This window comes from Rhinichthys klamathensis, unplaced genomic scaffold, assembly GCF_029890125.1.
Source record: "Rhinichthys klamathensis goyatoka isolate OS25496 unplaced genomic scaffold, OSU_Roscu_1.1 h1tg000184l_1, whole genome shotgun sequence".
NCBI classification, from domain to species: domain Eukaryota; kingdom Metazoa; phylum Chordata; class Actinopteri; order Cypriniformes; family Leuciscidae; genus Rhinichthys; species Rhinichthys klamathensis.
The window spans coordinates 1,199,088-1,271,176 of record NW_026606712.1 but is presented as its reverse complement, the minus strand read 5'-3'; the positions used below and the strand labels follow the sequence as shown (position 1 = coordinate 1,271,176).

Here is a 72,089-nt window from a genome sequence, read left to right as displayed (position 1 = left end):
CTTTCATAAATGTGCCAAGGAGAGTTTGAGTGGATCATCAGTGAATAATAACTTAAGTTTTGGTCTGTTTCTCAAACAAAGTTATTGCATTATTTCAGAAGACTTGAAATGTTGAGCATGCATTGTAACCACTTCAGTAATGCATTCAGTTGCTTTTAAAGTTTTATTTTGACAGCTCCTGCCCTTATTCACTTTCTGTTTCACTTTCAATGTAAATTCACATTTATATTGAAAAGAGTAGCCAGGTTATTTTTCAAATTGACCTTTTTTGTTTCACATAAAGTTAAAGGAGTTTGGAATGTCATGTATGTGACTAAATTTTGGGTGAACTTTTACTCTACTTCAAATCCTTCGCATTCGCAGAAATGGCTGTATAGGAACTGTTTGTGATTCTGTAGCTCTGGAACATTAGAGCTTCTCTCCTCTGAGTTGTTCAGAGCCGCCCACTGGCTGCTTTTATCACTGGGGGAATTCACATCCTCATTCAGTGGATCCTCATCAGATTCCACCCACTACAGCATGAGCACACTTCACTGTTCTGGAGCCTGGGCTCTCGATCCCAGCTGTTCTGACTGAGAGGCTTGTTTGCCCCACTGGCCTCGTCAGTGTGTGTCCCACATATTATTCAAATGTCTGGTGTGCGTCATTCATATATCCTCTTTCTGTGCCATGGCCATTATGCTTCTCGTGTAACAAAAGGCCACATGACAATGTATGACGAAGATAGGCAAAACAAGTCCAATTGTCCCTGGTAATTATACAGTGAATTATTAGTATTTATGTTTTACAACAGATGCAGCATGCATTTTTCAGTAGTCTTTTTCTCCCCACTCAAATAATTTCAGTTAAAAGACTGAAAGACTAAAAGACTTCATGTTATCACGTCACCAAATGAACGGTTCACAGAGCATGTGACTTTCAATAACCCTAAGCAAAACGCATTACCAAGTCTATAACTAAGCAACACAATACAGGACTAAAATTATCATAAATGTGACATGAAAATAAACATTCACAACAGTAAATAAAATATAATTGCAGTTGGCGACAAACTGGAAAATGACTGTTGATATGTGTTTTTAGCAGATTTCATCTAATCCATGATGTCATATTTGCTAAAAAAAAACTTACTCTTTTGAGCTGGTTGTTTTAATAAATCAGTCAAGCACCTTCACGAATCAGTCTCATACTAAGTTTTCAGTTTGAGTAATCTAACATCTGACTAAGAAAAATCCAAATATGTAATCATGTAACCAAAATACTGTTGGTTATTGTTTAGCATGTACACTAACATGTACTGCTCACCTATGCCAACCAATTGTAAGTTGGGATCTGTTTTAATGACGAACTTTGCTTGGGTGTGGCCAGTGACATGTTGGAACCATAAAGCAAAATTTAACTGTAATTTTTCAGTCAGGCCAAAATACTCTCAAGGGTGGAATACACTACATGACTTTTGCCCAAATTGCCAAAAGTCAACTGCTAGCTCCCAGGAGTCGTTTTGCAGATATTGGCCAGTCGGAGTTGACCGATTTTTACAGAAAGTTGTGTAGTGTATGATGGGCACATTTACTCTACACTTTTATACTTTTTTTTTGCTGCTGACTATGAATACACCCAGTCAAACATATTTGATGTTTTAAGCTGATTTTAGAACACATTGATTTCATTTGCCACACATCTCCTAACAACGAGGCGCGTGCTTCTTGCGTGAGTTGTTCATTGAAAATGATGGTGGTACTTGATGCTCAGTTGTCTAGTGTCTGATGCCTAGTTTCTTTTTCTGAAAACATTTAGGCTATAGTCAGAAAATGTATAATGCCTAGTGTTTTCACACTAAAAATCAAGTAGTATATTCCAGTCTTTACAGAACAGTGACATTTATGTGGCATGGATACAGTAAGCATCAAGGAGGAACACAATTTTATACTAAACAATGCATGTGAAATGGATTTCAGAGAATTTAGCAATGTATATGGCAGCTCCATGGTCATTCTTACGGGCAGTTGCGGCCTAATGGTTAGAGAGTCGGACTTGAAACCCGAAGGTCGCGGGTTGGAGTCTCAGTACTGGCAGTAAATGTAGGTGGAGAGTGAATGAACAACGCTCTCTACCACCCTCATTACCTGCAACTGAGGTGCCCTTGTACCCATAATCGCTCCCCGGGCGCCCCAGCAAAAATGACTGCTCACTGCATCCGGGTGTGTGTTCACTGTGTGTGTGTTCAATACTCATTGGTATGTGTGTGTGCACTTGGATGGGTGAAAAGCAGAGCATAAATTCCGAGTATGCGAAACCATACTTGGTGACGCGTCACATCACCTTTTTGGTCTAGGGCTCTGGAGAAATTTTTTTTTTCCAAATATTTGCAGTCTATCTAAATTCTTGGAGCTGTCATTGTGGAAGATGCTTAGCTGTCCAGATTGTACATATTCTTTCAGAGGACAGTGTGTGACGACCGAGTTTGTCCTCTGTTGTTTATTTGTATTCCTGCCACACTGTCGTTCTGCTGCAGGGTTGCCTGATCCTTTCGCCAAAGTGGTGGTGGATGGCTCGGGTCAATGCCACTCTACAGACACGGTCAAAAGCACATTGGACCCCAAGTGGAATCAGCATTACGACTTGTGAGCAAATTTCCTTACTAACGGCAATTTTTATTTATTTATGTTCTTAGTGGTATTCATGATGTTGTGCAGTTTCAGTCATTTAGTTAATCTTTAAAATAATGTTAGCTAGTTATTTGAAACAGAAGTTCACTGGAGGAACTTGCTAAATGGAGTTTTTCTGCAGGTATATTGGGAAGACAGACTCAATCACCATTAGTGTATGGAACCATAAGAAGATCCATAAGAAGCAGGGGGCGGGTTTCTTAGGCTGTGTGCGGCTCCTGTCCAACGCCATCAGCAGACTAAAAGACACAGGCTGTGAGTGTGACACTTTTTATACCCAGCCGTAATCTCTTCGTTGTGCCTTATCACAGTTGTTAATCGTTTCTCTGCAGTCTATAAAAGTTTGATAACCTCGTACATCAAAATTTTGATTACACCATATTATCCGTCTCACCATCAGACCAGCGTTTAGACTTGTGCAAGTTGAACCCATCTGACAGTGATGCCGTCCGTGGACAAATCGTTGGTATGTATTGAATTGTATGTATTGGTAGAACTTGTACAGAACTTTTCAGGTACAATGGTCCCAAAATGTTTTTAGCAACTTCAGCAACACTTTTAAATGGATGTATTTGCATTGGATAACAAAATATCAAACCAAGTGTTCATTTTGAATAAAGATAACACAAGTAGTCAAAACATTTAAGATGACATTTACCTCATAAAAGTGTAATTCTGAAAAAAGTACTAGCATTATTAGTTTGCAGATGCCACTTATTTTGATATTTTGTGTTTAATGCAATGAAGTTCATACTTTTTTTATATATATAGTTTAAATTTCCAAATACTTTGTGACCACTGTGTAAAATTGAATATAAATTCTCAAACGAAGAACAATTGTTCATCACTAAATCAGTATTTTCTGCTAAACGAAGAGCCTCAATGTGAAGACTTTTCTTAACCGTTTTCTTCACTTTTGTAGTGAGCCTGCAAACCAGAGACCGAATTGGCAGTGGAGGGCCTGTGGTCGACTGTAGAGGACTAGTAGAGAATGAAGGGTGAGTCGTCTTCTGTCCTGAAGATGCACATTTATTTAGTACTGGAACTGACTGGCTACCTGCCCAGATAGAAAGCACTTTATTTGAGCTTCCTAAAGACCTGTTAGTTTCACAGTTCATCACGGTTTAATCATCAATACTTAGTCTGTACATTTGGCCCAGTCTGGAAAAATAACATAGGGCTGAACTTTCTTTTGTGTAAGATGATTATGATATTACCTATCCACACCTATGTGGCCTGTGTTAAATCAGCTGAAAAGTCATTTCGGAAATGTTATTACATGTCATGATAGATTATGAAATGACTTATTTGTGTAGGATAGGTCTTGAGACAGTTGTTAAAATATTAGGGGCAGTTTTATGTTGTCCTTAATGTTTGTGCGTCTGTGTGCTGATGTAGCTGTGTTTTCACATCTGATCTATATATGTTTTAGGCCGGTTTTTGAGGATTCGGGGCCCGGACGGCCTCTCAGCTGCTTCATGGAGGAGCCCATGCCATACACAGATCCCACAGGGGCCGCTGGCGGAGGAAACTGCCGTGCACTTGAGTCACCCAATCAGGAGCAACGACTCCAAGCACAACGGATCAGAAACCAAGATTCCCGAGGGCACGCACACACACCTCAAAACAGACCACACGGACACCAGTCCCCCGACCTCCCTGAGGGCTACGGTAAGTGTGTGCATATTAGCAATGAGTCAGCATGATCGAGTTAATGAAGTTTACCTATATATATATATATATATTTTTTTTTTTAATCAAATTGTTTCAGCTCTTTATTTTTAGTGCTGGTGCTTATCGATACACTTCAAATCGCCTGGTGTGAGCAATTTTCCTGTCATTATGTTTAATCTGCAAGTCACTGTTTTTTTTTTAAGTGATGATTTTGCAATAAAAGATTTATATATAAATATTTCACAAAAATATGCAGTTTTGCTCTTCTCAGTGTGTATACATGATCTCTTACCCTCAGAACTGCTGAAGTCCACTGAGACTAATACAGCTTAGTGCTCTCTGGGTAGAGGCTACTGAAGTGCAGTGAACCGGAGAGACTGAGCTCTGAAAGAAGTCTATTCTATGTGGCACTGCTGCTTTAGCTGAGCCGTGTGGCTATTGCGGCCGGCAATATACAGGTGTATTGGCTGTGGTAAAGCCTCTCATTGGAGTGTAACCGTGCCTGACCCTGCTGGTGTTGTGGTCGAGTCCTCTGCCATGACCAGTGGACGGCGCCAGTGTAATTAAATCTCAGACTAGACATGCCACACTAGCTGTGTGCAGTCTGAGAACTGGATGCTCAGCGTCCCATTGCAATAGCCCTGGCGCTCATTCAGGTTACGTGTAAACGTCTTTCTGAGTTCGCTGTTGCTCATTCACTCTTGACATGTGTCTCTTCTCTTTTCTAATTCAGAGCAAAGGACCACTGTGCAGGGCCAGGTCTATTTTCTGCACACACAGACTGGCGTGAGCACCTGGCATGATCCCAGAATACCCCGGTAGGTTTAATCACCACCCGCCTTTGCTGAAATAACGATTGCCCCTGTTTGATTTCTCCTCACTGCTATTGTGATATTAATCTAATCATAGCTCTTTAATGTCCACAATCAGCTAACTTAATAATCAGCAATCTCACTTAATAGCTGCTTCTGTTGACATTGCGAAGCTTAATAATTTCTCTCGTCATCATGATAATGATTTCAGGAGCATCAGGAAAGAGACTTGAGAAGCAGCCTGTTAGTTATGGGATCAACACAGGGTGGGAAATCAACACAAGCCACTAGTCCACCACAGGTGCTTATTGCACAGTGGCAGGCTATTTGACCTTATCCTTCACTGTAGCGTGTGACCTCAAATGGGCCTTTTTTTAGATTGGCCCAACAACATACTTGTATATTCAACATGCACGTGTAATGTTTTGAAAAGGTTCTTACTGTATTTCAAGTTATACAGGGATTCTCAGCTTTAATGTCTGTCCAAACATGAAAAAGGCTTCAATCAGTTGTAGAGGGTGCATGGAAAAACTCAAAACATCTAATTCTTGATCACTGATGAAATTTTGTTGGATTTTTAGTTTGGATTTTTAGTTGCGCCAACATCTCTGTAAATAAGACGAGTCTATCTGATTGGTGGGCATCTTTGTCATGTAATGCCATTGAAAATGCAGCTTTTTTCTATTTGGGTAATAAGTTCTAGCTCTACTTGAATGGACACTAGTTATATTCAGCAAGGATGCATTTAACTGATCAAAAGTCACAGTTTAGACCATTATAGTGTTACAAAAGATTTCTATTTAAAATAAATGCTGTGTTTTTAAACTTTCTATTCATCAAAAAAAAAAAAAAAGAATAATTAAACAATTATTAAAAAATTTTTTTTTGAATAAATTACATTTCAAAATATATTTAAATAGAGAACATTTATTTTAAATTGTAATGTTATTTCAACACTGTGGCTGGTGGACAAAAATAAGTTAATTTCCCACCTTGGAAGAGGGTAAAGAGGCAGAGTTTTAGGTCGCCATTATATATGTGTTGAGCAGCAGGTGTGATGGGTGCGCTTGCTCCTTCAGGGATTTGAACAGCGTGAGTTGTGAGGAGCTGGGCCCTCTGCCGCCCGGCTGGGAGATCAGGAGCACTGTGTCAGGACGAATTTATTTTGTCGACCACAATAATAGAACCACGCAATTCACCGACCCCAGGTTACACCACATCATGAGGTAAAACATCTTTCACATCGGCTCTGCTCATAACATCTGATTACTCATCCCAGCTCTTAAATTATCCTGTTAATTATTCACCACAATGAATAAATCATCCTTGTGTAATTAAACTTGCTAGTAATGATTGTTGCTTGCTCGTATAAGGGTTTATTAAATTAATTCTCAACATTAATTCTTCTTAATCGTCCCTAGTGGGAGTGTAACCCAAATGATGCATGAAAATGACATGGTCCAGTGGTTTGATATACTGCTATGAGAGTGCGGAGGTATAGGTTCACGTGACATTTGTGTGTGTTTTCCACGTGATGAGCAGCCAGCACTCTCAGGTGAAGGAGTCGAGCCAAGCTCTGCCCGTACAGATGGAGGTTGGTATTGAGGAGGGTGACGGGGAGTTACCGGTGCGCTACGAGAGAGATCTGGTCCAGAAACTTAAAGTACTCCGTCATGAGCTCTCCCTGCAGCAGCCTCAGGCCGGCCACTGCCGCATAGAAGTGTCCCGTGAGGAGATCTTTGAGGTACTCAAGTCACAAAGCTGAATAGTGGCAGTCGTGTAAACATGCGCAATTTGGTTCTAACAGCACTGTGGAACTGTTTTTGTCATTGGAAGTGACTGTGATATATGCATCACGATTAGGTTTGTTTAGTTACTCCGCAATTTTTGGTCATAGCAACATGAGACAGATGATTTTAGGAGAGTATATTTTTAATTTATTTACTTTAATAATACACATTGCTGGTTTTACTGTATAAGATTCATCGCTGCACGTTACTCCAAAGAAAAAAAACGTGTTTGTAATTTCATCCCAGTGTACACTAACATTCAATAGTTTGGGGTCTGTAAGGTGTTTTTGAAAGAAGTCTGTTATGATCACCAAGACTGCATTTATTTGCTCAAAAATATAGTTAGAACAGTCATAATTTGAAAAATTAATACAATAAAAACTAACATTATTACATGTATATATAACATTTTAAATGTCTGTATTGTCATTTTTGATACATTTTCCTTGCTGAATAAAAGACCCCATACTTCTGAACGGTTATATTATTACTTGCTTTTAAAATTTGCATCTGATTTAGTTTTTGTGACTTAGCCAAAAAAATAGTCAAATAGCAATGTAAACATAATTTTAGGCTAGTTTAAAATTTGTTTCATTTATTATTGTTTAAAGGGATAGTTCACTCTAAAATGAAAATGAAGTCATAATTTACTCATCCTGCTGTTCTAATGCTGTATGGCCTTCTTTCTTTTATGGAACACAAAAGGAGAAATTTTAACAAAAAATGTCCTCCTCATACTAATGGCAGTGATTAGACACCAGCATCAAACTTTTTAAAAAAGACGTAAAGGTATGACAGAATGATCCCATGCAACACGTGCTGTATATTCCAAGTGTTCTGGGGGAATACAATAGGGTTTGGTGAAAAACAAAACAAAATTTCATTTATTTAATGAAAATCCTGACCTTGGCCATTGGTCTTCTATGCTCGACTGCACGTTCGTGAGACTCTATTAGCTCTGCAGTTTACTCCGACTCGCTCAGAAAAACACACAAGTTGTGAGAAATCAAGAGCAACAAAAACACACGACATGAAATACAATGACTAGAAATCCCCAAAAAGTATCCTTGAGCACGCACTTCATTGAGTTAAATATCTCCAGACCGGAGCTCCGTTTGTCTGATGACAGTCAGAATGGCGGTTGACAGATGTGATAACTTCTTGTTACGACGAACACAACGGATATGTTCACCTCATAGAAGAAGGTACATGAGTTGTATTTCATGTCACGTTTTTGTTGAAAAACAAAACAAAAACAAAACATAAATTGGCCTAATTTGATACTAAAAGTAAGACTGAATTTTCCTTGACCAACTGTGTCATACTAGATATTGAGATACTGTCTTAATATAATGGCTATGTTTATGCAACTGGCCCTAGGGTGAATAAAAGACTTAATTTTAGGATGAACTATCCCTTTAATTATGTATAATTTATGTCAATTAATGTTTCACTCATAATTGCATCTTATTATGGAAATAAAATGTGTTGTTTTGTCACTGCTCTAAGTGCTGCTCTATCTGTGCAATAGGAGTCTTATAGACAGATCATGAAGATGAGACCCAAAGACCTGAAGAAGCGGCTGATGGTGAAGTTTAGAGGAGAGGAGGGGCTGGATTACGGTGGTGTTGCTAGGTAGCATATGAATCTGTTCCATATGAAAGGTTCTCATTAATTAATTTCCCCTGTGCCTCATTATTCCCCCATCTCTTTTCATACACCAGACTTGACTTTATAATTTCAACAGTTTAGCTGAATCTCAGCCAGGCTTATCAGCATGCAGGGTATCATGTTCACGATATTACAGGTGTTCCCCTGTTGAGCACAGAGCTTAGATTGAACTACTGCCAGCAAGACTCAAATATGAGCATCTTCTAAAAAAAAGTCCATCTGACTTCTCTGTCTGAATTCCTGTCTTATTCCAGGGAATGGTTATATCTTCTCTGCCATGAGATGCTGAATCCATACTACGGCCTGTTTCAGTACTCAACTGATAACATCTACACACTACAGATAAACCCAGATTCATCCATCAACCCTGTAAGTCATTCAGTGACCTATGCTTGGGATTTCTCTCTTAAAAACGACCCAGTAAATCAGTATGCTATGAAGAAGTTTAGCAAAGGCAGCGCTGCTTGGACCTTGTGGTCATCATCTGTGCTTTAAAAGATTGACTCTGTTGCAGGGTCTCATTAACTTGCCTGTCACGCCCTCTGCTGTTTTTTCAGGACCACTTGTCTTACTTCCACTTTGTTGGGCGGATTATGGGTCTGGCTGTTTTCCACGGGCACTACATTAATGGAGGCTTCACCTTGCCCTTCTACAAGCAGCTCCTGGGGAAGCCCATTCAGCTTTGTGACCTTGAGACTGTGGACCCAGAGCTGCACAAGAGCCTCGTCTGGATCCTGTGAGTGAATTTCATAAGAAATCAAGTCTTTAAGACTAAAGAGAGAGTGCAGACTTTTCTACACCACTGTTGTTCCTGTCACACTTGAAATACTCTTAAAGTGCACAACCCAGAATGTGACAAATAAAATTCAAGATTATAATTATTATTAAAAAATAAAGTAACCTCTAATTCTTATTGTTTAGCATTAAAATAAATACATTACAATACTAATTTAAACATCTGCACAACAAGTTAAAACGATACACCAGCTTGTTGCTATTATGATTTTCCAAATGTTATAATAAAGTCTTCAAAACTATGTAATGACACAAGAATAGAAAGTTTGTTTTGTAGAGAAATTCATACTTGTGTACAGTTTATGTGTCTATAATGTTTCTACACATTACAATATTTAAGAATTTCAATGTTTTTTTTTGTGTGCTGCTTTTAATGTATTCTCATTTAAATGTAAAAACTCTTGGTATTATAGGTTGTTCTTTTTTTCTTTTTCTTTTTTTTTAAGAATCACCATTGCAAATTACAACAAAAAAAGTAAAAACAAAGTAAAATGCACAGGCATATTTTGGGTTCAGTGTGGCCAAACAAACAGCTTGATATTTATGGATTGTTTATGGGTAGCCTGTTGAATGTAAGCAACAGTATGAATAACTTTGCAATATTTTTCTTGCGTTTTTCAGAGAAAATGACATCACATCTGTTTTGGACCATACCTTCTGCGTAGAACATAATGCTTTTGGCAAATTCCTCCAGCATGAGCTGAAACCAAACGGCAAGAACATCCCAGTCACAGAGGAGAACAAGAAAGAATATGTGAGGTATGAAGAGGAGCAAGCTTGTGGACTACCAGGCACAGCAGATTCATAACCACTCTCTCAGAGACAGACAGCCAGCAGAGGGCAGCACTCACCCTGGCTAAAGGGGCTTGGCAGAGGTTTTAGGAGCCTCACTGCTTTTTCCCCTGTCAATTTGATTGAGTGAACCCTGGATATATAAGCTACCGATCAAGAATGTTAGTGGGATGTCAATTTTTATGAGTCTTTGTTGTGTGCGAGCCATTGCCAAATAGAAAAGAATCGGAGGTTGTTAATGGAGAACAGTTGCCTTTAAGTGTTCTCCATGTTCCACTGCAGATCTCTAATGATTGATTGTGTCTCTGTTAGGCTATATGTCAACTGGAGGTTCATGCGAGGCATTGAGGCCCAGTTCCTCGCCCTGCAGAAGGGCTTCAACGAACTCATACCACAGCATCTACTCAAGCCTTTTGACAACAAGGAACTTGAGGTAATTCCAACATTTCAGACAGGCTGATGAAGAGACTGTTCTGAATAATATCAAAGACCTTAAAAAGGGCAGAATAATAATAATGACATTTCAACCAAACAGCTATAATAGCCAACAAACTTCAAAACGATTAGCAAAATGCAAGAAGCACAATACAGTAATTAGACGTTTAATAAAATTAGGCTGCAATTATTTGATAAAAAATACAGTAAGAACAGTATTACTGTGAAATATTGCAATTTGAAACAACTCTTTTCTATTTGAACATATTTTAAAATGTAATTCATTCCTGTGATGTCAAAGCTGCATTTTCAGCATCATTACTCCAGTTTTCAGGGTCACATGATCCTTCAGAAATCATTCCAAAATGCTGATTTTCTGCCCAAGAAACATTTCTAATCATTATTAATGGTGAAAAAAAGTTTTTTTAATCAATTTTAATTCATTCTTCTTAAATAAAGTAATAAAAAAAAAAAGATCTTACTGACCTCAACCAGATACGGTAGTGTATCTCCATCAAACATATTGCAAATAGGTATAATAAATAATTGCTCATATAGGCCTGCCTCTCTCAAAATGAATGTTTGTTTCTCTCTGCGTTTTAGCTGATCATTGGTGGTTTGGGGAAGATCGATCTGAGCGACTGGAAGGCCAACACGCGGCTGAAGCACTGTGTGGCTGACAGTAACATAGTGAAGTGGTTCTGGCAGGCGGTTGAATCGTTTGATGAGGAGAGGAGAGGCAGACTGCTACAGTTCGTCACGGGCTCCACACGCGTCCCTCTACAAGGCTTCAAAGCACTGCAAGGTGGCTAATGGATAAGCCATGTGCACTTTAATATACCTGACATATTGTGCTTTTCAAAACTTCCTAGTCCGCCACTATTTAGTTTGTATTGGCCTTAACCCTAATGAAAAATTCCCTTACTAAAGGCAACATGAAACCCAAATTGATCAATTGTCCCAGTTCTTATTATGCAGACTAACATGTTTCACAGGTTCCCCTACCAAACAAATCTCAAGCCCAACCCTACATTACATCCTGCTGAATAATCTGATTCACTTTTGACAATATGGAATCTAGAGTTGTGAATGTGTCTTTTTAAAGTAGTTTGTGTTCATGCTCACTTCTGTTGAGTGTGATGATTTGGAGAACAGTGATAACTAGAATGTATCTTTGTAAGGTTCTACAGGTTCTGCAGGACCAAGACTCTTCACTATTCATTTAATTGATGCCAACACAGACAACTTACCCAAAGCCCACACATGGTAAGATTTAGCTAAAAACTTCAAACTAATCAAAGATGCAGAAGATCTGTTATGTTTTCAAAAAAATGCAAATGCACACTTGCTATTGTCTTTAAAGAGGGCATGTCATATGATGAATCCAAGTTTCCTTGATCTTTTTATTTAAAAAAAAAAAAACATTTTCATTTTATTTGTGATTTCAAATGTCCCATGCAAAGGTTTGGGTTCAGTAAGTACTTTTATTCAGCAAGGATGCATTAAATTGATTTATAGTGATATTAAATATATTTATAATGTTACAAAAGATTTCTATTTTAATTAAATGCTGTTCTTTTGAACTCCAAGTTAATGATAATAAGAAATGTTTTCTTGAGCACCAAATGAGCATATTTTATTATTTATATGTATGTATGTTTCTTAAAGGCACGGTAGTAAAAAAAAAAAAAAAAAAAAAAGGCCACTATTTGGCACTTTACTGAAATAAAAGTCAGTTTATAAATATTAAACTATAGAAATGCATGATAGGACTCATTCAAGATGGAATCAAGTCAAGGCTATTGCTGAAATACTGATCTCACTTCTCACGTATTCTTTCAGCTTTAACCGAATCGACATCCCGCCTTACGAGTCCTACGAGAAGCTCTATGAGAAGCTCCTAACGGCCGTAGAGGAGACGTGTGGCTTTGCAGTGGAGTGAGCGAGTGCCCTATCCAGTCAGCCAGCAATGGCAGCAAACCCACCAAACAGCCCCAGCCATCCCTCTCACCCCCTCCCCTTCTCCAGGACAGACAGACAGACTGGTGTCTCCTGACAGACTTTAGCATCACCCGCCAGTCTGAGACTGCAGCGGAGGGGAGCGAAGGGCAAAACTCTCAAAGACTAATGATTCCTCACGGTGTGATTCGGTAATTGTTTTCACATTACCACATAAGTTACGGAGAAATCGGATCAACGTTTATTTTGTTTCTCAAAAATGCAGTTTGTATTGTCTTTGTCACTGAAGCGGTGGGTTGATAGCATATGACTGTAACGCGAGTATGTTTGTGCTGCAGTATGTAGAGCCTCGCTGAGCCTGTGGTCTACATGAAGTAGAGCCCATGTTTTAGTCTAGGTGAAGTATATTAACATACACAGAGCCTGTGACCATTAAACCAGTTTACCTACAGCAAATGTGTCTCGAAGGACAAGGGTGGTGTGCATTGTCATGCTCTGTATGTTTGTAACTTCTTCAGTTGTTTCCGTAATTATTTTATTTCCTTGCATCCTGTTCAGTACTATAGGATGGCATTTCAGTGGTATCCATTTCCTGTACTCATCAGTTCTCATTGTAGAAATTTTAACTCGATTGCTTGAAATGTATTATTGAACTGTTTTTTTTTTTTGTCTAAGATCAAGAACATGCTTAACGGCGAGTCTTAGTCCTCTTGTGGGAACTGTGAATGTAACAGCGCCCATGTGTTAATGTTCTTCAGCTGAAGCACAACGATCATGTGCAGGACTCAAAGCCCTTGCAAAGTCGGCGGTTTCCAGAGTGAGCCAGTATTTTCGTTGCATACAATTATTATTATTTTTTTTTAATCCAATGAGCATTCCTCCGTTGTCAACAAAAGACCTACTTTTTTAAAGGTAATGCTAAATGAATGGTGTTTTAATATGCCGATTTTGAAACAAGTCTACTTCTATGTCACCTTCTTGAACAACATTCGGATCCATTGCGTCCGTTAACACCTAAACTGGACTCGTTACTTTAGTTTCGCAAAGAAAACGGATGTCGAATGTTTTAAAGGAGCTCTTTTTGTCCTTAATTTTGATGGACCCTGTTAATCTTTTCCAAATGAATCTAGCCATAATCATATGGTAACTTAGCATTAACTTATCGTACTATCAAAAATCACCTTCAGACTGTTATTCGCGGCTCTTTTATTGAAACCACTGCTTCGAGTAACATTCAGCACTTTGGCTGGCACGTGTACAATCACCCATCATGGAGTGTTTATTGTCCTGTGGACGAACGCTGACGTCCTTCGGCTCCTCGACTTTGACAGAGGTGTTTGGTCCAGGTTTTGGTGTGGTGGAAGAGCAGGGGAGTGTCTTGGATTTCATTATGTAGTGCTTGTTGTGCATGGCACCAGATTATTCTTTGTAAGTGTAAAGAATGAGCCAACCTCATATTGTTTCTTCAACCACTTTTGTCTGTTTCTCTCTCGCTCTGTGTTTTTTTTTTTTTTTTTTTTTTTTTTTACCAATTATTTATTACCATGTAATGTCCTTTTAAGTATTGCTGCTATTACCATTATTCCGTAGTTTTCAGAGAAGGCTGAGTTCTTGTGAAAGCTGTACACTAATCTCTTTTATTTTATGTATGAATCAAAGTATTTAAACCTGCTGCTGATTCTTCAGGACGTTAAAAGGACGTGGACACCCGACCTTTGACCTGGATGGAGTTAGCGAGTGATGTAGGCTGGGCCCCGGTGGTCATGTTCATATTTGTGATATATGCAATAAAATCCATCACCTTTATATTCTTGTTTCTGTCTTAAAATGTCTCTTTACTCAATGTGTATCGGATTGGTCGGAATTTGTGTCTTTGACAAGTGTGCAAAAAATGAAGTTTGCTGTTTTTTCCCAAAAGACCGTGAATGCCTAGAGTGGTGAACTGTTTTTAAACTTGCATAGAACACAAAAGAGGTGACGTTTAATGTTGTGCAATTGTGGGAATGGCTAATGAGCTTGAAGATGAATATGGACTTTGCCTGAAGTTACAGTTGTTTTCATATTTCTCTAAGAAAACCCTTTTTTTCAAGTAATGTGACCAGTTATCATCACATTGTACAATTATTAGGTCCTGAGTGTCATTGTTTATTCGATGCAAGAGTAATGTAACTTACTATGTACTAAACATTTCTGAAAAAAATTCAGTGTAAATAAGATTATATTAAAGAAACTAAATTGCAAAACACTTCTCTTTGCTTTTTTTTTTTTTTTTTTTTGGTCTTTGTTTGCATATACTATGAATTTTATATAGAAATGAACGATAAGAAAAGTAAGCCAGCTGCCCCTTATAATTATACATGGTTCAGTTTTATTTCTCTGCAAAAATAATGAAGGAACAGGTGACTTCTTTGGCATCTGTGCTGAGAGCACAAGCGCTGCCTTGTGTGTCCAAGCCCTTCACATCACTGGCCTAAAATTGCTTTCAGATTGTGATGTGAATGCTGAATATGTAGACGTTCCATAAGCAAGGTGGTATAAAATTTTGTCAGGAAGGGAAACATTATGATCATTTTTTCCCAAAAGAAAATATATTTTTTTTTTACGTCTGAGCAAATATAATAATATAACAGCTGTAATAATAGTGTAATAATTATAATAAAGGTGGTTCATGCCATGTCGGATTTACCGTAATTACAAGATTCCGACTTGTAAAAAGCGTTCATGTCATTGTAGAACTTATATTAGGCCTAGGCCTACAACTTGTAAACTTGAGCTTTTTTGACAGCTCCGATCACTCAACTGTGGCAGAATCGTTAATAGTGTTGCCATAAAAACAATTCTGAAGACGTGAACAGCTCCGTGTAGAACGTCACGGGTTGTCATCTCGTAATTACGGTAATTTCAACATGGCGTGAACATGCCATAATAATAGCTTATTATTACCTTTAGATATGTTTTCTTAATTGCCCAACACTCTGGGAAAAAATTTGCAAATAATAAACACTAGTAAAAGTTCATTAGGAATGCCACATTAAACGAACTCTCTCTGCTAACGTTTGCTGTGTCTTTTCCACCATTAAAAATGTCTGGAAAATTAAAGAGAGTAGGGCCTAGATGACTTAAACTGTGAATCAAATCAAAAAGAAAAAAAATGCTCTGTCCTTGGAGGTCTTCCCTGCCCAGTTTCCTGAATGCATTTTGAAAATGATATCCATGGAGAAAAGCTAGCAGACAGGAGAGCGGTGCCAGGCTGACAGTGGTGCCACAATCCTGCAACAGACAGCAATAAGACTTTATGAAGTGACATTATAAAGTCCCGTGACCTTAACCGAGGTAAAACACAAACCAGAAATTTCTGATGCTCATAGAAGGTGTTCATCCAGATTATTTCCTGCCGTTTTAAGAAAATTAGTTGTTCTTCTGTAATAAGATCAATGCAGATCGGTGTTGGAACCGTCAGGACGATGGAAACCAGAGCTTTGGTTTGGCAGAAGAACCATGAAGTCTGTCCTCAGGCTCAGACAACATAAGAAGACACAAGACAGTCTAACCTTTTTTACTTTTTAGGAATTAGGAATGAGTTTTGATAGGTAAGATAAGACCAAAAATAAGTGGTTATACTTTCCTATAAATCATTCCTTTTGTGTTACACAAGTAGCTGAACACTAGCAGCAAACATCATGAGGAATTTTCACCCCAAAATGAAAATTGTCATAATTCCCAAACCTGTGTGGCTTTCTTTCTTCTGTGGAACACAAAAAGGAGGTATTTAACCGGGTGTCCGTCCGAGCAGCTCTTCTCAGACAGTGAATGTAAAATGTGAAGAGAGATGTCAAGCAAAATTAATAGTGAATTATGACTGAAAGTCATAATTTACTTTCAGACTTTCTTATTTGTATTTTTTTAAGCTTGAGAGCCACTAATCTACTTTTGCTAAAGGCAGCGTGAACATTCTTCAAAACTTCAATTTTTTTGTTCCTCCAATCTAAGAAAATTATACAGGTTTACTACGACATGAGGGTGAGTAAATAATGTCATTTTTTTATTTTTGGGTGAACTATCCCTTTTTTTCTTTTTTTTTTGTGTGTGAATTGGTCTTGAAATGTTTACCTGTTAATTCACATAGCCTAACCATTGCATTAAACCACCAAAAAGGGCAGACTAGCTTGCTAAATGCACCAGACAGTTTACTGTGTTCTTTATAGTGTGCTATTTAATTCTACGGTTCCTCAGAGTAAATGTTAAGGGAGACATTTTGTAATATACTTAGAGCTTCTATTTCATCTGTTCTGTTTGTTTTAAGAAATGTCAAACTTAAAAAAAATGTAGACTTGTTTCCATTCAGGGGTGATTTTTTAAGAGACATTTTATCACTCTGTTTTTACTGCTCGTGTAGGACATGTTCACAGCAGGAGTGGGACTTTAACACCCGCCAACATACCTTTTGAAAATGTTTTCATATTCGTCGGTACATCACAAACCTGTAGAAGTGCATTTGCCTTTTGTGAAATGTGATAAAGCATCTGATCCGTATACTCCCAGAGAGAGGGAGACGGAGCAGTAGAACGGTCTACAGGATTATATCTACTGCTCAATAAAAATGAGTTGTGTAATGTAAAATTACAACTAACAATCAGCCACGTTTTCTTCGAGTTGCCAACCAGTGGCGGTTCTAGAGGGAGGCCAGGGGGGGGCCAGTGCCCCTGTGACAAAAAGCTTGGCCCCCCTTGTGGCCCCCCTAAATGTGGAGTTTGAAATAATTTTTACAAAACTGTTTTTTTGCTATCGTTGTATGCTTATTATTATTATTTTTTTCTATCTTTGTGGATTTGCATTTTCACGTGACAATTCGCATCACATTCGCGGGAATCGCGGCAGAATAACGTCTGTCTCCTGCACGCGAGAGAGGAGAGAAGAAGAAAGTTGGTAAATGTCAGTTCAGTTGTAAGTTCATTCTTTATGTGCGTATGTGGTGTGTGTGTATTGTCTATTATGATATTGTAATCATTGTTTTAACTATGTACGAGGCACTGTGAGCTGACATAGCATTTGTCTATCGTCCTTTCACTGCTGTGTCAACATGTGTGCAGTTCATAAGTATACAGCAGGCTATGTCCCCAAATTAGTTTTTGTCTTATATTTATATCATATTATGTTCTTATAGAATATCATATCAGCAAGAGTGCCGTTTTCCCGTGCACAATTGCAACTGTGATATTTATGTTATACAACAGTTAAATTAACAATAAGTTAACATTGGGAGTTACTTTTTAGACACAATATTGTCAATATTGTTTGTTTTCCCTTCATTTCGCCGACTACAATTTCATAATGAAACCGTAGCAGAGTCTCAATCAGTAGGGGTTCAATCTTCAACTGGCTGGCAGGAGCCGCCACTGGCAGGTCACGTGACCTGTCAGTGGCTGGCTGGCAGCTGCCAGTCTGCCACTGGCAGCTGCCAGTTTGCCAGTGGCAGCTGCCAGTCTGCCACTGACAGTTGCCAGTCTGACACTGGCAGCTGCCAGTCAGCCACTGACAGGTGCAGTGGCTGACAGTGGCTGGCTATAGTAGTCTATTTGGCAAGTTTCAGAAACCATCGATTTTGGACAGTTTTTGTGTTTTGTGTTCCTCCCTTTCTAGCTCATTTATTATGAATCTGTTGATATGAATAATGTTCTTTAGTATGATTGCTGTTTTGTGAACTGTTATCCCAATATAACCAGTCAAATGGCGAGTGGGGGTTCAATCTTCAGCTGGCTGGCAGGAGCCGCCACTGGCAGGTCACGTGTTATACTCGCACTATCAGCCGCGACTGACTGGATGAGCGTCGAGCAAGCGTCTATAAGCTGCCAGTCGGATCACGGCCATTTGACTGGTTATATTGGGATAACAGTCCCCAAAACATCAATCATACACAAGAATAAAGGCATGACATTATATTCATAATAAGAAAACAATTTATTTCCATGCAGCGAGAGTGTCAGGCAACGTTATACTCGCACTATCAGCCGCGACTGACTGGATGAGCGTCGAGCAAGCGTCTGTAAGCTGCCAGTCGGATCACGGCCATTTGACTGGTTATATTGGGATAACAGTCCCCAAAACATCAATCATACACAAGAATAAAGGCATGACATTATATTCATAATAAGAAAATAATTTATTTCCTTGCAGCGAGAGTGTCAGGCAACGCGTTATACTCGCACTATGAGCCGCGACTTACTGGATGAGCGTCGAGCAAGCGTCTGTAAGCTGCCAGTCGGATCACGGCCATTTGACTGGTTATATTGGGATAACAGTCCCCAAAACATCAATCATACACAAGAATAGATGTGTGACATTATATTCATAATAAGAAAACAATTAATTTCCATGCAGCGAGAGTGTCAGGCAACGCGTTATACTCGCACTATGAGCTGCGACTGACTGGATGAGCGTCGAGCAAGCGTCTATAAGCTGCCAGTCGGATCACGGCCATTTGACTGGTTATATTGGGATAACAGTCCCCAAAACATCAATCATACACAAGAATAAAGGCATGACATTATATTCATAATAAGAAAACAATTTATTTCCATGCAGCGAGAGTGTCAGGCGACGCGTTATACTCGCAGTCTCAGCCGCGGCTGACTGGATGAGCGTCCAGCGAGCGTCTGTAGCTGCCAGTCTGATCACGGCCATTTGACTGGTTATATTGGGATAACAGTTCACAAAACAGCAATCATACTAAAGAACATTATTCATATCAACAGATTCATAATAAATGAGCTAGAAAGGGAGGAACACAAAACACAAAAACTGTCCAAAATCGATGGTTTCTGAAACTTGCCAAATAGACTACTATAGCCAGCCACTGTCAGCCACTGCACCTGTCAGTGGCTGACTGGCAGCTGCCACTGGCAAACTGGCAGCTGCCAGTGGCAGACTGGCAGCTGCCAGCCAGCCACTGACAGGTCACATGACCTGCCAGTGGCGGCTCCTGCCAGCCAGTTGAAGATTGAACCCCCACTCGTCTCAATGCAACACAGTGATGATTTATTGACTGAAATCCGCGTTTTGAACGAATCACTTGCTTCTTTCCCGAATGAATCAGCCGTTTGAACAAATCGGTTGAATGAATGAATCCCTCTTACAGGGACTTGCCGCCGCCTACTGGCGGTTTTAGTTTCATATTTAAAGTATCCTTTAATTAAAACGTTAAAATTAGAAATAATTTCATATTTAAATATTGATTTAAAAAAAAAAAACTCATAGCTTTATTTATGCAATTGTAAATGGAGTGTAAATCTATTAAAGTCCCTGTAAAGTCACTTCTGTGTCACCTCTGCACTGCAAAGATGGATTTTGATTGAATTAATTAATTTGACTGGTAACAGTGGTACTGTATAATTATTGTATAATTAAGTATTATTGTATAAATAAGTATCATTACTGTATAATTTGAATGTTAGTATTTGACATAAAAGGTGATACATAACTCTAAATAAGTTTAGAAAAAATTTCCATTAAAATGCCCCTGGAAATCAATTTAAGGTGGCAAATATTGCCCCTTAATTAAAAAATGTAGGGTAAGTGTACCCATTAAGCCCACCAAAATCTAAGTCTAGGTTTTTTTCATAGATATTGACATGGTTTATACGGAAAATAATTAGTTAAAATGCAAGATTTATCTCATTTGAAAATGTATTAATTAGTTGATGTACATTTTAGAATATAAAATTAAGATAATTTAGGAATAAAGTCAGAAGTCTGGCATGGGCTTAATTGGTACTTTTGGCACCATTTAAGCCCGCGTGTGTTCCAAATAAGCCCACATCATCATTTATTAACAAAATATAAAAAATGTATTGATTTTAAAGAAGTAAAACATCAATATATTTATTCAGTGACAGGGAAGTATTAAAAAAATTCCTTTTGCTAATGTTTGATTAGAGCCCTGGGTGGGATGGGTGGGTGTTAGTGGCCGGTGGTCTGGAGCCTAAAGTCGGCTTGACTGGAGTTGTAACTGGAGTCAAGCTGGACGGTTGACCGGGTGTATCTCGGAAGCCAAGCAGAGTTGGGGCTCCATACTCTGGGCTTAAGGGGGCCTCCTAGTGGGCCCCAGACACCGGGAGTCTGGAGCCTTAAGTCGGCTTGGCTCCCGAGTTATTCCTGGTCAAATGTGGAAGCTTGACCGGGTGTATCTCAGGAAGGAAGCCGAGTTGGGGATCCAGACTCTGGGGTTTCGGGGGGTCTCCTAGTGGGGCCCCCACACGGGAGTCTGGAGCCTTAGGTCGGCTTGACTGTGGAGTTATGCCCGATCAAATCAAAATTCCACAGGAAGTGACCATATCTCGGGAAGAAAGCCGAGTTAGGGCTCAATACGCCCGGCATAGGGAGCCCACTGGGTGACCCCTCCATGCCTGGAGTCCGGAGCCCCAACTTGGCTTGGGTCCCGAGTTTTGCCCGGTCAAAGCTGGACTGGAAGTGGGGGTATCTAGGAGCTGGACAGTCCCAGGGGTTCAGGACTGTGGGGAATGTAGGGTCCCTCTGGGATCTCTCCATGCCCGGAATCTCAAGCCTTAACTCGGCTTCCTCATTGAAACACATAAAGTGGGCTTAAATGGTTCCACAGTGAGTAATGGTGAAAAAAGACAATGTTTTCCTTTAAAAATGTAAGATTTGTTTACAAATACATACATGGAGCTTAAATATACTGTGGACTAAGTATCATAGTAATTTTCATTGTGCCCACATTGAGAAATGTTAAGTTTTTTTCATTCAAGGTTAGCTTGTGTTGGCTATAGTTTCCATGGGTTTTGTGGCATTGTACCATTTAAGCCCATATAAAAAAAAAGTTAATTTATGAAAATAATCTTCTCTACAAAACAATTTATAATGTATTTATTTGTAAATTAATGTAAAATGAATCCCAAAACATTTATTGTTTGCAGTTCACATGCTTAATTCTTTGGCAGTCTATCTTTCTGTAAGGCTAATGGTTTGACCTAGAGATTAACTTTGAACGCAAGCTAATAAAACTCATCTTTCCTTTTAAAGGAAAATTATATAAAATGATAAAGTACTATTTGTTCATACACAAAAAACAACACATTTATCTCTTATTTGACATAATATCAATGTAGTTACCAAATAAATGGCTGAAAATTGCAGAAATGTGTTGATTTCTGAAGGGTCCCGAAACACTGGGTGACTTTGTGTGAGGTGCCCTGAGACAGCTTGCACATGGGTGGGGCTAACTCAACATTGCCAAATGTGATTGGTATACAATAAAAAATGCCAGGGAAGTAACAAATCACTGGATTGATTAAAATAATGAGCAGCATAAAATATGATTTACTCTTTTTTTTTATTTGACTTTAAAGTTGAAAGCGGGCTTAAAGGGTACATGGGCTTAATGGGTACACTTACCCCTATTTCTGTCACTGCTGTGAACTGACCACTGATAAGAATATGAAAAATATTTATATCTTCGTGAGTCAGCTGTCAACAACAGGCCTAAACCAGCCATGGCACCAGCACAAAAACACAATCAGTAAAATATTATCTAATTATTATCAACAAAACGTTGAAAATATTGAAATATGTTTTTGTCAATATTGCACACCCCTAATGTACGGTATTAATTTTGATTTCTTTAGGTCTTAAAAAGCCTTAAATTTGACTTTAAAAAGTGTGCAGGAACCCTGTAAACGGTTAGACATAGTTACCTAGCAAGTCAGTTATTTTCAGTAAATGAATTAATAAGCTTCTTGGTCCCCATTGCTTTTGCTCTATAGTTCTCAAAATGAAGAGAAAGAAGGACATCATGTCTATTACAGTTACTGTGACTAATACTGAATATGTAATGCAAATGTAAAAATATAATGGAAATGCAAATACATTGTTGAATGATTATAAACATGGTATTTTGCCTGTTAATGCCTGCAGTGCAGTGCAGAAAATGATATGACAACAATAAGGTCTAAATGTAACTGGCCCCTCTAACAGTACAACTGGCCCCAGCTTGGCCCCCCCCAGTTGAAATGGGCTAGAACCGCCACTGTTGCCAACCACATCATCTGCCATGAAAGACGTAAATTAAAGAAAGCCAGATGTTCCTTTAGAGAAAGGTTTGTTACAGGACAATAAAGATAGCCTACCTTGACTGCTTTTTATTTGGAAATGTTAAGAATACCCTCTCTTCAGACTAACAGCAAAAATTATTAAATTCTATTTCATCTAAAGACTTGAAAATATACACTGATTTTATTGTGTACTAGCCTACACACGTTTCTTTGCTTCACTCAGTTTATAGGGGAAATAACCCTGTTAATGAGGCAATACTGGAAAACACAGTATGAGAACAGTCAACAAATGTTACAAATTAATATAAAATGCCCCATCATTTAATTCAACCCTTACATGTGTACAAATAAAGAGCATTTTGAACAAATCAAGTGTAGCGTCAGTTCTGGCATGTCACGTTAGTCAAGCTCACATTAGCTGACTCTCAGCTAATCCACGTCTACCTAGAGGAATACAACACCTATCACAGCATCCATATATAAGCTCATTCAGTATTATCAGCAGCTTTATCTAGTTTCTCAGGAGCTAATTACCCTCCTCCAACCCCAGCTCCTCCTCTCTCCAGTCAGGACTTGACCTCTGATATACCTCTTTGTATCAGACTCATTTTTCTAAAATGATGTTGTCACGTATAAAAAATTGTCATTAAGAAAAGCAATACATTGGTTGTGTTCTGTTTACCCTAAGGGGGTTATCGCTGCTTTCCCTGCTGGGCAGGGAGTTCTTACCAAGAACAGAACCATATCGCCAATCCTAACTGTATGCTATATAATCATCCTTGGCGATATAGTCCTGACAGAAATGCTCTCATTTGTTTTCTATAAATACAAGTTAACAGGAAGAGCATTATATTCATTTCTTAGGTTTATCATCTTTAATTGTTGATCTCTGATAAGCTCAAAGAAAGATATGAAAATATTTGTGGATCCTGGCAGGGATTTTTTTTTTAATGTTAGTAATGTTCTTTGTTCATCCACAAATCTAATAATCCATCCATCCATCCATCCATCCATCCATCCATCCATCTTCTTCCGCTTATCCAGGGTCGGGTCGCGGGGGCAGCAGTCTAAGCAGAGATGCCCAGACTTCCCTCTCCCTAGACACTTCCTCCAGCTCTTCCGGGGGGACACCGAGGCGTTCCCAGGCCAGCCGGGAGACATAGTCCCTCCAGCGTGTCCTAGGTCTTGCCCGGGGTCTCCTCCCAGTGGGACGCGCCCGGAACACCTTCCCGGGAAGGCGTCCAGGAGGCATCCGGAACAGATGCCCGAGTCACCTCAGCTGACCCCTCTCGATGTGGAGGAGCAGCGGCTCTACTCTGAGCTCCTCTCGAGTGACCGAGCTTCTCACCCTATCTCTAAGGGAGCGCCCAGCCACCCTGCGGAGAAAGCTCATTTTGGCCGCCTGTATCCGGGATCTTGTCCTTTCGGTCATGACCCAAAGCTCATGACCATAGGTGAGAGTAGGAACGTAGATTGACCGGTAAATCGAGAGCTTCGCCTTGAGGCTCAGCTCTTTCTTCTCCACGACAGACCGTTAAATCGACCGCATTACTGCAGAAGCTGCACCGATCCGTCTGTCAATCTCCCGTTCCATCCTTCCATCACTCGTGAACAAAACCCCAAGATACTTAAACTCCTTCACTTGAGGCAGGAACTCTCCACCAACCTGAAGTGGGCAAGCCACCCTTTTCCGACTGAGGACCATGGCCTCAGATTTGGAGGTGCTGATTCTCATCCCAGCCGCTTCACACTCGGGTGCAAACCGTCCCAGTGCATGCTGAAGGTCCTGGTCTGAAGGGGCCAACACGACAACATCATCCGCAAAGAGCAGAGACGAAATCGTGTGGTCCCCAAACCTGACACCATCCGGCCCCTGGCTGCGCCTAGAAATTCTGTCCATAAAAATTATGAACAGAACCGGCGACAAAGGGCAGCCCAGCCGGAGTCCAACATGCACCGGGAAGAAGTCTGACTTACTGCCGGCAATGTGAACCAAACTCCTGCTTCGGTCGTACAGGGACCGGACAGCCCTTAGCAAAGGACCCCAGACCCCATACTCCCAGAGCACCCTCCACAGGCCGCCGTGAGGGACACAGTCAAATGCCTTCTCCAAATCCACAAAGCACATGTGGATTGGTTGGGCAAACTCCCATGAACCCTCCAGCACCCTGTAGAGGCCACGGCCAGCTCTATATCGAGGTTCTACTATCGGCGGTTCTACTATCGGCGGTATTCTCCTCTCCAGTACCCTGGCATAGAATTTCCCAGGGAGGCTGAGAAGTGTGATCCCCCTGTAGTTGGAACACACCCTCCGGTCCCCCTTCTTAAAAAGAGGGACCACCACCCCGTTCTGCCATCCCAGAGGCACTGTCCCAGACCGCCACACAATGCTGCAGAGGCGTGTCAGCGAACACAGCCCCAAAACATCCAGAGACTTGAGGTACTCAGGGCGGATCTCATCCACCCCCGGTGCCTTGCCACCGAGGAGTTTCTTGACTACCTCGGTGACTTCAGCTAGGGTTATGGACGAGTCCACCTCTGAGCCCTCAGCCTCTGCTTTCTCAATGGAAGACGTGACGGCGGGATTGAAGAGATCCTCAAAGTATTCCTTCCACCATCCGACGACATCCCCAGTTGAGGTCAACAGCTGCCCACCTCCACTGTAAACAGCATTGGTAGGGCACTGCTTCACTCTCCTGAGGCGCCGGACGGTTTGCCAGAATCTCTTCGAGGCCAGCCGATAGTCTTTCTCCATGGCCTCACCGAACTCCTCCCAGGCCCGAGTTTTTGCCTCCACAACCACCCGGGCTGCAGTCCGCTTGGCCTGCCGGTACCCGTCAGCTGCCTCAGGAGTCCCACAAGCCAACCAGGCCTGATAGGACTCCTTCAGCTTGACGGCATCCTTTACTTCCGGTGTCCACCACCGGGTTCGGGGATTGCCGTCTCGACAGGCACCGGAGACCTTACGGCCACTGCTCCGAGCGGCCGCTTCGACAATGGAGGTGGAGAACATGTATTGAGTCCACTCAGACTCAATATCTCCAGCCTCCCTCGGGATCCGGTCGAGGCTCCGCCGGAGGTGGGAGTTGAAGATCTCTCTGACAGGAGACTTGGCCAAACGTTCCCAGCAGACCCTTACAGTACACTTGGGTCTGCCAGTCTGTCCAGCTTCCTCCTAGAGTTGTTCCGATTCCGATACTAGTATCGGAAATGCCGCCGATACCAATAAAAATTCTGGCATCGGTATCGGCGAGTACTTCTACCCATGTACCAATCCGATACCCTTTTCTTAAACAATAACTAGTTATGCACACTAGCTTTGCTTAACGCTGCAAATCGGGGACATGATTGGAGATCAATTCTTCTTCGCTGCTCTAAACAGTGGTTGCGTGTGGAAGTTGTGCTGTTGCTACAAGCAACCACTGTTTAGAGCAGCGAAGAAGAAAGTGCGTGCTAGCAGTATGTCCGCTGTTTGGCAGTATTTTATTTTTACTGGACCAACCAGCCAGTAAAACGGCGACATGTCTCATATGCCAGACTGCAATTTCGAGGGGTGACACAAGATTAGCAGCTTCAACACTTAATAAAGCATTTGAAGACGCGTCAACCCGCAGAACACGATGGCAGACGGAGGATGAGCCGCGCCAGAATCAACAATCTCTGGAAGCTTCATTCAAATGAAGAGAAAAGTTTTCAAAAGACAGCCAACGAGCGATAAATATAACCGACAAAATTATCGAGTTTATTGTTCTGGATGACCAGCCGCTGACAAAACTGAAATGCCGTGTATTTAACAAAATTGTTTCTGGACTTTCAGTTATAAAGAGGTTATTTTCTTATATTATTTATATATCATTTTTTAGATTCCTAGATTTATTTGTTGCACTTTTTTATATAGTTATATTGTAAATCTAAAATACCTTTTTCAGTTTAAAGTATTAGATGTGTGGCTGCATTTTAAATTCTTTTTCACTTAAGGAAAATAAATAATATAATGCTGTGTATGTCAGATAATAAAAAATACTCTAGTTCACTGTATGTATTTGTTCATGTTTTATTAAGGGATAAGTCTGAAGCACACCATAAAATAATTCTATCAGTTCATACAGGGCTCGTATAAATTGCAGCTGTATAGATGCACACCCAGGTATCGGATCAGTACTCGGTATCGGCCGATACCCTGAGTCCAGGTATCGGAATCGGTATCGGGAAGGGAAAAAGGGTATCGGAACATCTCTATTTCCTCCTGGGGGGCTATAAGCAAACCCACACCAGCCCGCCGCCTCTCACCATGGGCAACTCCAGAGTGGTGAAGAGTCCATCCTCTCTCAAGGAGTGTGGTTCCAGAGCCCAAGCCGTGCGTAGAGGTGATCCCGACTATCTCTAGTCGGAATCTCTCAACCTCACGCACAATCTCAGGCTCTTTCCCCACCAGCGTGGTGACGTTCCACGTCCCTAGAGCTAGTTTCCGTGTCCAGGGATTGAGTTGTCGAGGACCCCGCCTTCTACTGCCGCCCGATCCTCTCACCACCGGCCCCTTACGGTTCCTCCTGTAGGTGGTGAGCCCACGGGAAGGTGGCCCCACGTCGCTCCTTTGGGCTGAGCCCAGCCGGACCCCGTGGGGGGCGGCCCGGCCACCAGGCGCTCACATACGAGCCCCAACCCCGGGCCTGGCTCCAGGGTGGGGCCCCGGCTGCGCCCTACCAGGCGATGTCACAGTCCTCGATTTAATTTTACTCATAAAGGGTTTTTTGAACCGCTCTTAGTCTGACCCGTCGCCTAGGACCTGTTTGCCTTTAGAGACCCTACCAGGGACATATAGCCCCGGACAACATAGGGTACTCAAACCCCTCCACCACGTTAAGGTGGCAGTTCAAGGAGAGGTACAATCTTTTTCCACATCTTTCCTGCTGAAGGTTCGTTTAGGAGCTGGTGGTGTGAACTTTTATTAGAGTATTTAGTGGGGAAAAAATCATCATGACCAGGAAACATTAAACAGCTCTTGCTAATAAAAAAAGCTGTCCTGTGTCCACAATCAACCATATGCTGAACTACATAAATGTTTTATTTTACCTTTGGTTTATTGTAAAAAAAAAAAAAAAAAAAAAAATCTCGGACTTTATATTACTTTGGTATTAAAATTGTTTGTGCAACAATTATATTATATTATATTATATGATATTATATTATATTATATTATATTATATTATATTATATTATATTATATTATATTATATTATATTATATTATATTATATATTATTACAGTTTTTCTTGATTGCTAACACACTATAACTGATTCATTTGGGACAATTTCCAGAACCATTCATTCAGCTCTCAAAACAAAGAAACATTTCTCCAAATGTTTAACATATTTCACCTGATTTCATACACATTCCAATTTTCGTAGCGATTTCTGCAAAACTCTACACAAAAATCCCCTAATTTTTCACAGGTTTAACCACGTTCTTATTCATAAAACACAAGTAAATATTATAGTTAACTCAAGTGTCACAGTGTGAACTCAAATAGCACACATTTAACCATGAGTAAACATTAAAGAGATAGTTCACCCAGAAAATGAAAATTCTGTCATCATTTACTCACCATCAAGTTGTTCCAAACCTGTATGAATTTCTTTCTTCTGCTTAACACAAAAGAAAACATTTTTGTAGAATGTAGAAATGTAGTTTTTTCCATACTAAGTCGAGCCATTTCTTTTACATGTACTCTATTTTTGTAGCCTGACTTCGTCATGCTCATATTCTAGTCAGAATGTGAGTCTGATACTGCTCCATAGGGCTTTGATTATGAGGCGTGTCTTAATCGAACCAGGAAAAAAAAAACTCTGCACTCAATTGGATAGACCTACAACCAATCAGAGCAACGCAGTAAGTGACGTATGTTGAGCGACTCATATCAACAGTACTGAACTGCACTGCGCACACTCTGGAAAAAGTATTTAAAAGAAAAATGAGTGTTAACGACCTTTGCCGGTGTTGCAAAAAGAATTTAAGGATTCGCAGAGTACTTGCAAACTCGAAAAACATTTTTGAACGAAATAGAAAATGTGAATGTATATACGAACAAGTTCTCCGTTTAGGATTAGATCTCGACAGTAAAGCCAACAAATCTACTCGCATTTGTCTGACCTGTCTCAATTTTATAACAGGGTTGAAGCGCGACTTGACTGATTTTAATAAATGGAGAGAAGACGAAAGACACCAGGCTGAAGAAGCGTGTTCATTTGAGTCTTCAGAGAAAAGAGACTGGAAGCCAAAATGAGGTGTTAATGATGATTTAAATACAAAATGATGAGTAATTCTTGTACTTGTAGGCTACTTTGTCTTGTTTATTTGTTCTGTCTTGCGTGGTGTTTTGGACATGAGTCTGGCAAATAAACTGAATTGAGTAACATCATCTAATGATTTTTTTTTTTAAAATAAACCGCTCATAAGGGGTACAGTGATTACCAGTATGGGTATGGTGTGCGAGTACAGTATAACAAAGCGTCACCATTGTTTGATGTAGCGATGGCTTTGACATGAGTTGCATCGCCCTGATGCCCATTTCGGTTGCTTCTTTTACTTGGTCCTCCATGAGTGCGACCAAAGGAAAAACCACAATGAAAACAGGCTTTTCATTGCGTCCCATATTCTTAGCGACCATCGGAGCCAGATGATAAATTAAACTTTTGCCGAATCCTGTAGGAAGGACGGCAAACACATCTTTCCGATCGACAAATGCCTTTATTGCAGTTCTCTTTTCGTCTTTTAAAATTAATGCCCTGTCGATTTCTTTTACGACAGACGCGATAGCGGAATCTATACATCTCAATTCTCCAGCTGCTGTCATCTTTGAGGTAAACCAGTTCAACCCAAGCACTCTTTGATGACGTGAGGATTACGTAACTGCAGATCATCTGTCCATCATCGTATAAAAAAGCCCGCCCTGGCAATTTGATTGGCCCGAACATTTTTTGACTGATCATAATTACTCCTCAATGGATCGAGTCCAGACCGAACTTCCCGACCAAAAAATGTTGTGGGCGGGGTTCGGGCTGGCATCCAGGCTACTATTTTTGCAGAACTGAGGAAAAATACTGCCCATAATGTAGAAAAAGCCTTTTGTCAGAATACCAAGAAAGTGATACATTGCTGTAGTCATGCAGAGGATGCTGAATTAATTTATTTATCGCTGTACTGTAATTGACAGTATACTGTATTGTGTTGCATACCGAGTTCATATTCAATTCTTTGGTATTTTCTAGTGCTTTTCATACTGCATTCCTTCTCAAACACTAAATTGTCACTGATGTACATCTGGATCTCTCTCTGCTTTATGCACCTGGAGATTCGACCATGATAAATTCCTCCGGCTATAAGGAAAATAAATGCGACTTTTGTAAGTAACCTGACAGGGATGCATTCCTACACTGAATTGTCACTGATGTACGTCTGGATCTCTCTCTGCTTTGTGTACCTGGAGCTTTAGCTGCTGTCTTATTTATGGCAGATAAGCTGTGTGCCGTTGCTATGGGTCTGGATAATGTCAAAGACCAGGGCTTTGGGATGTTCCTTTCTGCTGCTCTTTCAAAGAGTTTTTCTCAGTGAAAAGGTTGCAGTGTTTTGGCACATGGTGTTTGTGCATGCATCCAGTCTCAAATTCCTTTCAGCACACGTAATGGTAAATGGACTGCATTTATATAGCGCTTTCACAGACCCAATGGCCACCAAAGCGCTTTACATTTTGCCTCACATGTCTTGCTCATGGACACCTCGACACTTGGTCAGGTGGAACCGGGGATTAAACCACCAACCTTCTGGTTTGTAGACAACCTACATGAACCACTGAGCCACTACCGCCCGATCAAACACTGCCACAGTGTAATACACAATAGACTGTAGAAGTTCTCCTGTCTCATGTTATCAATCCCAGAGCCCCGCTCTCAGAAACTCTGCATCGTTTGTAAATGAAAAACTTTTATTTGCTTTTCAGACGGATCTAAGACCATTTTGTATATCTTCTACCTTTAAGCAATTATTTTAGCATAGAGCACATACACATACGGTAATCATCTTTAAAAAACTGAGGTATTTTTTCTCAAATTTTGCTAACAAAGCTGTCTTTCTGCACTACATTGGTTGCTGTACTCAACATTGTTTTGCAGAAGTATAAAGTTTTGTACGGATGTATTTGGCTGCTGTCACAATGAAGGACACAGATATGTCAGCCACTGCAGTGGAATCAATACAGTCTATGACAAAATGCAGTGTATGCACTGACATGGGATTTATGATTTAGTCATCCAGATGAAAGCAGTGAAAAGGTTTTTGTTTAAAGCATTTTTGGGTTAAAAATTATCCAAAATAATTTTTTTGAGCAAGTACATAACCAGCCAGTGTTCATAACTATCTGCTTGCCTTAGCTTGATTCAAAACGGTAAGACTTGTAATAATGTTTTTAATTCCAGTGGTACTGGTGGATTTCCGCGGGAAATTCGAGCATGTCTTTGCGTCATTACGTCACATCTGTACACATAAAGAAGGAGTCTCGGCTAGTAGGCTATATTGCGTGTGAGGATGTTGGAGGTGGAGATTTATAGCCTTTTCTCACTGCACTTGATATAATTCAACTTATCAATTTGATGGCGGATCCAGAGGTTCAAACGACAATCACCAGTGACAACAGATTCACGCGCTGTAAAATGCAAAAGACTTCGGACTTCGGAGTGGCTACAGAAAAAAAAGAGAGACTGCAACCGACCCATGCGAAAACAAGGATAAATATCGGAAGGGCATTAAATGTAGTCACACAATGCTGACTTTGTTAACATTAACAATTTGAGATCAAAGTATAATTTTGCACGGTTTGACGTGATATGATAAACGATCGTTAGATTTAATCAGCGCGATTTACTGCAATTCCTTTTTAAAAAGTGGATCGGATGTTACTTAATGTTGTTCAGATGACATTTTAGGGTGAAAATTCTTATGTCGGTCTGCATACTTCCAAAAAGTAGAATCTGTGATTCCGAATGCCAGTATTATTATTACACCGGCGCGGTGAATGACAGCTGCACATTCTCCTCAAACATTGTGTTCATCCGCGCTGTGTCGTGTGTTGAAGTACAACTCACGTAGCCTAAAGTTGATAATTCCGCGAATAACTGCAATTGCAGATTTCGAACAGAGATGATGACAAAGAGGAAAAAACTGCGGACTGCAGCTTTAATGTTGGTAATAATTCCACAACAGAAAAATCCTCGAGTGGGTGAGCGAGGCATTTTATATAGGGCTTTTCATATGTAGGCCCTTCTACTGTAGGCCTACACCCAAAGCGCTTTACAATCATGTCGGGGTCTCTCCTCAGCCACCACCAGTCTGCAGCATCCACTTGGATCATGCGACTGCAGCCACAGTACTACGGCGCCAGTGCGCTCTCACCACACACCAGCTAGGCTACAGTAGGAGAGTCCTTGAATACGGCTGTTTTTTATATTTCATGTAATATGCTTGCTGTATATCTGAAGCCTAATGATATACTTTCAGTGCAAACAAATCCTTTTATTTGAATGTGTCTAATGTGTTTTATATTTCATTTAATATGCTTCCTGTGCATCTGAAGCCTAATGGTAGTTTCAGTGCAGAAAAAGTGCTTTGACAAATGGACTTAGAGAGCAAATAAGTGTCTCCCAATGAAATGCTTGCAGTGTGTGTGTGTGTGTGTGTGTGTGTGTATATATATATATATATATATATATATATATATATATATAAATATAGGCTATATGAAAAGATCCAGAGCTTTTATGAAGTGTGGAGGCGTCTTTGAACTCTTCACGGATGTTTTTTTTTTCAGTGGATGTGTTATCAATTAAATGTCTGATGTTTCATCGTTCAACATCCAAACACCGTTTACTGAAAATGCATAAGCTGAAAAACAAGGTATGAAAATGAATCATCAGAAAAGAGTCTTTTTAAGGACACAAAGTTTCATCTTGATGGGATGCATTTTTTAAAGGGCACCAGAGTTTATTTTCAGCAAATGAGCTGTCTGCTCCCTGCTGATATAATCCATGCTCATGAATTCAGGTGGTCAGAGCTCCAGAAAAGTTGATAATTGTGCAGAAATGATAGGTCTTCATCCAGCAATCACTCAACACAGATGGAGCCAGGCTATTTATACACTTATATTGACAGTGAGAATCAAAGGCAATGAGTTTTCTCTGTCTGCTGACACTGGCATTTCTCTCTGCTGTTCTTATAGTCTTGTTTATAATCTGAAATCCATTACTTGGACACAGTCACCTCTGACAACAGATCACTCTAAATTGTAATTTAGACACATGCATTTTCTGTGAAGCTGCTTTGAAACGATATGTATTGTGAAAAGTGCTATACAAATAAATATGAATTTACTTGAATTGTTTAGACCAGCACAAACCATAATCTCTGCCAGCAATTTACTAACCTTTTTATTGTAATGAAAACATAATTATCTGCCTTAACATGTTTGTATCGAGATTTCCCATATGTAAAGTAAAGCCATTTTAGACGTTCTAAATATGTAAATATACATTAAGATAAATGTTATATTAGTAAACACAAATCTCAGTGCTGTCTTTAAATTAGCTGTCAAATATATAGGCAACATTTTGAGAAAGTTTAAAATATGGTATGAGCTGCAAAATCCATAGCCCACCATGTATTTTAAAGACTGTCTGCATAGTGTTACTGAAAATAATAGGCTATTATACCTCAATATTTATAGTTCTATTAAAATCCCTTTCACTTATATTTCAGACAAATACGACTGAATATGACAAATATGATTGAAAACTTAAAATCGAAGTGGTAGCCTAAATGTTTGTTACACTTTCAGCCACTTTAAAATAAATCATTGATTATCCAAAACACAACAGAAATCCTTGTTACATGGTTAAATATATAGAAACAAAGATGTTGTGGTAGATCATCAAAATACTTTTTATGTCTTTACAAAATACTAATTACAAAATACTAATTCCAGTTTTAAATTCAAAACCACTTAAATATGAATTGCAGTAGGCTAGGTCTAATATTAAGAATCATTTTAATAATGAGTCATTTTAATCATAAATTCTCTCGTAACTCTCTTTGTTTCTTTTATTAAGAAAGGCCACATTCCTTTCATGTTGCTGAGGAACTGAAGCAATCGTGAAATGCTTCCTAGAACCCTTTATTGTTCTATAGGTGATGCACTAAGGACTAGACCCGAGTGATTCTCATTAATCCCACCCATGCACTGCAGCTATGACAATATTACACCAGCTGGACCTGCAGCCTGAGAAGTTTTGCGCGCAGATGCTGAGAACGCGGACACAGTTAATTGCTATTAATATATTTTGTATAATGGAAATTTCAGTTACCTCTGAAGTCTGGGACACATTTTATTTCATTGCAATGCTCCTCAAACAGTTCAAATGAATTCACCGAGGAATGAAGTGAAGCTTTTTTGAAATGGAATCAGATGATCCACTTGGTGTGAGGAATCAGGAGAACATCTTTGCTGCTTTTACCAACATATCACCAACAATAGCAGGACCCGACGAGCACGCGCCCGCGTCCTCTTACGATATGCTTATTACATCCATACTCGGCACAATTTTGACCATAATGTGTTTGGTTGGCGTGGTTGGAAACGTTTACACTCTGGTCATTGTGAACACCTCTGCGCGCGTAACTGGATCGATGTATGTCTACATTGTGAACTTGGCTCTGGCGGATCTGCTGTACCTCTCCACCATCCCGTTCGTGGTTTGGACGTATTTTGCGAAGGACTGGTACTTTGGCGACATTGGGTGCCGCGTTCTGTTCAGCCTGGATTTCGCCACCATGCACGCGAGCATCTTCATCTTGACCACCATGTGCACGGAGCGCTATCTGGCCGTCGTGAACCCGCTAGACACCTTCGGCCGGTCCCGGCGCTACAGGCGCGCGGTCACATGCCTCGTGTGGCTCTTTTCCTTCATCCTGGCTCTACCGACCATGATCATGATTGACCTCAAGAGAGACGTGCACAATGGAGTAGAGAAGCGCATGTGCCACCCGACCTGGAAGATGACCGCGTACAGGGTGTATCTGACCGTTCTGTTCAACACCTGTATCTTGGTTCCTGGATTAATCATCGGTTATCTCTATCTGAAGTTAGCCCGGACCTACTGGCTGTCGCAAACCTCTGTATTCCCATCCAGAGGAATGAAGAAGTGTCCTAAGCAAAAGGTGTTATACATGATCTTAGGTATAGTTCTGACCTATTGGGCGTGTTTCTTACCCTTCTGGTTGTGGCAGTTGCTCAGTATCTATTATTACGCGCACGGGAGGCTCTTGAGCAGCACGGTGGTGTACATTAACTTTGCTGTGACCTGTTTGGCGTACAGTAACAGTTGTATCAACCCTTTCTTGTACACTTTATTAACGAGGAATTATCAGGAATATGTGAGGGACAGACAAAAAAACAGCAGAGAGTTAAAGAAGAGGTTCAGACTGTCATCTCAAAGGTCTGTGTCTTCTGGAAGTCAACAGTTCTCTAATACTTTGACTAATACGCACCCTAATGGCATTCTGGATGCTTATAGCACATTCTGAAAATATTTCTTAAACATGGCAGTTGGATAATTGATTAAAATTTGAAGTCATCATGTTGGTTATTCATTTTTTTAAAGTGTTTGGTGAAAGGAAGGGTTTTAGGGGTCACCCATTTCCCCCTTCTTTTATTTACACAACCAAACAGACAAACACAGATTACAGCTAAATATAATGTTTTGTATAATGTAAGTTTGAATCTACTAACAAAAATAGCATCAATATCAATTATTCTCATCTTTTAAAAAAGGACAGTATTGGGGGCGCAGAGAAATAGACCGTCATGCTGCCCTGTCCCAAACAACATTAGTTGGCAGAACGTTCTGGTAATGTTTGTTTTTGGTTCCCAGAACATTCTTAGAACACCCAGCACCCCCAAAATCCCTAAACCTGCATTTTTTAAATTTTGCTTTTTAGTTAGAATGCGTCATTTACAGATGTAGAATGGCTTTTTGTTCTAAAATAATTATGAGGGAACGTTCTGTAAGAGTTATTTTATGGTTGTAAAAATAAAACTTAAAATTAACCATTTGGGAACATTCTGTATATTACTTTTAGGTTGTTTCAAATTGTAAAAAATGTACAGATTAATAATTTGATCATAAATATGAATGTTAACATTTTGCACTATTTCTTCTCATGCATCTAGAGAGATCGCTGACCAAATATGTAGATATTAGTAAAATGGTGACTTGATTCTGAACTAAAGGACCATAAATACACACAGGGTGATTCTTTGTTAGATTATTATGTGGAAAATGTGTGCAATCAAGAAAGAGGTTAATGTGCAATAGTGAATTATGTTCAGCTTGATATTCAGTTTCTGTTTATTTAAAATCACACATGACCTTCAATATAATTTGTATTTGTATGTGCTTTGTTATATAAAAAGGCTAATTTACACATTAAATATTTTGTACTTGAATACTTTATATTGTAGTTTAAAAACTATTGTCAGATGTGATTTTTTTTCCCCCAAGTTGCATGCTATTGATAAAAGATAAAGCAGGTTATGTGCTTGAAATGCTCATGATGTATATATGTAACCAGACCTGGAAAAATATAGCATAGACCATAAGTGACTATGTCTCAATTTGTTTTTAACTGATGCCTGGAATATTATCAATGCATCACATCCTTATAGGCTTTTTGTGTTCTGTTTTACTAAATTGTCAAAAAATAATGCATGAAAGACTTTTTAGTTTGATTTTATTATTTGTATGTTTCCTCTTAATTTTATTCGTCTCCTGTTTTGTGGAAATAAGCTTAAAGCAAGCCACATGGTCAAGAATTTCCATAGCAGTGAATGAGGTATTGTATTCATGGCCTGTGTAAACTTTTCTTAAGTGCTGAGCAGTGAGCTGTGAAATCACTTTCAGCAGCTCATACAGGTTTACACCACCAATAAACAAATGAGTCACTTCAGGCTGTTTTCCATAAACAGGATATATTGTTAAGCATCCAGTAGTCTCTTGGACACTCATGGTCCAAATCATTTTTGAATTTTCTAAACGGTCAAGTGTGAAGCCAAATGCTTATTCTTTCTAGATATTGTACCGGCTGTTCTATTTTATGTTGAAGAATTGAAACCATATATTTGGCTACTGTTATCCTGGTAGTCAATGCTTTTTGGACTTCTTCTCGACTCTCCTTCAGTTGTGCAATGACATGGCTACTATTCAGGGAAACTGTGCTTCAGTAAACATTTTTATATCTCATATCAAGCAATATTTTTGTGAAAAGATATTGAAAAAGCACGAACAAATCATACAATAAGAGAGAGACATCTGTAAAGAATCTAATAATATTAATCTCTCATGAAGAGTCATGCGATTTTTTAATACTGAGCAACATTAAAATAATAAATAAAAAGATAAAGGCAATTGTATATCCGGTTGGAGTTGCACTTTACAATATTTTAAAAAATCCAATATCATATGGATTTTAACAATTGGCCTATAAAACAAATAAAGAAAAATAAAGCTATAAAATTATGGTTTTCTTTTTACTGTATGCATTGATGGTGATTTAATAATCTACTTTTTTTAATGGCGGGGTTAAATTCCAAAAAGTAGATTATTTTGTAAATATGGTTTTGCAATCCCATATAATAATTTACCATTATCACTTTGATGATCCACAGACCTTAAAATGTTCTCTTAACAAACCAACAGATTAACCATTTTGAATCATTGCAAGGCAGCAATTTTCTGTAACAATCTGAGTTAGTGTGACTTCTCTGAAATCAAAAACATTATGATTCTTAAAACTATGTTTTGGACAGAAAACCTCTCAAATCGAGCAAATATTTTCTCTTATTTTGATGAAAGTCTGATTTAGGAGATCCCATCTGCAAGTGAATAGATCTGTTGGCTACGGTTTTTAGTGGCTTGGCAGTCATAATTGCAGGGTTCTGATTTCATTGATTGACATTTCAATAGATTCTCCTGCTACGAAGCTGTTAATGCCTGAATTTGACTGACGACTGACTGGGTGAAACCACTTTTTTTTTTTTTACTTGTATGAATAGCTGATATGTTTGTGTAGTCATTTGCCAATGAACCATTCATTCTGGAACAAAAATATGTTTTTTAATGAGGATACAAAAGCTTTTGGCACATGAGTTGAAGCCCACAGGTGCTACATTCCTCTCTTTGAGTTAGAGAAGCACGACTGTGGTGGCAGTTTGAGTTTATATTGGTAAGATCCCATGTTTAGATTTCAAGTTCATTCTTCCATATGACGCCAGTCATGGCCATCGGATGCATGCTTTTCAACTTACACTGACCTACTTTGAAATGTCTTCATCATTTCAATCATCACCTTTTGCCGCAGAGCCTGTTGCATCCTAAGGGAGTCTGAGCATAATTGGCCACTGTTCATCTCTGGGAGATTCTCTCCCAGGGCCAGCATATTTTCCACTTTCACAAAATGAAGCTAAGGATGGTCATTTTGTTTTACTTGGATCTGTGCCACTCAGAATAAAGACTTACTTTGTTGGAGAGGCTGATAGGTAATTGTTTTAGTCTTTGGACAGTTAATGCTAAATTTTTGGTCATTACATTAAGATATGGAGAGCAAGTGCAAATGTGCCTCTTTAAATTCACCATGAAATCTATCTATCTATCTATCTATCTATCTATCTATCTATCTATCTATCTATCTATCTATCTATCTATCTATCTATCTATCTATCTATCTATCTATCTATCTATCTATCTATCTATCTATCTATCTATCTATCTATCTATCTATCTATATCTACAAATAAAGCTTCAAAAGGTGTTTTTAAAAACGGATGTAATGCATATTTTTGAGTAATGAACAATATGTTTAAACAAGTTTCAATTGTTAAATACCATTTCAAAGTGTTTTAATTAATTTTTGACTGTTTTTATGTCATGCGGTTCAACCAGTTGTAGGTATTATGTTCATGCATTATGTTTACTGTTATTACCTTGTCAATTCATAATAAAAGAGCCATGTTTGCAGTTGTGCTACTGTGAGAATATACAAATTGATGTTTTCAATGATCTCAACAGCTTTAAAACTACTTATATTTTTAATTCGTTTTTAATTATTTAGTCTGTTCATTTGTTCGGACAGTTGCACCACCTGACATTTTGGGGGTTTATGATAACAAAACATAAAATAATATGTATTTTTTAAATGTACAAAAAATGAATTCAAACTAAATAGGTTATACAGAATAAAGTGATAAATGTTATGAACGTATCAAATTATTTAAATAAATAAATAAATAATGTACTTGGACACAAAAATATGCACGTCATGTCACAACCCCTAGAGATTGAGGTGATCTGTCAATTTGTTCAGTCATTTGCAAAACTGCATACAAAACGGTCTTCACTTGTAACTCAGGCTGTCCAATATTCAAAACGTTGCATTGTGTGTTCATATCTGTAAAGGTTTAAATTAAATTGTATCCAATTACTAATTGAAAAATGTAGGCAACACTGTAATCGGTTGGTTGGTCGGAGGTTTATATCAAGATTTTTGAAAAATAACATCAAGGTTTTGATATTAGCGCCACAGTGAATGGTACAAGGTACAAACACTTCGTATCAGAGACCTCTAGAGGACATGCAGAAACTAACAACAGACAACGGACGGAGGAGAACTACAACTCTCATGATCCTTCGCCTACAGCACGACGCGTCTGCGTCTGACGTCACACTCTGGCTTGTTTTGGCCGTTTGTTTCGATATCCGGCGATCAAACGCTTTCGATGTGCTGGAAATTGTGACTGAGAGGTACGTGCAATTCATGAAACAGTCTTCGTGTGTTGTAGTCTTATTAGAGCTTGTTTACCCTCGCCATTAAGTTGGGATGAAATACCCGGCTAATAATGAAAATCTGTCTTGTTTAAGTGATGTCAGCTGGCGCGGAGGGTTAACGCCAAACAGCTAGCTGAGCCTGGCTAGGGACTTTAGCGAGTACAGATTTGTTTGTTTCTTTTGTCCTGCTGTATATGTCACTTATTTAACAATGTCAACGTGTTTTAAAGAAAAAAGGAAAACGAGCGATCACATTTTTAACATTAGTGTTTCTCAGCTCTGCTATGCGAGATCAGCTAACGTTAGTCTGTTCTGGACAAGCTATTGGAATTAACAGGCTGTGTTTTAAAACCTTGTTGTAAGCTGACTACTTAGACAGCACTTTTGGGTGTCACTGGCGCGTTTCATTTGAAACATCATAGATAAACCAAACAGGAACACACTTAAATGTCTGTACACAGACACACTCCGTGACAGCACGCATTTAAATATATATAAACATTATTTCTCAAGGACATCAACTCTTCTAACTCTTTTACTTTCAACTGATTATATTGTACGTGAACTCAAGCTGAATAATGGTCATGAATATAATGTTGATGTGTGACTGTGAATCTGTCATTCTAGGCTACTTTAAAAATGTTTGGAAACTACATGAGATCTTATGTGCTCGCGCAGCCTCACAGATGTAGCCTATCCGATCTAGTGTATCTTTAAAGTCAGCATGAAATCCAAATGGACAGTTCTTGTTTTTATGGAATATTGCAGTATTTGTTAAAAAGGATTTATCCGTGCTATTTTTTTTAAGTCATGCGCCCTAATCTTCAATCAAAATTACTTCCCCCTCCCCCTTACAGCGACATCATTCCTCTGATGACTTGTTTACAGGCGCGAGGGTGGAGCAACCTGTCACTCATGAAACATCAATTTTTTCTTGTTTTTTGAAGCCATTTCACTCAAATATACGTCATAATAGCAAATAAAAGACTATCGCAACTGCTGTTTCATGCTTGCTGACTTGTTTAAGCAACTATGTCTGTGTTTAGATCAAAACTGATGAATGCACCATGTGAAGTAATTAATGTGGGATTATGCGTGTCTCATTTCAGGTTCCTGTGTGTGTGCATGGGTGTTTGTGTGAGAGAGAGAAGGTGGACGACTCAGGGAGTCTGTGTGTCTTATCATGGCTGACGGGTCCAGTGATGATGATGTCATCCACCTGGCTAGTTTCAACACCCATCGCAGTCGAGGTACTAACAATAAGGCTTCATTATAAGGAATAGTGGCATTCTGTATGTCCTGACCCCTTTTTTGTGTCATGCTTATTTTTTGTCAGCTAAGAAAGTTAGGACGAAGACGTCCTACATAACCATATCCTCATCATCGGATTCTGATGATGAACCTGTCAGATTCGTACCAAATGCCCCAGTTGTGGTCAAGGATGATGAAGAGGAGGAGGAATTGAGCATCTTAGAGGTAACTCTAGCTGCGTTCCAATTCACAGGATCCTTGTGTAGTATTAACTGCTCCCTACACACTTAGCACAGCATATCCGTTGAATTCATGAGTATGAAAATATAGCCCATTAGTGGTGGGAGTCAGCAGGGACCTGATGATATGATTTTTATATCAAATGGGTTATATGAAAAAATTGATAGTCATAGAACTGTGATTTATTGAAAAAGACATGAGTAAAGATTGCATCTGCATGTGGCTTTGATACTTTGCAAAGTTGTTTTCTTTTTTCTTTTTAGTTTTTTTTTTTTCTATAGAAATAAAGTTTTGTGCATCGGCCTGATTTTACAGCACTTGCTCTAAATGGTGATCAGTCATTCCTAAAAATATTCATGTAAAATATAGTAATGTCAAATGTTAAGGTGATCATCATAACCCTGAAGCAAAGCCAAAGGGGGTTATTTTGCAATATTGACTGTATGACTGTATGTTATCCTGCTTATTACATGGTTGGTTACATTCCAAATCAGTAAATAAATTATCAAATTATAAATTGCTTCTCATTTGTATGCTGCTTTGGATAAAAGTGTCTTTAAATAAATAAATAAATACATTTATTTAAATTGGAATTATTTGGTTATGTGAGGAGACAGAGACCACAGAGTGCTTTGAGCGACATAAAACTACCGTAGTAAAGCTATCATTATATAAAAATATTAAAATGCAGAATGTCACAGTCGACCAGTCAAGTGATTCAAAGAGCTGTCTAATAGGCTTGCCATGTATATAGACGATACTGGTATGCAATTTATACAGATTTGAAGATCGGAAACATTATTAATGTTTTTTCTATACTTTTTATACACAAGAAGCACATTCAACATGCCATGATAAGAAGCAATATAATGCCTGCTTTTCAGTGAAAAAGTTCTTTATCTGAAGCTACCACTTGATATTGAGAGTAAAATAAGGAAAAACAGCAACAGTGCAAATTTAGATTTTTCTACATAATTTTTTAGATTGCGCACAGTCCCATTCGTTTCTCTTGAGGACCCAAGTTGAGGACATATGGGCAGTTCCTTGATCCACTTAGGAACTTTGACGCTCCACTACAATTTTAATACATTTTTGCTAAAACTAATTCTCTAACTGTGCAAATTAATAATTTAATTTTCTTTACTTTTCAGATTCATCTAAATTTTTAGTTGCTTTTAAAAAAAAGTGTAGCATCAAACTGCCTATTATGTGTAGGCAAATATGTGAAGGTAATTAGACAGAAAAAAGCATAGTGCCCCCTAGTGTCAAACCAGCACTAATACCTGTATAACCGGTTTGAATGTGCATACTGTGCTGAATATGAAAATTTAAAATTCTATAATGACTCTTGGCAAGTCTACAGTCTAATGTTTTTTAAGTGTGCCTTAAATGTCCAAAAACTTTTTTTGGACCACTGCACTGTTTGTTTTTGTTTTGTTTTTGCCATAAAAAAGAAATGTAAAAGTAGCCTAAATGATCTTTCTGTTCAGTGCTTACATTTCTAGAAAATTGATGTGCAAGTACGGCAATATAATGTGCGGACTTAATTTCAAATATTAATCAAATATATTCTCTTTCCGTCTGGCAGCCACAGCCCTCACCTCAACGTGAGCTGATCCGACCTGCAGCCAAATGGAGTGCGAGCACCTTCCCAGGCCAGGCATCTGGGTCCAACAGACATCCTACCAGCGCACACGCTCCTCATCCTTCTGTAGTCGTCGCACATCCTACATTAGAAAACCAAGCCATAGGTGTCTTAACCACGGACCAGAATGCTGTACCCTCGACGTCTAGAGAAAATGCCTTGCACAGACCTTCATTGCCTGTTAAGGACTCACTGCCCATTCATAAGGACCCTTCAGCTAGTGCACCCTCAGCGAATCAGGCCAATTCTGTTTTTTCAGCTCCACCCCCCACTGTATCAGGTCAGTCAGACTTGCCCCGTGAAATTGAAGTGGTTGTTTGGCCGAGAACTGAAAGGCTCATAATAAGGCCGAGAACTGAAAGGCTCATAATAAGGCCTCGGACGCCACAGGACACTGTGCTTGTAGAGGTCAGACAAAATGAGCAGCCGGCAGCCCCCCTCTCTCCTGCACGTTTCCCCGGACCGGCTGACAACGAGAGGCCTGGGCCGTCAGCACCCAGAGAACCCCTCATACAGCAGGCCCCTGACCGGACGTCCCTCGATATCCTGGTGAAGGGGGTGGTGAGTCTTCTGATTAGCACCTCACGTTATAGTATGCGACTGTTCATGTCCTGCATTAAAGGTGGGGTTTGTTTTGACTCATATTTTCAGATGGACCTTTTCCCCGATGTGCAGGACGCATATGTAGCAGAACTGATAGAGAGAGGAGACCTGAAAGATTTAAATGTGTAAGCACATGCCTTTTATCTTCTCATTTCTTGCTCAGACGTACTTTGTTCACATGTGATGTTTGTGAGACATCGTTTGGCTTCTTTAACACAGAATATGCAATATGTTGTTGGAAAACCCTGATTATCCGAAGAAAGCAAACTCAGTTTTGACACAAAGCAGTGTTCTCCTCGAGACAAATGATTCTGAGACGCAGGTTTGCACTTTATTTTTTATCAGATATCCATATATATTTAGTCATAGATATATTGGGTGCTGCTATTATGAATTTATTACATTTAAAAAATGTGACTAATGTGGTATAACTTTTTCTCTGTCATACAGGAAAGTGAAAATTATTTTGATTATTTCAAACTAAAGACTGTTGGCCCAGAGGTTGTCATTCAAGCTGCAGACATGCTGATGGGTGACTTCAGAATGTTGAGCTGTCAGGATATCAAATGGGCCCTGAATTGCCTCAAAGGACACTATGCAATCACACGAAAGGTGCCCATTCATACCTACTAGAATGCTTCTACGAACTCTGTAATCTTCTTTATGTCAGGAAGTTGACATTCAACATCATTCAGTGTCAATAAGTATTGATGAAGCTTGCTGATGTCAGGTGTAGAGATTATACTCAACTTAATATTGTATATATTGAATAAGTCCAACTATTTTGTGGAAAGTTGTGGTCACACTCACATTTACTGTTGTTGCTTGGCAAAATTTTGTGAGTGAAATGAAATCCAGTATTTTCATGGTAATCTGCATGGTGAAGAATTTCTATCTAGAGCTAAGAAAATTACCCTGTGTGAATTTTGCATCCGATTCAAGTTTGGTGAACTTGACACAAATGCACAGTGCCAAATAATAGCAAGTCTCTTGGTTTGGCCGTGACCTCTGTGTGGGTGTAGGTTCATAAAATAGCTACAGAGCAAAACTGATGGATAAAGCGCTCATATTGGCACTGTCTACTCAGCCAGTTTTGTATAACACTATATAATGATCCATTAAAAAGGAGGCGGTTTGAAAAGCAGTTGTTTTGGGTTGGTTAATTTGCTAGTTGTCAGAATAGCTTTGGATGTTTATTTCATTGTCATTATTCCTGTATCTTTCATCGTATTTTGTAACATGAAGTCCTGCTTTCTTTCACCAGCGAAATGTCGTTTGCTAACACTATTTAACACTATTGTATTGGTCGTTAGCCACACTCTTAAAATATTTCCATCAGCCATTAAAAAACCCATATTGTTTTACCGGATTATTAGTCATTTGTATGGCATTAATCTCTGTGGTATCTCTTGAAGGCCTTATTCGAAGCCCTCAAGAAGTGGCAAGAAAACTCTACTGACCCCTCAGGGAAGAAGAAGAGAAGGAGAGAGCCAAATGAACGCATCTTCATAGACTTCAAGTTTGAGCAGGGTGACTACATAGATTTTTCTCCTTTACATGCCTTTCAAATGGATGAAATGCTCATTTTGTCTCATTCATTTCAGGTTCCTTTAAACTGGAAAGAAAGATGTACTTTTTGGAGAAGAATCGCAGATGGAGCCGCGGTAACGAGACAACACTGGAGCCGTCTCTTGTAAAAGAGCTGCAGTTCTATGAGCAGAAAGCCAAGGAAATGGCTGAGGTACTTCACACGGCACACTTCTTCAATTTCTTCTGATGGTTCCTCTTGAAACAACCTAATGAAGCAGGGTTGTGTGGAACTGAGCTGACAGGCTGTTAATTGTTCAAATAGTTACCAGGGCTTTTTTCCCCTGCTTTCAGCATGAAGATTTTCTTTTGGCTTTGCAAGTGAACGAGGAGCAGTATCAAAAGGTGGGTGTGAAGAACCAGTTGTTTACTCACTTTTTATGCTCTTGTAATGACGTCAAACCACATCATAAGAAACCAATTACAACTGAACGAGGCCACATTATGGCTTTTTACAAAATCTTGATTTTGTTTTTGGGCTCTACTAGAATAGGTTTTCATGCTTAAATGTTAAAAAAAACACAAATTTTAAATTGTTGCAGCACCTCTCGTCCCATTCTGTCAGTAACGATCTGTTTAGTTTCTGTCTCTATGAAGCTCCTTTTTCAGACAAGCGTAATGTGCTCTGATTGGTTGGCTGAACCAGTGTGTTGTGATTGGCCAACCACTTTGAGTGTGTTTTTAGAAATGTCAAGCCCCTTACCATAACCGCGAGTTTCAACGCACTTCTAACGCAACTTAACCAGGCCTTGCCCATTTTTTTGCATATGGGCTATGAGGGAGTTGTTAAATGAGGAATATTGTGACTTGTACATTCTAGGGGTGTAACTGTACTTGTATTCGTCCCGAACCGTCACGGTACGGTGATCGGTGCATACAGTGAGACGACAAATACTGTCCGTTACATGCAGCAACCCACACTCCAGTCCAGAAGGGGGCGTGCGTGGTAATGCAACACTGTTTGCTAACCACCACACCAGGAAAAAGAGCAGAAGAAGAACAGCGAATGAGGGTGAATTCCAAAATGCTTTTGCACCCTTGAAGGGCAATCCTGGAAGGGGATGTTTGTAGGGGCATTCCAAACGAAAGTGAACAACTGAATCCCTTCATGAAGGGCCCTTCCACAAGTCCATTAGTAAAGGGAACATGCGAAGATCACTTCATGGAAGTAATTTAATCGTTTATGGTCATGTGACCCAGGGTGGAGAATCCTCATCAATTTATAGATGTCAGGATAGTTGGAATTCACATATAAACAGAATAATTCAAGTTATTTTGTTTTGTTGTGATATATAGACACATTTTCGTCATTTATTTCATGTTTAGTTTTAAAAAAGTTTCATAAGAAATGTTTAATGCTTAACTTATAAAGTTAAGAGCAGATCTGGAACACACACACACACACACACACACACACACACACATATCAAGCATATCTTAAAAACTTAGAGAATGTTATGTACAAAACCAAAAGTAAAATAAACGTCATTCTGAACACATTCTCTTTTCTTTTTTCCCTCCTAAATTCCCAAGGCGACCATATCAACCCCACCCCCATCTCCCAAGGGTACATTCAGAGCATACATAAGTCTAAGAGCAGTATAGATCAAAAACCAAATACAATAAATAAAAAGAAGAACATGAGATGTAGATCTTAAAGACACTCCTTAATTTTTGAAATGACACCTGACCATGATGAAATAGTCCTCTGAGAAGCTCCATGTAATCTTGCCACTGAGAGCTCCATGCTCGCAATGTCCAAGAAAGAATGCATCCAGTGAGTCCACGCTAGAGAATGTGGGGGTTTCCAGCGCAAGGCAAGCATTTTCTCAGCGGCAGTAAGTCCACAAAAAAGTGACTTTTTCTGAGTTAAAGAGAGAGTATAAGAGGAGTCATCATTTAGAAGCAAGAGTAACCATATCTTAAAAACTTGAGATGAATAAATGAAGTATTATTTATATATCATAATAAGCTATTCCTGTTGTTGCTGTCTAGCTTTGTCGTGGTATTATTAGTTGCTAATTAGCATGCATATTACTAGGATATTGGCTGTTTATTAGTACTTATAAAGCACATATTAATACCTTATTCTGCATGACCTTATTCTACATCCCTAATCCTACCCAATACCTAAAATTAACAACCTTACTAACTAATAAGTAGTAATTAGAGGTTTATTGAGGCAAAAGTCTTAGTTAATAGTGAGATTTGGACCCTAAACTAAAATGTGACCATTTTTCCTATTTCCGAGCTTGCGTACTAAAACCATGACTTCTGTGTTATGTTACACCCCTAGTACGTTCCCGGTAGAAAACTCAAGACTACAATCGAGGCGTTTGAAGGAGTTCAGAAACAGTGCTATATAGAAAATAATTCCCTTTGGAGTGACTTTGTGCTTTGTTACTCTGCAGACCTTTTTCATACTCAAACAGCAACATTACATGTTTTTATTCATATGTTTGATTTTTTGGAAAATGTTGTATAAAACAGACAGTTCCAGTCCAGCTCTAAAATCAGATTAGAGTGACCTCGTTCAGACTGGTAATGTGTTTTAGATTATAATCCTGAAGTTTGTGATTTGAGAGCATGTGACACTTTTGACCTGTGCTCTCAGGACGGGCAGTTGATTGAATGTGGCTGCTGCTGTGGGGAGTTTGCCTTTGAGGAGATGACCCAGTGCACGGATGGCCATCTATTCTGCAAGGAATGCCTGGTAAAGTACGCCCAGGAGGCAGTGTTCGGCTCAGGACGGGTAAGTCATCTGTGGCTGGAGAGTTGAGAATAGACATTCAGTCTCTGAGGTTACCTTTGTTTCTTTTGAATTGTATTACTGGAAAAGGCATGTACGGTCACAACCATTATGATTTTGGTTTCACTTTGCCTTGTGATTTTTAGGTTCTTCCCAGTTTTTCTCCCATCTTTCTTTCATTTTCATTCTAAATAATCATAAACAAGGTCTAGCATCATTTTGTTTATTTTATGTCTAATGGAATTAATTTCAGTGTTTTTAGACACACTAGCATTTAAAAATTTGGGGTCAGTAAGATTTTTTTTTAATGTTATTGACTTACCAAGTCTCTTATGCTTACCAAGGAAGTTTTTATTTGATCAAAATACTGTAAAAATAAGGAATGAATCTTCAGCATCATCACTCCAGTTTTCAGTGTCACAGGATTTGTCAGAAATCATTCTAATAAGCTGATTTGCTGGTCAAGAAACATTTCTTATTATTATCAATGTTGAAAACCATCATGCTGCTTAATATTTTTGTGAAAACCGTAATACTATATATTTTTTTTCAGGATTTTTGATGAATAGGAAGTTCAAAAGAACAGCATTTATTTGAAGTAGAAATCTTTTGTAACGATATAAATGTCTTTACTTTCACTTTTGATCGACTTAAAGCCTTATTAAGTGTTGTTTTTAGCAATGATGCATCGATTCTAGTTGATCAAAAGTGAAAGAAAAAAACTCTTACTGACCCCTAACTTTTGAACGGTAAAGTATGTAGGTTCAGTGTATATAGGTTGCCACCACAAGCACTCACTGAACAGTTTACAGTTACAGTGTATTTTGGCTATGCATAAAGTAAAAATGGTTCTTCGTTTTTGTTTGTAGTCGGAGTTGAGCTGTATGGATGGAAACTGCACCTGTTCCTTCCCTACCAGTGAGCTGGAGAAAGTTTTACCTGAAAACATTCTGTGCAAATATTACGAGCGACAGGCTGAGGAGGCCATAGCAGCCACCTGTGCTGACGAACTGGTCAGGTGAGTTAAACACTTCACTTACTCTCATGTTGATCGAAAGCTGTATGACTTTTCTTTATTCGTGAAAGACAAAAGGAGATGTTTTGTAGAATGTCCAGGCTGCTCGTTTTCATACAAGGAAAGTGAATAGTAATTAGAGCTGTCAGGCTCCAAAAAGGACAGAAAAGTAATCCAGAGTATACAACTTGTGCTCTATATTTTGGGGGGGGGGGGAATTCGACAGCCGTGTGATACCTTTGATTGAGAAAAAGCATTTCAAAACAGAGACAAAATTATAAACTTAAGATTTAAATGATTTATTGTTTTAATTCCTAACAACATTATTTTGCTCACTTTTTGTTTTCAAGGTGTCCGTTTTGTAACTTCCCAGCACTTTTGGATAAAGGCATTTCTCTGTTCAGTTGCCCAAACCCTCGCTGCAGAAAGGTTAGTCTGTGTGCCTGGATACACAAGTGTTTGAGTGTTATGCATCTCTCTTTGCAGTGATCTCTTTATAAAAATATGGTCATGAGCTGGTTCAATTCTCTCTCCCTTCTTTCCACTTCTATTTCTGAGCCACCGAATGGTGGAATTAGTCAGGTCAGGGGAGGAACAGAGACAGGCATTCATCATGTCTGCTATAAATGTTCAGCACTTTGAACCCTAAACAGAACTCGACAAGGGTTGGGAATTTCAGCACAACTAGATGAATCAGTATTCCGGTATATCTCTGTCTCATGACGTTTCAGAAAACATAACCTTGAAAGAGTGGATAATGCCTTCAGGAAATGAATCACAAAATAACAACCTGTTGTGCGTTGATAACCAAGATTTCAGAAAACAGACTGGATATTATCAAGTGTTTGTTACAAGCAGTTCAGGACTAACTTCACTACATTTTTCAACAGTATTATAGTAGTTCAGCTTTGTATTTTGTGTATTCTTTGTAAACCAACAAATTGGTTTAATGGGAAAAGAACTGATTCTATAAAAATGATTCACTGATTCATGTTTCTTCATGATAGTGAACTATATGCTAAATTATGCTGTTTATCTCTGTTATTGGCTTGGTTATAGAGTGCTTTGTTCAAATTTCATGGAACATAAAATATGTCCAGGACAGGTCCCACCATGAAATTGTCAGGGTTGTTCCATTGTTCTAATTTTTATGAGATTAATATCAGTTTTAAAAAAAAATAATTGATTCTTTCCAGGCCTGGAAAGGGAATTAAAACGACTGAAAATCTAAACTTAAATCATGGAAAAGACATGCAAATTTGTAAAGTTTGGGGTCAGTAAGGTACTTGTACTAATAATTTTATGAATAAATTCATTTACTTTTCAATAAAATGTATTAAATTCATCAAAAGTGACATTACACTGCAGCACATGTGACACCGAAGACTGGAGTAATGATGCTAAAAATTCAGCTTTGGCATTACAGGAATACTATATTAAAATTATAATAATATTTCACCATATTACTGTATTTTTGATTTATAAATGCAGCCTTGGTGAGCATAAGAGACTTCCTTCAAAAACATAAAAATTTGAATGACCACAAACTTTTGAATGGTAGTGTACTAGATCATCTTAATTTCTTAAGTGCAGTTGCTTTAAGATGTACATCAAAAAGGCACCAAAGGTTTTGTTAGTAGCTTGTAGTTTGACAAGATTCACAGTAGCTTAACTAACACTGGTTACAAATACATCTGATGTTTTGTCTTTAGTCTTATCAGTGTTGGGCTGTGAGGAATGTATCAGGCAGTGCCAGGATACAGTCCGTCTGTGTGTTAGTGGTTTTCAGCTGCTAGGCAGAACATGTCAAGGACTCTGAACTCACAGATACTCTCTCAAAAGGCCTGAGAGGAAGAATTTGAGTACAACCTTCTCTGTCTGAAATGATCCATTCTTAATGGGCGGCTTCTTTAAGCGGCTCATCAGTAAATGGCCACTGTTATGATTGGCTAACGCAGGGGTAGGCAAGTTCGGTCCTAGAGAGCCGCTATCCTGCAGAGTTTGGCTCCAACACTGAAAAAAAACCTCTCCTGCCTATCCTGAAGACATTGATTAGCTTGTTCAGGTGTGTTTGATTAGGGTTGGAACTAAATTCTGCAGGACAGTGGCTCTCTAGGACCGAACTTGCCTACCCCTGGACTAACGTCATTGCATAGGAAACCGTATTAATGCCCGCTCGCTATTGCACGCGAGTAAGTGTTTTTAAAACACTATCCATATGAAACTCATTTACGGACAAGGCATTCTGAAATCATTTACTTACAGTTTGTGATGCAGCTGCTGTCAGATTCAATACAGTTGGCTGCTTTATCTTTCAACAAAAATTTCTTTGCAAACTCTCCATTACACTGTGCCTCATTTACAAAACAATGTTCCGAACAAACATTTAATCATTCAACGTGATCCGGGACGCCGTTAAAATAATCCACTTGTTTCCAATACTGGAATCCTTCTTAAGTCTGTATAGAGATGCAAACAAGCTGTTTAAACTGGATGCGTCAAAGCAAACGTTAATTCACTCTTCCATTTGTCCTGTTGTCGACTGACTCGAGCACGTGGAGGATGTCAGAAACTGAACACGCATCTGTATACTGTATCCAGTGTAGACAGCATCAGTGATTATAATGGGTTCTATTTGCTTTTGATGCGACGAGACGCTCGCATCCAGTGTAGGCAAATGTCAGCCAATGGGCCAGTATGGTGCGATGATGTGTAACTATTTGTCAATGTCTTTGATCTGGAGGTAGGCATGTGCAAATCTATCTATGTCACAGATCCTGCAATATCCTACAAAATAAATGCTTTGTTTTTAATGAGTACATTCAATTCAAAGCGCTTTTCACAATACATATGGTTTCAAAGCAGCTTTACAGAAATGTACTTTCAGAAATGTACATAGAAAAATACAGTTAGTTAATCATGCATTAATTTAGGGCATAACATATCGCCGGCGTTGAGTCGTCTCTTCACAGGCGCCGAGTCATCTCTTCACAGGCGTTTAGTCATCTCATCGCCAGTGTTGGGGCATCTGAAGTCTCCGTGAGAGGCTGGATACAAACTGGAACTTGCATCCCGAGATAACAGCAGAAAAGCAGATGGGAAATAATTAGCGTAGCTGCTGTTCATAATATTAATGCATTCGATCTGATTCAACAGTGATATAAAATGTAAGCATTATGTGAATTCTTGGCTAAAGAGATGCGACTTTAATCTAGTTTTAAACTGGGACAGCGAGTCTGAGCCTCGAACAATATCAGGAAGGCTATTCCAGAGTTTAGGAGCTAAATGTGAGAATGCCCTCCCTCCTTTAGGGGACTTATATATATCCTAGGAATAACCAGAAGCCTCGAATTTAGTGATCTTAAAGAACGCGATAGATTGTAGGGCGATAGAAGGTCCATTAAATACACAGGAGCTAAACCATTTAGGGCTTTATAGGTCAGTAGTAATACTTTGTAAGCTATAAAACTTGCTGGATGTTTTAATGGTACAAAGACCTCTTATATGTCAAAAGATCAAAGCAAATTTGATTTCTCATGTCATGACCCCTTTTAGTCACCATAAAATCAAAAATCTTGCTGCTTTTTTCACATTGCGACACACATTGTAACTCAACAGCAAGGAGCGCTAACTAGTCTGGGACTGTAGGGTGGAAAACCTCAAATACTGCATTGTCTCTCGCCTTCCCCAACACTCTCTGTCTGCAGCTTTATCTTGAAATCCTTGAGCACGCTCCTATCAGTGCATGGACAGCGCTCCCGTAGGCGATTGAAAACAGGTAATCACTGTTAATCTATTAGGGAAGCAAGCACAGGGAAAGAAAGAGGCACACAGATTCCAGTAACACTCCTCACATGAATAACAACAAAAACAAAATGTTACTACACTCTTGGACGTAACGATAGACATATGATAAAGTAGGGTTTTAGGCACAATAACCTGAAACATGCATTGAGATCAATGTTACAACATTGACCGTCTTAGTAAAAGGTATGATGATGGTAGAAGTTTCCCTTGAAAAGACTTAAATAGCCCACCATCAGGTATATGCAACATGGTGGTACTTTTGTGTTTCCTGTAGTATACCAGTTGTCCTCTTGGTGGCGCTCTTGTTCTATAATGGCAGTAGAGTTTTGTTGTTGCACACATCTGCTGCTTATTACACGCTCAACCCCGCCTCACTTCTGCAGCAGCTCACAGCAGGACGCGAGGGGGGGCAGGGGAAGCCACTCGAACGCCCATGACTTTGGCCTTCCTCTCGGTACCACTGATTGATTAAGTGTGCTTAGGACCTCCTACCTCCCATACATCTTCCTCCTGGTGGAGTCACAGGACTGGAGGGGGAAATTGTGACCCACTTTCACTTCCTCTTTCTGGCTCTCAGCGTGGCATTCCTATCGAGATGGAGAACTGGGCTCTCTTGCACAGCAGTCCTTGACTTGGCCAGCATCATGAGAACTTTTACAAAGTCATGCTTCTCTGGAACAAATTTGTTGGAGAGATAGTCTCTATAAAATGACACCTGCCTGATGGTGTATTATAGTGTTATATTACAGTGAGCATATAGGCAGTGTTGTGGCTTAGTGGTTAAACATCTGGGTTTTGGTACCTGAAATGATGTAGGTTTCAGAGGGTTGATCTATGAACCATCACCTTCGAATGCAAGCTAGTCTCTTGATCAAACTGTCAGAAAAACCTTAAGACACTGCACTTAATAGAGCACAGTGCTGAATGTCTTAAGGCTGGTTCACACGGGACGATTTTAAAATTGTCGGCCGATTTTACAAGCCTGAGAGACCCCACACACAGCGATAAAAAATCACGGGTCTAACAGTTTTGGTCGTACAGTGTGTGGTGCGCAGCCACACGGCAAAATCAACACATCACGCACGAACCGATTTGACTCCCGAGCATTCCCAGGCCAGACGGAAAATCTCGCAAAATCCCTCAAAATCAAACGTGACTTCAGAGTAGCCTAAACAATCATGGCGGACGAAGAGGATGTTGAGTAGTTTGTAGTTTGTTTTTAACCGAAAAAAAACGTTATCAAAAGAAAAGTGCGGGATGCACAGGATACCATTGTGTTTAAACTTTATTTTTCAAAATGGATAATTTCTTGAATTTTCTAAAAAACGACATTTAGCCTACTTGTATTTTTAAAGTCAATTTTTGGGGAGGAAAAAGCTCAGTATAATATAAGCAATAAAATACTTCACATATAAAAAATTAATATAGGGTAGCCTAAAACAAAAACATTTAAAAAACTGTAAAACGTTAAGTTATATAAAAATAAAACATTAATAAATTATTTTTTGATAAACATTACTGTCTTAAGTGAACTCATGTATAGTTATAAATGCAAATAATAATTGTCATTATTATTAGCCTACATTTTGGCTAGAAGACGCTTTTATCCAAAAAAGGAACAAAGCAATTCGTCAGTCATAATACTGGTTAGACAATAATAATACAGGGCTAAGATTATTACAAATGACGCATAGGTTTGTGCGAGTGTGGAGCGCGCTCTGCATGACCAGAGGCGCGCGGGCGCGAACACTTGCGTTTTTCTATCAACAGTGGAAACAACTTAAAATACTCTATCATTTCTGGTCATACAGAAAATAAAAAATACATCAGTCGCAACTACTTGTATTTGTGTAAACTCACAATAACAAGAAAACGTTGTGCTTTTGTAAAATAAAATAAAACAATCAGGCGCGCTTTCGTGGTCTCCGTAACTGGATTGCGTCTCAAAAATGAACTGAAGCAAAACATAGCCTACCTATATATGTAGGCTAAAGCTTGAAATGTCAATTTTTAAACTAATAAATTCGAATCGAAAGCAAATGCAGTCTGATTATGTAATCCATATGAATTTCTCATCTAAAGGCGCATCCGCTTTACAGCGGAGATGGAGATATTTCCAGCAGATTTAAAAAATACTAGGCTAGTTTATTAATAAACAATTAAAATGCCTCGTTACTTTTTCAGACACATTTATTATTATTAGCCTATAAATCATCTGTAGCCTAAATCAGCTCTCGTATGGTTCCAGAGACACGGGTCTTCACCACTGCGGGGAAAATATAATTTCCGCGTTTGGCCTAAGAAAACCAGTCAAATCTAAATTTTTTCCATATTAATTTGTGAATATTTTAAATGTTTAATTTAGGGACAAAAAGTCATAAACAAAAATCTGAAAATACGTCAATATTTATTATTTTGCGCAGCATTTGGAGTATAGCCTATGCATTTCAAATTAAAATTTTGGTGTTCAACTTTACGTTATTTTTCAATTACGGGTTAAAAAAGGAAAAACGAATGGACGCAAAAGTACACGGACCAATGGGTAATTTTAAAGCTTGTTCATGATTTCAATGTGTTTAAACGAGAAAACAAGCCCAAAAACAATGGGCGTTTTTTTGTGCATTCTCGCGGTTTTTGACGAGGCTTTGGGCTGGAAAACCTTGCTGGCATCTGGGTAGACCACAACACGAGGAGAAATCGGGCCAAAAAAATCCAACATGTTGGATATCCCCGATTTGAGATCGGAGCGGTCCCGACGTCCTTCCGAGCAGACGAGAGCAGTCTTAACACACCACACACGACAGGAATATCTGATCAGATTATTTTACGATAATCGGAGCATCCTTAAGATTGTCGGAAGGGGTGAATCGGGGCTAAAATCGGCCTAATTATCCTGCCGCGTGAACCAGGCTTTAGACCACTAGGTAAAATGTATATAAATAGTGTTCAAAATTTGCGTATATAATTATAAATCTATAATTAGAAATTACCTATCTTAAATATTATTTTTGCATAATAAATTTGGGTGAATAATGTGTTTTCTCTTCAGAATTACATGTGGCAGCAGATTACATTTCTGAAGAAATAGAAACTTCTGATGGTAAATTTTACACTGGAGAAAAGTCATTGCCGTCAACTAAAAAAAAACCCATCTCTTACATCACTGAGGCTCAGACTCTCATTCTTAAGGTGCGGCTTCATTAGCAAAACTTCAACAAAAGATTTAAGCGCAAAAGTAGTGTAGCGATGTATAAAGGCATATGAAATATGATGCTCAGCTCACATAGAAGTCACTTTCAAACCAAGCAGCTTTCTGTTGGTCAATGCGGCGAATTCACATGACCAACTTGAACCCGCAAAATCTGCATGGGGAAATCTTTCACCCTTGCATGAAATTCACACTTGGATTTCTATTGAAATGACTGGATTTCACCTGTGAAAATATGGTGAGCACTGTAAATGAGACCACAGCTTTAGATGTTCAACTTAAGTGTTTATATTACAGTTATTTTTGCCATTTTAAAAAGCCCTATTGATGCACCTGTACTCTGAATATCGAGGGTCTTCCCGTGACGGCTATGTGCCTGCTCTAATCATTGTGTAGGGAGAAGTTTGCGGCTGTCTAACCCACATATGTCCATGGTAGGATCAGTCGGATGTGAAAAACTCTGGAATCCCAGTGCCCCATTAATGACTTCAGTATTCGCGTTTCAGCACACAAGTTTTTCCCTCCTGTCATTTTCACTTCTGTCCCACTTCTGTCCCATTTGTTTGTGATGTGGTGAGGAGACGTCCTCTCCTCTGCCCCCTCTCTTTCGTCTCTTTTCCCTTGAAAGTTGTATAACTGACACACTTTTCCCTCTCCGCTACCTCTGTGGCTCCACCCTTCGTAGTGAATCCAGGACACTCATTGGCAAGACCCAGATCCTTCAAATTTGAAATGTGGTACAGTTTATATTTGACCCAGATTTTACTACTTCTTTTTTTTTCTTAGGTTTGCATATTTTAAAAAAGTGCATTTTTCTCACTATGATTGGTTAGTTGTGGCTTTCACATGCTGATCTGCCAACTTTCCCTTCTCTCTGGCTCAATAGACTGGCTTTTGCTTGCACTTCCATGTATCCATGTTCTCAGTTTTGCTTTGATAGATTGTAGCAGCTGCAGCAGGTTTTCTATAATTCATGATTTTGCACAAGAGTTCAAGAGTTTTAGTAAATATTATTAAATATTTTTACTGTAACTTTCATATAATCCAACATGTTCAAAAGTTTGAGATTGGTAAAATGTGTTAATATCTTAAGTCTGTTATGCTCACCAAGACAGCATTAATTAATTGATAAAAAAGAAAAAAAAATTGGGGAAACCATGATACATTTTTTTTCAGGATTTTTTTATGAAAAGTTCAAAAGAACAGCATTTATTTGAAGTAGCAATATGTCTTGGCTCTCACTTTTGAGCAATTGAATGAGTCCTTTCTGAACACAAGTATTAATTTCTTTTTTTTTGTAAGTTGTTTAATCTTACTTTCCCAAACTTTTGAACGGTAGCGTATATAGTATATATTCTGCTCTGGGTTTCATTCCATCCAACAGATCCAGTTCAGACATGCTGCATACTAGTTAAGCTGTGTAGTCTATCTGTGTTTGTTCAGCCCTGCCTCATTGTACTTATCATGAGCCAAACCCTCAAATTATGAGCGTTTCATTAAAAACACTTTTGTGTTCTCGTTTTATGATATGTAGCCGTGGCTTAGGGATGGTTGTGTGTGTTAGCACACGCTGTGGGTGTGCCGCTGTGTCCCTAAGGCTCATCCAGGCCCGTGTTCTCCAGAACAAGCAGCCCCCCAATCAGATGCTCAGCAAATCTCCTCTTCTGCCTTATAAGGCCTGCTGCTGCTGCACGCCTGTTCAGGAGAGAAGCACTGAGCTTATTCACAGAGTGCCTCAACAGATCTGTAACTAGCTTATGCTGTTTTACTTTGGAGAACTAGCCGCGCATGCACTGGAATAGGTCTTGTTAACTGCATGATTATGACAAAAAATCGAAATGTTATTTATTTGCTTTGATGTTGCCATTTAAGATGATTAGAATTTACAATAAAATGCTTTTATTCTATATAATACATTTTTACATGTAATGATTGATGTTCCCATCTCATTATAAACACTAAATACATAATTTCATGTGACAAGTTGTGTCCCGAAATTGGCAAACTCAATGTCCTGCAGCCAGCTGCGACAAGCCCCTTAAAGGGATATTTTGTTAACACCATTTTATTTTTCTAAAATAAAACATACATGTACACTACAGTACCACCTTTAAAGGTAGGGTAGGCAATTTCGGAGAGGTTAGCAATAACAAGCTAGCTTTGAAAGCATTAGATCCCACCCTCCCTTCAGAACATCTCCAAAGCTACGTCGTCTTCAAAACATGAATGCTCACAGCAGAGTCTGCAAAGCGCCACGAGACGAGAGACGGCGTTATATTACCTCATGTCTCAAAGCACATGACAATAATAACGAACGTAAACCACTTAAAGAGCTCGGACTACCTGACTGCCGTAGATTAATTTCGTCATTGATAGTGTTGACATAGAAACGCATAAATCTGAATCTGAGGACGTGAACATCTCCGGGTAGAACGTCAAGGGTTGCCTTCTTGTAATTATGGTTATGACATGGTGTGTACGCAGCATGAGCTGCTAAACTGTAAAAGGCGGCTGCTATTTGTTTGTGGCGCTCAGTGATTATTTGTCTACAACTCTGCATTACGGAGCGCGCTGATAACGTGTGATGTCCGCGCAAGCAGAAAATACCAAAAATACCATCTTTTGTGTTCTGCAGAAGAAAGTAAGGGATTTGTTGAACTCTGTGCAGATGTTGTTACTGATAGGCCTATAGTCTGATTTAGATGGTTCTGATTGCTCAATGCATTCATATGCATAACTGACATATTTGTGATTTGTTACAATACTCAGCCACAGCAAAGAAAGGAAATAATATTTTGATGCCTTGTCAAGTAGACCTAAATAAAAAGGGCTTGTGGCTTCTCATCTGAGGGGATGTGGCTGTGATATGAAAGCTGAGTCCACCAGATGAATGGACTGTTTACACAAATATGTTCAGCCAAGATAAAACTAGCGTGACTACCTAGAACTGGTTTCGGGTTATGAGGTTTCAGCATAAATGAGAGGTATACACTCAGCGATTAACAGGAAATGGAGGGTTATGCGTTTTGGTGAATCAGATTTATGTTACAAGAATGTGCGGCATGACCACAATTGTCACCCTAGGCTTGTTTTTCTGAGATAAAGACTTGCCGTTAAAGCCGGTTTCCTCTTGTCGCAGATGCTGTTTTTCCAGTTTGTTGTGGTACTTTGATCGCTGTGCTAGATGTCACCCATCTGTCTTTATTACACAAAATAGACCCTTATACGGGCGCAGGCGAAAGCTACATGCATCCTGTGTGGGTAAAAGGTTCCTGTGGTTCATCTGCAACAGTATTATAGTGATAAATTCCATCTTCTAAGTCACATTTTTTCTGCTCATTAGATATATCACCTTGTGCAGCGCTCAGTGTTGATTCATGGCACACACTAGCCAGCCTGCCTGATGTCTTTTTCTGCGAGAACTTACTTTTTTGTTCATTTCTGTAGAAATTTTTGATAAAAAGGGTTGGACGACAGCTTATAAATCATGAAAGAATAATATTAATGGGGCTTTAAATGTCTTTGGCTGCTCATAAATTCCATAAATTACACACTTGCTTTGAAGGAATCTGCAGCATTTGCCAACAGAGATAATAGCCGTTGCATAACTGTGTGAATCTGAAGCTGACTCCACCCTGTGTCTGAGAGTGTGCGCCCTGCTGATCAGGAAGTGTCAGCCTGGCCTTGCAAGGTATACTTTGTACCCAGGAAACGCTGTTTAAAGTGATGTCAGTGTGATGTCACTGCTGTATTTTTAGTCGCATATATAAACGAAGGCTCCAGTGTGTGTTCGCACCTCTGACTGCGAGAGTCACCTCAAGAGTTGCAGTCACTTCCTGTTAACTTCTTTTCTGTGTGTGTACATGCAATTCAGTGACAATCACATGAATCGATAGTTAAAGATAATTTAGGAGATTTAAAATATGATGCCTCTAACTTTTGTAAAAGTAAAACTTTAAGAATTACAGATTTTCTTTTTTAAATTAAGGAAATGGTCACATTAACTGATGAATGAATCTTAATCTCCAAATTGCAGTTTTTATTGAAGGGCCAGTTACAGTTAAAAACATAATTGTGGTCTCACATAGCCGTTTGTTATCAAGTCAGAATTAATTAGAATAATAAAAAATCATGGTTTAAAATGTGTTGTAAAGTTTTTAGAAAATAATCCGAATCAGAATGAGCTTTATTCGCCAACCTAAGGAGTTTCACACAAGGAATTTAATCAAATCTTGTTGGCGTCTAGAAACCCAATGCCGCTAAAGCCACAAGTCTAACCATGTTCTATTTCAAATTTGAGAATGATATCTCAAACTCTGCGTTTTCTAAAATAATCTGTTAAATGTTGTTGACCCTCCCATGCTGTGCTGTTGTGCTCCACTAGGGGGCAGTACAATACTGTAGTACTGTAGGTCACATGTCTTCATGGGTCACACTTCATGGCTACTGTCTGGCCTGATGTCTGCATCGGTCACCATTTCCACTGTAGTTTCTGATACAGCTTTTTCACAACAATACATATACAATATACTGTTGAATGATGATTTTCTATTTATTTTTTTACATCATGCAGCCTGAGGCTAGAGTAGATTTCATTACGGTATTTCTGAGGAAGCCACTTTGCTAGTGTAGCTCCTCATATAGATATATTTCCCACTTAAGATGACGCCCGGGGGACAGGAGCAATTGTTCTGAAGTTGTCATTTATCATCTGTCACTGTCATTAATATTCAGCTTTACCTTTAATTATTTATGCTAATGGCATTTGTTACCAGGCAACACTGGGTTATTATGGGATTAGAGTTGGCTCTCTGTGGATAGTGGCCACATGTGCCTCTTCTCCATCAGTGGATGTCTTTCTCTGGTTGGTTTACAGACTGAGGAGGAAGGGGCTGGATCCAGTAAAGCAGCTGCACTAAACTTCAGCTAGTATTTATTTATCTTAAAAAGGCATGCAACTCGGCTATTTTGGAATTTTTATACTTTGCTGCAGTCCATACTGGGTTGTCAAATGTGATGGACCATAGCAATTTTCAGATGTGTCCACTCACTGCCTGCTAATGTTTTGTAATAGCCATGTCTGTGCCTGTGAAATGCGTAGGCGTTTACATGGTCTTCACGCTCTGAATGTTTATGTGCTGCATGTTGCACTCAGATGTCCTTTCCAGTCAGCTGAAAGGCAAAGCATTGTGGGCAGGCATGGCTAAAGTGGAACAGATGAAAATGTTGTTCCTAGGCAACCGGATAGCCGACGAATGAATCACATCCAAAGTGGAGGGCAGGCATCTGTGCACCCTCAGTCTGCGGTAGCTGCTTTCTGTCAAGTTAACAACGAAAACAGCTCTGATTGAAAGTTTAGATTACTTTATTTTATTTAACAATTCTATGGTTTTTAAATGTGCACCGTCATATTCTAGGCCCAGGATACTCCTTTATTTGTATTGTTTGCTAAGGCAAGCTATTGCACATAATTACGATTAGGGATGTGTATAAACCCCTAACCTTAAGTGTTACACCTATAAATGTGACTAACCCTGTTTACTGTTTATTCTGTTGAGATGTGGGTTTCTAAGCCATCAGACCTACCATTTTCATCTGGTGTGCAGTCAAAATGGCCGAAAATCCCATAGACTTGCATTGAAAGAGCAATGTGTGTCATATCAAGGGACCCAAATGTCAAAGGCCCTGTTTACACCTGGTATTAAGATGCATTTTGGTCAGAAGGGTCATACCCACAATACTAGCAGATTATGCAGGACTAGGAAGCAATATGCACCTCTGAAACAATGCAGGGAACACCGGCTCCTTCCGTATGCACAAACAGAGGTGACCGAGCAACAGAAACTTTGCCCTTTTTTCCACACTGGATGAATGAAGTGTAGTCCAGGTGTTTCTCGTTCCACTCTGCATTTCAATTGTGATCAATAACACGGATGCTTGTTTGTGTTCCCTTCCTCAGGAGAGTTGCAGGAAGTGCCATGTGGTGTGGAAGGAGCATGCAGGGAAGACCTGCGAGCAGGTGATGGAGAGGGACGAGATCCGGCTACGGGTGGCCTTGTAAGTGCCCGACTGAAAACTCTTAGCATAGAGCAAGCTTGTTAATAATGCATCCATGCACTATTGAGGGCACTCGGTTGTGTAGTGAACCACCTGGGAGATCATTAGCATTTGCCTGATGCTGAGTCAGCAGTTGTTTCCCCAGGCCTTTCTCATGGCACACTAAAACACTCGCTGTATTTGACGGATTCCCCTGAGTGTTATGTTTGCAAATACACATCATCCAGAGCTGCCCCTGTGCACCGCAGGCATTCATGAGGAAGTGTACTGGAGCGCGAGTGTCTGTGTAAACTGAGGCAGCCTATCACTGTTGGTCAGTCTCTAAACTGGACAGGATGTGATCGCCTGCTTTCCTTCCTGTCATTGGATGGGTCATACACATCACACATGGATCAAACAAAGACTGTGTATCCTGTTTACCCCAACCCTTTTCTTTTGCCTACATTTATAGAGGCAGATAAAAAAAAAAACCTAACTGAGAGAATGAATTACATGTGGTATCACAATGGCCGATTGTGTTTTCACATCGAAATGATACAGTGAGATAATCTATTATTGGTAAGCTTCAATACCATGCTTGCTGTCTATATATAGCTAGTGAACAGCAGCTTTCTACTTAGCAGCATCCCTAACTGAAATGAAACACATTAAGCTCATTTGTAATGCTCCTCATAGGCAACAATACAAACTAAACTATTTTGTGGTTCACATGAATAGCTCTATGTTAGCATGTTGCTAAGCTAATGATGCTTTACAAAATACATTAATTTTCCACCATTTATGAGACCACGCTTTCCCCACCGTTGTTGTTGTTTTTGTTTTTTTAATCTGGTGGGGAAAGAATTAAGAGTAAATTTTCAATGTAACACTTTTTTTTTATTTTGAATGGAAAAACTAGTACATTTATATTATCTTTCTTAGTAATGCTTTACAATAAGGTTCCATTCGTTAACATTAGTAAACTACATTAGTTAACATGTACTAACAATGAAAAATACTTTTAAAACATTGTTAGTTTAAAAGTAAATTGTTCGCACAATATAATAAATCCCTCGTTTTAAGTAAATCATGTGCACAATATAATAATTATTATATTGTGCGCATGATTTACTTGCGCACAAGGGAAACAAGGGAACGAATAAGTAAAACAAGGCCAAGATTTACTAAATCGTAAATGAGTCATTCGTGGGAACGATTTGTTTCATTTGTGGCCACGTTATAAAAAAAATTCCCGCATGTTATGTGCAGGGCTCTGTAATTAGTATTATTAATCTTAGTTAATGTTAATTTTAACATTTACTTGTACATTATTAAAATCAAAAGTTATTTTCTATATATTATTATTACATTATTTAATAAACCTGAGCTAACATGAACTAACAATAAGCAGTTGTACTTAACAAACATAAAAAAAATACTGCAACAAATGTATTGCTCATTGTTAATGTTAGTTAATCTGTTAACTAACTTTAACTAATGGGAGCTTATTGTTAAGTGTTTTGATAAATATATATATATTTTTTACACTGAGCTTATAGCACTCCATTCTGATTTAGAATTTAAAGCAACATTGTGTTGGTATGCAGCTCACTAGGTTTTGAAACAGAGCTAGCATATAAACCTGAACACAAATGTCATTTGTTTTATGGCAGTGAGGAAAAGATGACCGCTGCCCGTGTCAGGAAGTGCCACAAGTGTACCACAGGTCTGGTGAAGTCAGAGGGCTGCAACCGAATGTCGTGTCGCTGCGGCGCCTTCATGTGCTACCTCTGCCGAGACCCTATTAACGGCTACAACCACTTCTGCCAGCACGCTCGCTCGCCCGGTGCCCCCTGCCGACACTGCAAGAAGTGCTCGCTGTGGACCGACCCCACGGTAAATCTCACACTTTACACTTCAGCATCCACTTCTTTTCCTTTCATGAGATCACCCTTGTAAAACAGCAAACACCTTTACTTTCTATACATCTGTTCGTTTTACAACAGGTTTAACATCCTCCTGTAAACTATCTTCAAGCCCTTTGTTCACAACCAAGAGGGTATTTGCACTTGGGTAAATACTCCTGTTACACAAAGTACTTCCTGCTCCTCCTTTTTGAGCCTTATTTTGGAATGTTTCGATTGTAGGTGTTCATTTTGTAATTCAAATCATTTATTTTACTTTTTTAATTATGACTTCTATAGACAAAATCTTTAAATAGACATTACAATACGTTTACATTTTAATTGCATTATTTTTTAAATAATGCCCTAAATGTTGTGATGCATTGAAAGTGTATTCATTGTAAGAGTAATTTGGTCTTCGGTTAAACACCAGGTGATAAATGGTGTAATGGCTTTGTGTCAGCTTTGTATAGAGGACTTTTTAGAGTTTAACATATGAGAGGTACGTCAGTGAAACATGTTTGTTCTCATGTATGTTGATGGATTGGTAACGGCAGTATTCATGCATTAACATCATCAAGCATTTGCCTCATTGCTTCTGCATCTTTATCACTCAGTACTATGATGGCTATAGCACAAATTGCTCATTCATTATTGACAACACACTGAGAATTTTCCCATTAATTAATCATAAAAAGTTGTTATAGTACATTCATAGTAAATTGGTAAATGGCACAAATGTTATACAATAGTTTAAGACATCCTCCTATCGCCTACATTTTGCTCAAAATGATTTGTAAAATGTATTCTTAAAAAAAGTTATCTAGTAGAATGTCCAGACACATTTTCCACCCTTGCTTTCAAAAATGTTTCCTGCTTTGTGTACGCCACATTAACAGTATCTAACCCGATTAATCAACGACTTAAAAAAAAACATCATGCATTTAGAACTTTTTTTTTATCAGTTGTTAACTTTTTAACTGTGGAGTTTAAAGTGATAGTTCACCCAAAAATGACAATTCTGTCATTTACTCATCCTCATGCTGTTTCAAACCTGTATGAGGTTCTTTCTTCCGTTGAACACAAAAGAAGATATTTTAAAGAACCAGACAAGTTACAAACATTCTTTAAATTATTCAACAGAAGAAATAAACTCATACAGGTTTGGAACAACTTAAGGGTGAGTAAATTATGACAATATTTTAATTTTTGGGTGAACTTTAAATATAATTTAGCCAAAAACAAAAATAAGAATAGAAATATATATATATATTGTATATTATATTATATATTTGGGCTTTTAATTAGGGACAAAGGGGGATCGCCATAAAGGAAAGGGGTGCGCTGGATTTATAACACGACAAAATGAGAGTATCTTTGGAATATGGAATAATGATCATTTTGTCTCGATTACCTTTTTCTAAATAATCGTTGGAATCCAAAATCGAGCAATCGCTCAGGTCTACTGCACACCATAAAAGGAGGATGAGAAGCTTCATAAGTTCAGACTTTGTGCATAATATACATGATAAGTTTGAATGTAGGGCAACTTAAATTGGATTGGAGAGCTAGTTTTTGTACTTGGTGCGTGTTGTTACCATCAAATTCTGCTAGTTTTCCATGGGAACAATAAAGTCAGGGTTCGGAATGACGTAAGGATGAGTAGATGGCAATGGAATGGTCATTTTTATCAATTGTATTATTGTCATCGCTAAGCAGTGAGAATAATTGAGAAATGCTTTTCCGGTTGATCCAGAAGTTTCACTAATTATCCGATTAAGGCATTTGAATCCTGTTTTTGTGTGAAGAGCGCAGTCAGGGTGCCGTCCTGCTGACAGCCCGGGGGCTGCAATTACCCCTCCATTCAGAGCCGTGCCTAATCACCTGGCACCGTACACCAGGCTAACTGGTGAACTTGAGCTGTTTTGTGTTTGACCGATGAAGTGGACTCCTCCCAAGTTCATCCGATTTTTTTCTCCTATTTTTGCCAAGGTCTGACGTGGACGTTGGCATGAGATTGTTTCTGGCGGGGTTCGCTGGTCTTTTCGCATGATTGAACAATAACCGGAGAGCCTGATTACTGTGCCTTTTTTTCTTTTTGGTTTTCTCTACTTTTGTATCTCTTCTGCCCCACTCATTTTCTGTGTCTTTTTCAATCCACAGCAAGACGATGAGCGAATCATTCAGGAGATTCAAAAAGAAGGTGAAGCGGAGTTAAATAAGAAGACCAATCAGTCAGGTCAGTGTTCCTCAACTGGATAACTTTAGTCAACCACCTAAACCCAAATCCTGACAAATGATATTCTGTAACCTCTCTCACAGAAAACACAGGGAAGCGAGTGGGTCCTCCCCCCGAGGCCATCCCAGCGAAGCGCCCTCGGGTCACAGTGCAGGTCCCCAACGCAGCTCCTCAGGCCGTGCGCGCCCCTCTGCTCATCCCCCAGGTCATGCTGCCCGGGCCACAGCAGCATCTTTTCCTTCAGCCCATTCCAGCCCCCTACGTGCCCCCGTTGCCCAACCTCCCTCCAGTAAATTACAACCCGCGTAACCTGAACTTTGACTTCAATATGCCTATGCACTATGGACCACCGCATCGCTTCTTTCAAAGACCTCTTTGAGGACACCATGGTACAGAGAGCCACATTCAAACTACTAAAAAAAAAATTTCCAAGATTCTGTCTTAACCGTTAGCCCTCGCTGTTTTTTTCTACGTATTTTGTAACCAGAACCAAACTGATTTTTCTGGAGAGTTATAAGGACGCCTGTTGGCTTCTTTGTTGAAAGTCATTTTTTTGAACAACATACTGAGTGAATAATATCAACGCCTGTTAGTTTTCAGTTGAATAAAACAAAGTACTTGATTGAAATTTAAACATTGTTTGTTTGCAAAATCAGTCAATATGAGCCGCTTTCTGAAATTACAAATACATTTTGGGTTTGGCTGCAATTTCCACCATGAGGTCATCAGCAGAATTTAATGCATTCAACAAACCAGTTTAATATTTTATTTTACTTTTTTTTTTTTTTATCCAGGGTTTGTATTATTTTGACATCTTTACTCCTGGAAATACAAATGCCTAGAATAGATTATCATTTTGATGACTATTGATGCCATTTCCGATCTATAAATCAAACTTACTGTTTGTACCGCCAGTTTGCTACTAAAGTTTACATTACCGTTCAACGTTTGGGGTCAGTACATTTTTTTAAATAATTTATTAATTGTATACAGTAAGGATACATTAAATTGGTCAAACATGACAACAAAGACATTTAGTGTTAAAAAAGATTTATATTTTGAATAAATGTTGTTCTTTTAACTTTCTGTTCATCAAAGATTCCTGAAGAAAATGTCAAAATTAGGATCTTATTATCTGATTTGTATCACATCAAAGTTGATGGAGGAACTGTAGATGTAAATGTGATGGTGGAGAATATTCTAATTCGAATTGACCCTTCGCTAAGCCCCGCCCTCCCTAGTTACTGTTGTTACGCCTGTCAAGCTTTCGTGGCGGGCACGTCTAATACAGTGTGTATGCACCGGTGTCAGACATTCCCAGTGAGAAAATTAGTAATTTTTGGCGAACATGTGAAATATCTGAGAGAGCAAGACAAAAGGGACTGCAGCATTCCATTCGAGAGATATATCCACGACATAATATGCAACCGATTAGAGAATACTTTCTTAAAAATTTGAAGCTAAAGCCTATAGTCCCAGCGCAAGCAGCAGCCGCCTCATATGCTGACCATTCAAATGGGAAACACACAAATTGAGGAACAGCTGTTTGTGCACAGCAGGGTAAGTGAAATGTGAAAATAATCCTAATAATTATAAATCAAACAGTTTATCCATAAATCTTGTGGAATAACACTTAGCACCGGGAGAGCCGCGATCGGATTGGGTTAAAGTTACTCAGTCAGGGGTAGTATGTCGTCGATTAACAAAATGCTGAAATATATTTTAAAGTATATCAGTGAGCCTCCGTCTTGTCTTTAATTGTCTTATTTTACTTTTAAAATATATGCATTATGACCAATGACCATGTCATTATTTCCAAGCAATAGGTGTTTTTGTTAATCCTGTCGACATGTAGTTGTGAATGGGGTCTCCCTTGGCTTTTAGATTTTCGGGAAGGAAAAAAAATTCCACTCCCCCGTCCAAACTTTTAGGATACCGGGTATCAGATTCACACAATCCATACACACAATGCTTCGGCATGTTTCCCTCGCTCGAAAGCTTGCTAGACCTGTGAATCGTGTCTTAGCAACCGTAACTAGGCGCCTCCAGTGGCGGTTTTCGGGCGTGGCTTAGCGAAGGGTCAATTAGAAATAGACATTTCTTTGTTCTTTGTTCAAACTGTGAGCTTGACACCCTCTCTTCTGTCGAGTTATTTTTATAAACTTGATTACAATTCCTTGCTTTCCATGTTCATACATGTCCACATTTCAGTTCTTAGGTTGTTCTTTTTAGAGCTGAACATCAGCAAGCCCAGATGAAAATTTCCAGACAAATGTTTTCAGTATTCTGCTAAATTGATGTAAGCATGAAAGCACGTGTTGAGGTGTTGGTCACATTAGCAAAACTTGGGTAAAAAGTAATGAGCAAAGAACGCCCAGTGTCCATAGTGTAGCGATCCATGGTCACTTCCAAACTAAGCACTTTTATATTGGTCAGATTAGTGAATATATTTAATAAATGAACATGCAAAAGCGCCTGCACAACTTGTTGCAGAAATCTGCTGTTTTTACAGGCACTATCCATGTGGAACTGCTAATCAGACACTGATCATCTCACTAACTTATTCAGGAACTGTTGCTTTTGGCTTATGTAATGGAGCTGCTCAATAATTGAGCACATAGGCCCATAATGCCTGTGGAGCGGGTTGTTTATTGTGTTGTATTGCGTGACTCGTCCATTGGCGTGACTGCAGTGCAGTGAGACTCCTGCAGAGTCCGGTCCTCTTGCCCAGAGCTTTAACAAAGAGCCAGAGCTCTTGTCCATTGATGGAGCCTGCAGGATCCAGAGGTCCAGCTCTCCTCCCCACTGGCACCAGCCCCTCTGCCCCAGGCCTCATTCAGACCCCTCATGCCTCTTAAAGCACATTACTCCCCCTCACAGAGAGCACAAGGCACTTACAGAAGCCTTTTCTTGGTGAAATGTAAGGGATGGTGGTGTGGAGACCATCGAGTGTTAATCAAACTAGAAGAAATAACCAGCAGCATGAGGTGTAACACAATCCTGAAAAGATCAGGATAATCTGGCCATCTTCACCCATCTGTTGTCGGTGGCATATCTAAGGCACACCTGCCACGGTGCAGCCAAATGAGAATAGTATTGACAATGGACCTCCTTTGCTCAAGACATGTGTAGTGATGCATGAAGCGCCATTTTACTCAGAGGTCACTTCCAAACTAAGCAGTTTTATATTGGTCAACGTGACAAATTTGCATTTAAATTTTAACAAACTTGAATACGATGTGAACACGTCCCTCATGTTAAATACCCAATTGTGCATATTCCTATTCAGATGACTGCATTTTGGCTGCTGAATTTCACCATACAAAGGTAAAAGTGACCATAACCTTGCACAGAGCTTGTTACAGTCTTACTGGTAGCTGAAAGCACTATCAAATTAGTCAACGTGAATGACAACCATTCCAATTCTGCAGAAATCTTCCGATTTTTCTGTTTTTACAGGCACAATCGATGTAGACCTTAGCCTGGGTTTCCCCATACTGCCTTTGCGCAGCACGATTTTACTCGCGCTGCTAGGCAGTCTGGATACCATGGACCAAATTTTCGCCACAGCGAGGGGACCAATCACAGAACGGGGAGGGAGCAGCAAGACGATGACGACGTCTATGCGACACACCGAAGCAGTTTGTTTATACCTATGGATCAAACATGGCAGCAGACGCGAAGTTACCTTTCGATGCAGCCTTGGATATTGTTCTAAGTAGTTTAGTACGCAAATAAATCTCTGACCCATCGTCTTCTTCCTCGTCTAATTTCTTTCGCTCTACATACGTCATCTGGTTTAATTGAAACGATTGGCTATGAGCTACGTGCAGGCGCATTTGATACACATTCGTAGCACCCAATAAACGGCTCTGGGCATTCGTAAACCACGCCTCAAATACGAGAAAATGTACATGTGGTTCCCAGACCACGTCTCAGTGTCAATGAGACGTGGTCTGACGTTAGCCAGGCTATGTAGACCTGCTAATCAGACACTGACCATCTGACAAAATTACTCATTTAAAACTGTTTCTTAAGGTGTCTCAGTTTGACATTGTAACCTCCTAATGAGCCAGCAGATGGAAGATCTTTAGGCCTGTATGCCTACAGGTGTGAAGGGGTCGACCCTGGCAGCTTGTGCTCAACGAGCTTCCTGAAACTGGATCTGTTCCCCTGAATCTTCTGCCTTATGTTTCATGAAGTCACAAGTCAAGTCAATGTAAGTCTGCCTGAAGATAGATTAATATTCCTCGTCCTTTCTTCAAGATATTATGAAGATATGATAATGTACAGATGATCTACAGAGGGATGGTGAGTGTATATGTTATAAATGCTCCTGTTAAGGTTTCCTCCTTTTGTGTTACTCAACCTCTGGCGTGAAGGGCTGGATTCGCAGTCACGAGAGCGTCATCATCCCCCGTTGTGATGCCCAAGGCGGTGGTCAAACATGATTTCCCGGGATTAGCAATGGTCATGTGACTGCTGGAGCTGTCCATGTCTTATGATATCAAACTCCCAGAGACTAGATTATTTGTTAGGAAGCATTAAACAAGGAAACTATTCTTATTCCTGTATTAGTACACCCATGTTTTTTTTTTTCGTCTGCCTTTTGTTGCAATCTTATTCTTATACAATAACTAAGCTTCTAAAAAATAACTGTCTGGCATTTGGGAAACAGTCGTTGGTGTTTTTTTTAGCTCTTTTCTTTACAGACACGGCATTGTCTTTGTAATTCAGTGTTAAACCATTTTTGGAGTGTGCATGTGATCCTTTTCTGTATGCATTGTTGAGTGTGTTTCTTTTGCATTCAGCCGATCAGTAAAGCTTATTTTAGTAAGTGAACCTAATGTAGCAAGCTGAATTAGTTTGGATGTAATTTGCATAATTCAGTCTTTTAGTCAGTAAGACTTTTCAATACTTCTATTCAGCAAGGTCACATTAAATTGACCAAAAGGGACAGTAAATACATTTAGCCTATATAATGTTACAAAATATTTATATCACAAATAAATGCTGTTCTTTTGAACTTCTTCAAAGAATCCTGAAAAAAATGTAGTAAGCTAAAAACAGCATAACTGTTTTCAACATTGATGATAAAATATTTCTTGAGCATCATGTGACACTAGAATTTTAATTGCTTGCTTGACTGTATTTGATTAAAAAAAATTGACAGCCCAGTGTAGACATTTTTACACAAAACTAAATATTGAAAATCTGACAATGCTAAATAGGTAAAATGTTGCAAGACGAGGTCATGTGACTAGAACAGTAACAGTTTGAAATGATGTGTCAGTGCGAGTAGGTACAGTATTCTATTCCACTCAGCTCTTGTTTAAAATAAAATAGCTTTAAACATCACCAAAAAAATGCAAATGCATGGAAACATAGAAACCACATGGATAAATAAAGAAACGTCATGACATTTCGCACAGTGCAAACATTGTTCTCTCTTTACACCGACCGTTACAGACACATCTGTGCAAAAGCTGCTCTGATGCGTTTATTCAAATACCCACGTGACGTCTGATTCTGAATTCAGCTTCTGATCTCGACCGCCACATACGTCGATGAAAATGATGATTGTCTAGAAGAAAATCTCTGCCTGCCCACCTGAAAAACTGCAGCGCAGACCCCACCATCAACCCCCACAACAGAGTCACCTTAATTTTCCATGGTCTGAGTTGCCATGGAAACATTGGTCCTCGTGTCAGCCAGACTAGATCATTTAACCCTTTCAGGTTTTTTTTTTTTTACTTCATTGAAAGGCTGGATGGGCGTCATCTTCAGCAGTCAGGCTGTATATCATCAGTCATCTAATTATACATAACACTCATGAAGACTAATTAGTGTACCAATCAATTGGTCTATCCTTATTGATTGAACTCACAAATGGCTGAGCGGCTTCCTGTTCTTCCTAAACCTATTTTCCCAGCGTAAATAAAATGAGGCAAAACTGTCTTTGCGGGTGTAAGAGGACCCTGCATGCTCCTGGTCTGGTTTTAAAAACATTTATCTAGTCATTTTTAAGAATTGCATTAGTAGTTAGGCTATGCTATTCCACAATAAACATGTGAAAGGCCGGCGCTGGTCATTTATGAATTGTTGCGTAGAAACTCGTACATTTGATCTATCTACATATTATTTCTCACATAGCCGATGCGTACGTTTGATTCAGAAGAAAAAAATGTGTACGCCTCTCTTCCAGAAGTGATATTTAT

At 39.2% G+C, this 72,089-nt stretch overlaps 3 protein-coding genes across 5 annotated transcripts in view; all 3 read left to right on the top strand.

The window, feature by feature from the left end:
• Positions 1-14,840, top strand: part of smurf1 (SMAD specific E3 ubiquitin protein ligase 1) — a 41,746-nt gene extending 26,906 nt beyond the window's left edge. Inside the window, exons 3-18 of one of the 3 annotated variants that reach the window (XM_056261648.1) lie at positions 2,516-2,624; positions 2,791-2,924; positions 3,070-3,135; positions 3,592-3,667; positions 4,102-4,340; positions 5,077-5,161; positions 6,235-6,381; positions 6,698-6,899; positions 8,477-8,580; positions 8,871-8,985; positions 9,174-9,352; positions 10,033-10,170; positions 10,516-10,636; positions 11,242-11,443; positions 11,829-11,904; positions 12,481-14,840. In XM_056261648.1, coding sequence (XP_056117623.1) covers positions 2,516-2,624; positions 2,791-2,924; positions 3,070-3,135; positions 3,592-3,667; positions 4,102-4,340; positions 5,077-5,161; positions 6,235-6,381; positions 6,698-6,899; positions 8,477-8,580; positions 8,871-8,985; positions 9,174-9,352; positions 10,033-10,170; positions 10,516-10,636; positions 11,242-11,443; positions 11,829-11,904; positions 12,481-12,580 — 2,093 coding nt within the window. In that variant the 3' untranslated portion in view covers positions 12,581-14,840. Of the gene's footprint in view, positions 1-2,515; positions 2,625-2,790; positions 2,925-3,069; positions 3,136-3,591; positions 3,668-4,101; positions 4,341-5,076; positions 5,162-6,234; positions 6,382-6,697; positions 6,900-8,476; positions 8,581-8,870; positions 8,986-9,173; positions 9,353-10,032; positions 10,171-10,515; positions 10,637-11,241; positions 11,444-11,819; positions 11,905-12,480 lie in introns of all 3 variants that reach the window. The other 2 variants (XM_056261647.1, XM_056261649.1) reach the window with 2 other exon arrangements.
• Positions 14,841-33,971: 19,131 nt separating this feature from the next.
• Positions 33,972-35,337, top strand: uts2r5 (urotensin-2 receptor 5). The gene has a single exon (XM_056261702.1). The coding sequence runs from the start codon at positions 34,165-34,167 to the stop codon at positions 35,290-35,292; it is 1,128 nt and encodes a 375-aa protein (XP_056117677.1). The 5' UTR covers positions 33,972-34,164; the 3' UTR covers positions 35,293-35,337.
• Positions 35,338-39,425: 4,088 nt separating this feature from the next.
• On the top strand, positions 39,426-66,639 carry rnf216 (ring finger protein 216). Its single transcript, XM_056261641.1, has 17 exons — positions 39,426-39,563; positions 40,697-40,837; positions 40,924-41,063; positions 42,667-43,284; positions 43,375-43,451; positions 43,546-43,648; positions 43,777-43,938; positions 44,742-44,856; positions 44,931-45,067; positions 45,208-45,258; positions 47,528-47,665; positions 48,532-48,680; positions 49,028-49,106; positions 61,652-61,749; positions 63,402-63,624; positions 65,796-65,871; positions 65,955-66,639. Exons 2-17 carry the CDS (start codon positions 40,771-40,773, stop codon positions 66,248-66,250), a joined length of 2,529 nt encoding a protein of 842 aa, XP_056117616.1. The 5' UTR covers positions 39,426-39,563; positions 40,697-40,770; the 3' UTR covers positions 66,251-66,639.
• Positions 66,640-72,089: the final 5,450 nt, after the last annotated feature.

What these genes read in the sequence shown, in the direction of transcription:
- uts2r5 (XM_056261702.1), top strand. Translation starts at nt 34,165, where the DNA reads ATGGAATCAGATGATCCACTTGGTGTGAGGAATCAGGAGAACATCTTT.
- rnf216 (XM_056261641.1), top strand. Translation starts at nt 40,771, where the DNA reads ATGGCTGACGGGTCCAGTGATGATGATGTCATCCACCTGGCTAGTTTC. An exon ending in GACCTGAAAGATTTAAATGT is followed by an intron (nt 43,452 to 43,545) that starts GTAAGCACATGC and finishes TCTTTAACACAG; the next exon opens with AATATGCAATATGTTGTTGG. An exon ending in ACTATGCAATCACACGAAAG is followed by an intron (nt 43,939 to 44,741) that starts GTGCCCATTCAT and finishes TATCTCTTGAAG; the next exon opens with GCCTTATTCGAAGCCCTCAA.